The sequence below is a fragment of the Cetorhinus maximus genome, chromosome 28 (assembly GCF_964194155.1).
Source record: "Cetorhinus maximus chromosome 28, sCetMax3.hap1.1, whole genome shotgun sequence".
NCBI classification, from domain to species: Eukaryota; Metazoa; Chordata; class Chondrichthyes; order Lamniformes; family Cetorhinidae; genus Cetorhinus; species Cetorhinus maximus.
The window spans coordinates 2,716,603-2,788,691 of record NC_135906.1 but is presented as its reverse complement, the minus strand read 5'-3'; the positions used below and the strand labels follow the sequence as shown (position 1 = coordinate 2,788,691).

Genomic DNA, 72,089 nt, shown 5'->3' with positions numbered 1-72,089 from the left:
GAATGTCTGCATTGAATACTAATTGTATTATAAATGTATTGAAGCACCTCAGAGAGCAACATGATGTATGTTGATAACTCCAGTATCATTGTCTGATTGTCTGTTATGACCATATTGAAATGATTGTAATATTCATTGATTGTATTAAAGCACTTCATGATCCACGTGGCAAAATTGAATCTGATTGCACTTTTTGTGATGGCGATTTAGAAATGTTTTGTAATGTTCTTCCAGATATTTTTTGAATAAAGTACATTTTTACAAAAAAAAAATTTGTAATGGGACAAGTAAAGAGACAAAAGATGTGCCGAGAGGAGGTGTGAATGTCAGGATCATGGGCAACTACCATCTGAAAGCAAAACAGAGTAAAAGAAAAAGCGAAATGAGTGAGAGCGAAACTGATCCAGCAGAGAAAAGGGAAACAAAAAGGGGAGCAAAGGCTATGATTCAACATTGTCAAACTCTGTGTTGAGTCCAGAAGGCTGTGAAGTGTCCAGTCGAAAGATGAGGTGCTGTTCCTCCAGCTTCATTGTTCTCGCTCTCCTGCAGTGTTCCAGAAAGGCCAGAGTGAGAGCAAAGTGAAGAATTAAAGTCACCCAACCTGGGTGGTTTGGTCCCCCCCAGTGCAGAGGAGACCATATTGTGAGCAGCAAATACAGTAGACTAGATTGAAATAAGTTCTAGCAAATCAGTATTTCAGCTTGGAGTGTTTGGGGCTATGGGGCATATTGGAGGAGATTACAGAGCAGGCATTGCCTCTCCTTGCAATGCTTGCATAGCAAAGTGCCATGGGAAAGGGAGGGGGTATTGGAGGGGACTGAGGAGAGGGGCCAGGGTGTCGAGGAGGGAATGGCCCCTTCAGAATGGTGAAAGGGATATGGAGGGGAAATGTGTTTGGTGGTGGCAGAGGATCATCAGTTGAATATGGAGGCTGGTGTTGTGCAAGGTGTGGACAAAGGAAACCCTATCATGATTTTGGGAAGGGGTCAGAGCAGAAGCGCAGGAAATGGGATGGACAGAGTCTGGGGCTGTTAACCACAGTGGGGAGAAATCCTTGGTTGAGGAAAAAGGAAGACATCAGAAGCACTAGTATGGAAGGTTGAATCATCAGACCATATGTGACGGAGGCAGAGGAACTTGGAGAATGGAACAGGATTCTTAAGGGAAGCCTGGTGGCAGAGCATGTAGTGAAGGTAGCTGTGGAAGTCAGTGGGCTTATAGTGAATATTGGTAGGTAATTTGTGTGTCTCCTACAGTTCGTGCCCCATTCAGCCAACAATCTGGGGCTCTATAAGTTTGTGGTTCATGCAGGTTTTGTATATACATCAGAGTTAATGTAACATTGTGTTGCACCTTCTTTGTAAAAGTAAATAGAAGCTACTGTTTAGTTCAATTAATACTGTATGGATGTGCCGCTTAATGGGCTTTACACACTCATGATTTAAAACTACTTTTTTAATACAGATTTGCAGTTCCTGTGCATGTGCTCGGTTGCTTTACCCCATCAATTCTGCTGTTACTGTGTTCCAGGCACCATAATCTTTACTTGACTTCTGGTGGCTATTTATGGGGCTGATGCATATTCGTCTCCTGGTGTAGAAAGCACACATGCATTAGTAACAGACTGCTTGCAGAGAATTGCAGAATAATGGCTTCTTTCAGACTGCTTACAATGGTGGTATTTATTGCGTGAGATGGTTGTAATAGTTGTATTGTAAATTGATACAATTGCAAAATTATTTTTGTTCTGATGATTAGAATGCTTGACCCTTGATTGAAATCCCTCATTTTATAGTCATTCCCACACAGGAGGAGGCCATTTGGCCCATTTTGGCTTTTCTTGCAAATCCCAACATTATTCGAGGTGACGTAGTCAGTAACGTGGTCGTGGTATTCCTGACTTGAATTTTTACGAACACCATAAGAGTGAATAGGGATGGAATGTTCTAATTATTTGCAGACAGTTATCACTGCTTTAAGGATTCCCACATGTAGTAACTGTGGCGCAGTCGGTAGCAGGCTTGCCTTTGAGTCAAGTTTTTTGGGTTACCACTCCAGGACCTGAGCACAAAAAAAGTCAATGTTGACATACCAGTGCTCTGCTGAGAGTGAAGTTTTCTTTTAGATAAGCTGTTAAATCGAGGCCTCATCTGTCTCCTAAGATGGACATAAAAGATTCCATGGCACTGTTTTGAAAAAGAGCAGCAGAATTTTTCCCAGTGTCCTGGCCAATATTTATCCCTCAATCACAACTTGCTATGTGCAAATTGGCTGCCAAGTTTCCTATATTACAACAGTGATTACACTTCAAAAGCACTTCATTGGCTGTAAAGTGCTTTGATATGTCTGGTCATGAAAGGTGCTATATAAATGCAAGTTTTAAGTTGCTGAAACTATTCGATCATGGCTGACCTGTTTATTATCTCCACCTGCCCTCCTCAGCCCTGTAACCGTTAATACCTTGGCCTAACAATTAATCAGCCTAAAGTTGTCATTTACAAATTACCCCGCAGTCATTTACAAATATGTTTAAAACCTCAGGCCCCAGTACATATCCCTGGGGTATACCATTATATATTCTGTATATATTCTGTCAACTTGAGATGGAGAATCTCCTTACTCTCTGTCTCCTGCCTCCCACACAGTACTCGGGAATGAGTCACTCGGGACAAACAGGCTGAGCACAAGCAGTGGTCCCTTTAAGATGGAGTGACTGAGCAGCAATCTTAAAGGGACTGCACAGTGCAACAGAAGGGCTTGCACAGCGCAGGGAGTTACAGGGGAGCATTGCTCCTAACCAATTTCCAATGTAAGCCAATGGATTGCCTTCAATTCCAAGTGTTCTCATTTTTAAGCCTGCTATGTGGCAACTTATCAAGTGCCTTCTGGAAATCCAGATAAATAACATCCATAGACACACTCTGATATACCAGGTTTGTTACCTAAAAATTTTGACTCATTTCATTTGGTTTGACTTACCCAAGTTCATGCTAGTTCACTCTGATCAGTTTATATTTATCCACATGCTCAGTCACTCTGTCTCTAATACCAGATTCTAGTAACTTCCTTAAACTGACATTGGACTAATAGGCTTGCATTTTTGCATGTATCTTTCTTATCTTTAAATTTTGTTTTATGTTCATGGGATGTGTGAGTCACTGGCAAGGCCAGCATGTGTTGCCATCCCTAATTGCCCTCTGAGGTAGTGGTGAGCTGCCACATTGAACCACTGCAGTCCATCTGGAGAAGCTACACCCACAGTGCTGTTAGGAAGAGAGTGTTCCAGGATTTTGACCAGTGACACTGTGGTGAGTGGCTTGGTGGGGAACTTGAAGGTGGTGGTGTTTCCATGCACCTGCTGCCCTTGTCCTTCTAGCTGGTAGAGCTTGCAGGTTTGGAAGGTGCTGTTGAAGGAGCCTTGATGAGTTGCTGCAGTGTATCTTGTGGATAGTACAGACTGAAATCACTCTGCTGGTAGTTAACGGGGTGCTGATCTAGCAGGTTGCTTTAACTTGCATGGTGCTGAGCTTCTTGACTGTTGTTGGAGCTGTGCTTATCCAGGCAGGTGGAGAGTATTCCTTCATGCTTCTGACACGTGCCTTGTAGATGGATGGTGGACTTTGAGGAGTCAGTTACTTGCTGCGGAATGCAGAATTCCCAGCCTTCGACTTGTTCTTGTAGCCACGGTATTTATAGTCCAGTCCACTTTCTGGTCAATTGTAACTTCCAGGATGTTGATGGTGGACCTTCAGCAATGGTATGAATGTCATGGGGAGATGGTTTGATTCTCTATAGTTGTATTGCCTGGCGCCTGTGTAGCACGCCTGTTATTTGTCATTTCAGTCCAAACTTGAATATTGTCCAGGTCTTGATGCATTTGGATACTGACTACTTCTGTATCAGAGGAGTCGTAAATGGTACTGAAAGTTGTGCAATCTTCAGCAAACTCCCCACTTCTGACCTTATGATGGAGGGAAGGTCATTGATGAAGCAGCTGAAGATGGTTGGGCCTAGGACACTATCCTGAGGAACTCCTGCAGCAATGTTCTGGAGTTAAGATGATTGAGCTCCAATGACAATAGTCGTCATCTTTTGTGCTAGGTATGACTCCAGTCAGTGAAGAGTTTCCCCCTGATTCCAATTGACTTACCTATTTTGGGGGCTCCTCGGTGCCACACTCAGTCAGATGCTGCCTTGATGCCAATGGTAGTTGCTCTCACCTCACCTCCTGAATTCAGCTCTTTCGTCCATTTTTGGGCCAAGGCTGTAATGAGGCCTGGAGTCTGTTGGCCCTAGTGGAACCCAAACTGAGTGTCAGTGAGCAGGTTATTGCTAAATAAGTGCTACTTTGTAGCACTGTCGGCGATCCCTTCCATCACTTTGATGATCGAGAGCAGACTGATGGGGCAGTAATTGGCTGAGTTGGATTTGTCGTCCTTGTGGCTTGACCCTTGTCCTTTGCACTCCTCATTGAACCACGGTTGATGGGGCTCCTGGGTATATGTTGAGGACTCCCAGGGACACACTCTCCTGACTGTATACCACTGTGCCGGACATCCAGGGACACACTACACCACTGTGCCGGACATCCAGGGACACACTACACCACTGTGCCGGACATCCAGGGACACACTACACCACTGTGCCGGACATCCAGGGACACACTACACCACTGTGCCACTGCCTCTGCTGGGTCTGTCCTGCTGGCGGAACAGTACATGCCCGGGGATGGTGATGGAGGAGTCTGCAACATTGACTTTCAGGTATGATTCTGAGAGTGCAACCTTGTTAGGCTGTTGCTTGATTCGTCTGTGGGACAGACCTTCCAATTTTGGCACGAGCCCCCGGAGTGAGTGGGGTTGATTGGCCAGGGTTGATTGGCCAGGGTGTGCATTTGTTATTTCTGGTGCCTAGGTTGGTGCCAGATGGCCTATCTGGTTTTATTCTTCTTTGACTTTTCTGTAGCAGTTTGATATAACAGAATGGCTTGCGTGGCCATTTCAGAGGGCAACTAAGAGTCCAACCACATTATGTGGGTCTGGAGTTGCATGTAGTACAGACTGGGTAAGGATGGCAGATTTTCTTCCCTAAAGGGAATGAGTGAACCAGATGGGTTTTTACAATAATCTGGTACTTTCGTGGTCACTGTTGCTGAGTGACATTGGCAGATTTACAATCCATGGAGACAAGTTTCTGAGCCAAGAGTGTTTTGGAAGATTTTAACTGACTCATCAGCAATGTCTTGCCTATTTTAATGTGCCGAGGTTGGAGCCATTGGGTTTCTGGAGATGTGTCTATTTTTAATGTCATTGATTTCTGCATTACCATTTTAACTTGAATTCATCTATGTAGTCCCTTCCCTTGATCTTTAATTTTCCCGTACTTTATCCTCATCCTGTGAAGACCAGTCCAATGTAGCTATTTTATAAATTAGTGCACCTCCTTACGTAGTCTCAGCTACAAGTCTGGGTTTGCAGTTCTGTTCCTTCTCTCAAGCCCCTGTTAGTATAGAGATATTTTATGTCTGATAGTATTGATACACCAGCCAGTGCTGGCTCCATGTTTAATGTCCTTTACTGGCATGTTGCCACCATGTTGATTGTCTGTACTCCGTACACTAGTGCGTGGTGAGGATGCAGAAAGCCTGCTACCTTTACGATGCATACCTGATAATATGTCAGTGTCGATTGCTGTAGTTAGGGTTAGTGTTTTATAGGCTCTCTTGAAGCAGCAAGACTACGTGATGGTTCAGAACTGCTGCCGATTTGCTTCCAAAGTCAGCCTATATCAGCCTCGGCCCTGAGTCACAAACCACAAATTCAGAATTTCTGTACTGGTCTATTGCGGTCATTTTCGGTGGGTAATTCCATCCCCACCGACTGTAAAACCTGACTCGATGTTTATATCTGTGCACTCCAATTGTCTGGATGTGACATGAAAACATAGAGCTATATATCCAAGTTTGCTGGTGGCACAATAAACAGTGTAGCTGGGAGCAGAATTGCAAAGGGCCATTAATAGATTAAGGAACTGGACAAAACTGTGGCGGATCAAATTCAAGGTGGGAAGCTGTGAGGTTATTCATTTTCTATCTAAGAAAGATAGAACAGAGTATTTTCTAAATGGTTAGAAGCTAAGAACTGTGTATGAGCTGAGAAGGATCCAGGTACAGAAATCATTGAGCTGGTGAACAGTGAAAAAGGTTAATATAATATTTAAATTTGCAAATTGAAAATATGATTCCAAGTTTAAAAACATAATAAATGTAGTAACTGCATCCTAGGTTTCTTGGCACTGCACCTCAGGAAGTGTATATTGGCCAGGCCAGATTCACCAGAACTTGGACTAAAAGGTTGTGTAGATCAGGCTTATGATTTCTTGAATGTTGAAGATGTAGGAGTGATCTAAATGAGGTGTTTCAGATGACTAAATGGGTTAGTTGAGAAAAACATTCCTGGAATTGGGTCCCAGCTGCCATTTCTAAAGGTTGACAGAGTCTTTCCGAATCTGAAAATCCAGCTCATGATTCCTGGCATCACCTCTGAACAGCCTAACTCTCTTATTTTAAAATTGTACCTCTTTGTTCTGGACTCCCCACCAGAGGAAAGTTTCTGCATAATGAGGCTTAGCTGATAGCCCAGACATCCGTTAGTCTGTTGAAGCAGTTGCGCCTAAGGGAAAACATTACTTGATTGACAACTTTTTCTCTTAAGTCTATTGCTCAGTGTTTATTTACACAAGATAGAGGTGTCAAGTGCTTGCAGTTCCTACTATTGATACTTTAAAGGTCTGGTTGATTGACACTTTTACAGGGCTGTAGTAAAAATAATTGTTTTTAAGAAAGTTACGAATGAATGACTTTTAAAGCTTTTTCACACTTCACGGGGCTCTCTGGTTCTGTACAGCGTGTGTATTGGGTGAATGGGCACGGAAGTGCTGTAGATTGGCATGGAGGGTACAAGGGGCCTTGGGTAGGTGAAGGGGCATAGGTTGCCATGGGAATGCTTAGAGGGGCATAACTTGGCATGGAGGGTGAGGGGCCATGGGGGATGGGTGGAGGGGCGTAAGTTGGCATGGCGGCTGCATGGGGAGTGTGAGGCGGTGTGTGGGCTAGAGGGTTGTTTTCTGCTTTATTGTTTTTATTACAATTGGGGTGAAGTCCAAGAGCACTGACATGGGCCTTTAAAGCAGTTCATCCAAATGGAAGTGGGTCTGACTCCCAACACCACCCCCCTCTTCATTCCCACCCCGGACAGAAATCCTGCCTTTGCAGGCATTTTCTCCCAAGGCAGCCGGGCCGAGCCGGGAAATTTCCTGAATCCTGTTACCTGCCTCGAGGATGAAAATCCAGCCCCCAGGTTTTCATACAAAGTTGTTGGAAATTTAGAACTCTCTCTTTAAGTGGCCTTTTGACTTGAAGGGAAGCATGCTCAAACTGTGCTATGGCTGACCCCTATTGCTGTATTCTCAGTGCTGAGTGTAGTGTAGATCACAGTTAGTTTTAATAACGTCACAAAATTTTTCCTGGTTGATTCCTTATGCACCATTGGCACAAGCCTGGGTCAGATCTCGAGTCTCGGCATATTGGATTCGCTGTGGGTTGGTGAATAGAGAGAAGCTGAATGATGGAAGAGTGCCTACCTTATCGGCTGCTTGAGCAAGTTATTGTGAGCAAGGCGTTTCGACTTGAGGAAAGTTATAGGTCATGGAATAAAAGGGACAGTAGAACATGGATACAAAATTGGCTGAGGGGTCGGAAACAGTAATGGTTAATGGGTATTTTTCGGGCTGGAAGAAGGTTTATAGTGGAGTTCCCCAGGGGTTGGTATTGGGACCCTTGCTTTTCCCGATATATATGAATGATCTAGATCTTGGTATGCAGGGGACAGTGTCAAAGTTTGCAGATGACACAAAACTTGGGAGAATTGTAAACTGTGAGGACGACAGTGTAGAACTTCAGAAGGACATTAACACATTGGTGGAGTGGGCAGATAAGTGGCAGATGAAGTTCAATGCTGAGAAGTGTGAGGTGATACACTTGTGGTACAAAGAACATGATGAGACAGTATAAAATAAAGGATACTATTCTAAAGGATGTGCAGGAGCGGAGAGACCTGAGTGTATATGTACATAAGTCACTATGGACAAAAGAGCTGAACTCTCAAGGTGAGGTGAGAGTGACTGCCCTTGACATCAAGGCAGCATTTGACCGAGTGTGGCATCAAGGAGCCCTCGGAAAACTGGAGTCAATGGGAATCGGGGAAAACTCTTTGCTGGTTGGAGTCATATCTAGCACAAAGGAAGATGGCTGTGGTTGTTGGAGGTCAGTCATCTCAGCTCCAAGACATCACTGCAGGAGTTCCTCAGGGTAGTGACCTAGGCCCAACCATCTTCAGCTGCTACATCAATGACCTTCCTTCCATCGTAAGGTCAGAAGTAGGGATGTTCGCTGATTGCACAATGTTCAGCACCATTCGCGACGACTCAGATACTGAAGCAGTCCCTGTCCAAATGCAGCAAGACCTGGGCAATATCCAGGCTTGGGCTGACAAGTGGCAAGTAACATTTGCGCCAGGCAATGACCATCTCCAACGAGAGAGAATCCAACCATCGCCCCTTGATGTTCAATGGCATTACCATCACTGAATTCCCTACTATCAACATCCTGGGGGTTACCATTGACCAGAAACTGGACTAGTCTTATAAATACTGTGGCTACAAGAGCAAGTCAGAGGCTAGGAATCGTGCGACGAGTAATTCACCTCCTGACTCCCCCAAAGACTGTCCACCATCTACAAGGCACAAGTCAGGAGTGTGATGGAATACTCTCCACTTACCTAGATAAGTGCAGCTCCCACAACACTGAAGAAGCTGGACACCGTCCAGGACAAATCAGTCTGCTTGATTGGCACCCCATCCACAAACATTCGCTCCCTCCACCACCAACGCACAGTAGTAGCAGTGTGTACCATCTACAAGATGCACAGCAGGAATTCACCAAGGCTCCTTAGACAGCACCTCCCAAACCTACGATCACTACCACCTAGAAGAACAAGGGCAGCAGATAGATGGGAACACCACCACCTGGAGGTTCCCCTCCAAGTAACTTACCATCCCGACTTGCAAATATATCGCTGTTCCTTCACTTTTGCTGGGTCAAAACCCTGGAAACCCCTCTCTAACAACACTGTGGGTGTACCTACTCCACATGGACTGCAGCGGTTAAGAAGGCAGCTCACCACCACCTTCTCAAGGGCAACTGGGGATGGGCAATAAATGCTGGCCCAGCCTGCGAAGCCCACATCCTGTGAATGAATAAACAAAAAAGTGACAGGACAGGTAGAGAGGTGTTTCTAAAGCATACAGTATTCTAGGCTTCATTAATAGAAGCATAGTGTACAAGAGCAGAGAAGTTATGAACTTATATAGGGTACTGAATATGAATATGAACACTAAGCATGAATTCTTAGATGAACACTGGTTAGACCTGAGCTGGAGTGTTGTGTACAGTTCTGGGCACCACACCATAGGAAGGATGTGAACCCATTGGAAAAAGTGCAGAAGAGGTTTATGAGAGTGGTTCTAGGGTTGAGACACTTCAATTATGAGGAAAGATTGGAGAAGTTGGGACTGTTTTCCTTGGAGAGGAGACGGCTAAGAGAAGACTTGGTGGAAGTTTTCAAAATCATGTGGGGCCTGGACAGAGTAGATAGGGAGAAACTGTTCTCACTCGTAAATGGATCGAGAACCAGAGGGCACAGTTTTGAAGTGTTTTGCAAAAGGAGCAAATGCAAGGTGAGAAAAAACTTTTTCACACAGTGAGTAGTTAGGGTTTGGAATGCACTGCCTGGAAGTGTGGTGGAGGCAGGTTCAACTGAGGTATTCAAGAGGGCATTGGAAGATTGTTTCTATTTAAATAATGTGCAGGGTTATGGGGGAAAGGCAGGAGATTGGCACTAAGTTAAAATGCTCAGACAGCTGGTGCAGACACGATGGGCTGAATGGCCGCTGACACCGTAACAATTCTGTGACTCTGATTTGAACAGGAATAATGAAGAGGTGAGGTTTGGATGGGGGATGAGAATGCATTTAAGGACCTTAAGAAGGAATGGGGAATGTTAATAGGTCAAGAGGATGGAGAGGTGAGGCTGTTTTGAAGAGGGGATGATAACAGCAGCTTTTGAGATGAGTGTGGCAATGTTTGAGGAGTTGGGGCTGTTGATATTGACCAGTCGTAGATCAAAGAAATGTAGTTATGTAGTAAGGAGTTGGATTGAAGTTTGTCAAAGTACAAGTCAAGTAGTGGAGATGGATTTCATGGTGGTGAATTTGATGTGGGGGAAGGGTCTTTCTTTGGCTTAAATTTTAAGACTAGGAGAATATGACTACGATGAAGAATTGTTTAGATTTAGTTGAGCAGCAAGAGTGTTTGGACAGAAACTAAACCTGGCAGTATCTGACTGAAGTTGTGTAAGTTTTTCCAACCAGTACCTGACTGACTGACCCCAGTGGATATACAACATCTGGTCCTGTACAATCAACCTATTTCTAACTTGGAGAGTACACAGTGATAATGAATCATTTTGTCTTTGTTAGATTTTTTAATATTCTCTAATCTGCTGCTTGCAATGTCCATAACGTTGTAAATTAGGTTCTGTGAGGTAAGGGTGGGCAGGGGTGGGGAGGGGGAAGGTTATTGGGTGTTAGAATTGTCATTTTTTTTAGTCAAAGGTATAAAAGTATAACTTGATGGAATTTATCTCTAGTTATTCGATTTGTTCATTTACATATTGGCATCGAGATATCTTGGAGATTTACAGCATAGACAAACAATGCATTTATCTTCCATTGAGTGGCTGTTAATCTGATGTGGATGGATATATTTATGTAATGCTTGTTGTTTCTCTGTGTCTTCAAAACAAGTTGAATGGTACATTTGTGGCTAACATTATACAATCAGTTTATAAGCAGCAGGAACTCTGCACTAACTAAATCAAAGGCCTCAGTTCAGGTTTCACTGTCTTAGGTGAACCCTTTGTTTCATTGGTTAGTGTAGTTTTGACATTTAAAGGAGCATAGTAAAAGTTTGAATTAATTTAAAAATACTTGGTTTACTCCAGTGCACTTGAGGTCCAGTTTAATCCCTGTCGGTTTATATGCCTTGGACTGATACAGATAAATATATATTATCAAATGGCAGCATGTGATATGTTTCAGTAAGCTGAATATAGTGTAAGGGTTCTCTGTCTGACCCCTGTGTTTCACCACATTTATCTAGTTATTGAGCAGGTCAAAGTACACTCCGGTTCATAGGGTACAATTTTTGCCTAATGTGCTTATAGTACTCCAGTGGGCATCCTTAAATGATGAGTAATTAGAAGCATTCCTTTCCTGGATTGTCCTGTGTCCAAAGGGAAGTGTGCTAGGTAATGCTTTGGATCAAAGCTTATATTTGTGTTCTGAGTGTTTTTTTTTTGGTAATTCAGAATGGGCAGATGATTAATTAATGGGAGAACTTCAAAACAACTGTCCAGTTAAAAATAAGTCACTGATATCTCCAAGAATTCAAAGTGAACTTTTTAGGACAGACTGTTTGATTTCAACTGAGAGACACTATGGATTTGTTATCATTTCAGCCTTTTAAAATTGCAATGCAGTGTAATTTTAACATCAGCTTGGAAGTTCCTTTCCTATCCAATCTGGAGTAAATGTATTGATTTGTTTTTGGCTCACTCCTGTTCTGAATAATTCAATCTGCAGGTGCAGTCATTCTGGGGAAAAGGCAGAAGAGGCAGAAACCATTGGTCTCTTGAGCTGTCACCATTCAGCCGTTTGGATTCAGTCAGACTGACCACACCATCATTGTAATCCAGAATTGGAAGATCCCCCTTTCCCCCTCCCCCACATCCACTTTCTCTAGGCATGTTTGCTGAAGTGAAGGTGACACTTTTGATTTGGAAGTTTTCTGCTCTTTCTCCTTCGCTCGAGGTGTTCACTTCTTGCTGGTATACTGATCCATAGATGCTGATTGCCCTCGGTTATCTCACCCACACAGCAGTTACTCACTCTGGTGAACCCTTGCAGTCAATGTCTGCAAGCTATTGCAGGACTGGTGTGCGAGGGAAGAGGTGCTTCATTGCTAAAGATGATATGGTTGAGGCTCCTATCCACCTTTATAGCAGGTGGGTCGTGCCCTCCCAAATCTGGGGACTGCAGAAAATGTTGTGCCTCTGTCATTGTGCTGGCTGAGATTCCAGCCCCCCTGCATGTTTAAAGATAATTTATTGTGAATCTATTTAAATTGACTTTTGGCTGAAATCAGGAGCTCAGTGTGTTGGAGTTGTTGGAATGAACTGGTTTGCTCTCTCTTTGTGACAGCATTAATCACTTAACAGAAGCTGTGTTACACATTCAGACTTTGAACCCAATTGGGTGTGAAATGGTGGAAATATGGAGGAAGCAGCACTAAGAAAAGCTCTGCAATAAAAGAACATCCACGCCTGTGATGGTACAAAACTGATTTTAATTCACTGCTGTGAGACAGTGTCACTCCTGCCTAGACTGCGCATGAATTGCTTGCGCTTCAGTGTTTCACAACCTGATATCACGGGTACAGTGTCCTACATAGATCACACTCCAAAGCAGCTGTTCTTAAGCTTGTGTTAGCTGGATATGTGGAGGAGTTTTGCTGCTTCATGTTTGCCAACCTGAAAGTGACAGACTCTCAAAAGGTGGTTATTCTGAACTGCAGTATGAAATCTGCCTGTGAGTGAATTAACAAGCCTATTGCTTAGTCCCTGAAATGAGGAAACTGAAGTTTTATAGGTGTTGATTAAAATGGGGCTGCAGTATCTTTTTCTCTGTGTATTACTAGCTGTCGTCATCCCAGTTGGTTTGTAAGAAAATGCAGCCTGATTACTGGAGCTTTATTGAATGTTGCTTTTGGTACAGTAACAGTGGCATTTCATACAATTCTGTCTTTGACTCAGTGCAGCATTTATATCGGTGCTATGGATTTTGGTGAGTTGAGAGGCCACTTTGAATATAAACTGGCAGTTTGTTGTGGGGGTGGCGGTGGGGGGAGAGAGACTTGATTGAGTGTGGCAGATTTCTGAAGACCTTTAAAACTGACCTGCATCTTTGAGCTGGTGCTGATTGGACAGCTCCTATGAATTTTCAGCCTTCACTGTACTTGCGGTGTTTTGACTTTGGGTTCGGCCCTGCCAAGCTATCCAAGAAAATGTCATTTCATTTGGAAAATTGGGAGATGGAAATGGACTCCTAGCTTTAGAAGCTGTTTCCTGTGAGGCTAGCATTGCACGAGCAGTTGCATCTGCTTGGGTAGGTTAATGGAGATGCTGGTTTTCATAGGTGAACATGGCGCTGTGTTAAACAGGATGAATGCAAGCGAAAGCACTGGCTTCATCGCTTTGGCACCGAAATTGTTCCTACTTCTCCATGGGCCCAGCTTACTCTGCTGTGATTCTGAACATGTCGTTTGACTGTCCAGACAGTGGCAAATGTTTGGATAGTTCCTTCACTTGTCACCACAATTTCCTGCAGTATGAGTGTCACTAAACGAGATGTTGAACTGAGAGAACCATATTGAACAAGGTGAGAGGAGACAGTGATGCGTATGAATGCTGGCGGGAAGTTACTGAGTCTATAAATAGTTATATTCACAAAGCAAGGAGCACTGACTAGCAAGCTCAGTGCTTTGTGGGATTTGTTTGAACTTGCGATTTCCATTCGAGTGTGACTGTATTTCTCAGGGGCGTCTGTGTGTCTGTCTGTGTGTCTGTCTGTGTGTCTGTCTGTGTGTCTGTCTGTGTGTCTGTCTGTGTGTCTGTCTGTGTGTCTGTCTGTGTGTCTGTCTGTGTGTCTGTCTGTGTGTCTGTCTGTGTGTCTGTCTGTGTGTCTGTCTGTGTGTCTGTCTGTGTGTCTGTCTGTGTGTCTGTCTGTGTGTCTGTCTGTGTCCAATCCTACATAGATCACAGGCCCAAATGCCTGAACACATTGAAACTTGCAGATTCGAATATGCTCATAGGCAGTAAAGTAGCTCAGATACAAAAAAGCACTCAAACTAGATATATCTGGTGTTGCTCTTTTATTCCTGTAGTGCTTTGTGTGTAATTTCAACAACTTCATTTATCCAAGTGCCCATTAAGTCTTGGGAGTGAGGTGATCCTCATTGATGGTAGAGGCAGCACCTCAGTGCAAAAGACAAGGCTGGAGAATTTAGAAAAATCTTCAGCTGGAACTGCCAAGTGGATAATCCATTTCAGCCTCCTCCCAAGGTCCCCTGTATTACTGATGCCAATCTTCAGACAATTTGATTCATTCCACATGATATCAAAAATGGCTGAGGGCACTGGATACAACAAAGACTCTGGGCCCTGACAGCATCCTGGCTGCAGTACTGAAAACCTGTGTCCCAGAACTAACCATGCCTTTAACCAAGCTGTTTCAGTATAGCTACAACACTGGCATCTACCCAACAATGTGAAAACTTGATCGAGTCCCTGGAGAAACATTTGACAAAGGGGCATGACTGATATCCTGGGATATGCTATTTCCCAGACAATGGGGATAGATCAGTGAACATTTCCATGTTCTCTCGCTCTCCTTCTCAGCTTACTCTGATATTCAGGGTTTATTTTATCTGTGCAGTTTTTAGGTTTTATAGATTTGGGGAAAGGTTTCCCTCTGCCCTGGCCCACACCCCACCTCATCCTTCCAGAGCTCAAGTTTACCCAATCTCTTAGCTCACCCTGTTAGCATTTCAGGACTTGTCTTGCTTTTCTGAGTATAGTTTCTAGTGGCTGTTTTTCAACTGCGTAGCGCTCTTATTAAGCGGCAACCAGTCTATATGGGGTCTGCCCAGTGGCACAGTTAGCGCATTGGCTTCCTCATCTATATTTATAGATGGATAAATATAGAATGATGCATGTTTTATATATTGCCTGCAGAGGCTCATTCCAAGCGCAACACAGTTAGTCCCACTCTCTCCCCATACCTCTGCAATTCTTTCTCCTTCAAGCATTTATCCAAATTGCTTTGGAAGGCTATTATTGAATTTGTATTTACCATCCTATCAGGCACATTGACGTTGTCTGTACGTTAAAGTGATGCCTGTAGTACTTCAAGGTCTGTCTGCGTTAATCCAGTTTGTTACTTATATTATTGACTTCTCAACTATCCATTTATCAATATCTGCTGATTTGAAATTGTCAGACTGCTTGTCCAACATTGAGTGCAGAAATTTCCTCTAGATGTTAGGTTAGAGTTAGACTCAAGTCATTGCCTCCAGGTCCTCAGCACCAGCTCAGTTCACTATCCACTGATTCCGTTCCTCTCCCTGGCAACTGACTGAGGCGAAACCAGATTATTTGCAATTGGAGTCATTTTTGACCCCGAGATGAACTTCCGACCGCACATCCACATTGTCACTAAAACTGCCTGATTCCACCTCTGTAAGGTTGTGCGATTCTGTCCTGCCTCAGTTCATTTGCTGCTGAAACTTCATTCATGCTATTGTTTTATCGCTAGACTTGAATGCTGCTAATGCATTCCTAGTCGACCTCCTACTTTTACCTTTGGAAACTTGAGGTTATCCAAAACTCTGCTGCCCGTGTCCTAGCTTGCACTAAGCCCTATTCGGCCACCACCTCTGTGTTTGCTGCCCTACACTGGTTTCCAGTTAAGCAATGACTTGATTTCCCATCCTTGTTTTCAGATCCCTGCATGGCTTCACCCTCCCTCTGTCTAATCTCCTCCAGCCTACAACCTGAGACATCAGCGCTCTCCTAGCCCTGACATCTTGAGCAGCCCCCATATTAATTGCTCCATGCCTTCAGTTGCGGAATTGCTTAACTCTGGAATTCCCTCCTGGATTCTCTCTGCCTCCACCTGTCTTTCCTACTCTTAAGATGCTGTCTAAAACCTACCTCTTTGACCAAGCTTTTGAGCATCTGCTGTAAGATCTTTGTGGCTCACTGTCAAATTTTCTTTGATGACACTTCTTTGAAGTGGCTTGAGATGTTTTTGTGTTAAAAATGCGATATAAATGGTGTTGCCGTGTGCCTTCCCAGTTCCATAACTGATCTAATTCACTTGTATCTTTCATCAATTACCTCACTATCTAAATTGCTTTATTCTTTATTAATTTTTGTGGCAACAGCAAATTCTGACCAGCTTCTTATTTGTTTTGGTTTCTAGGCCAGTTCTGCAGGTTGAAAACAATAGGATTGGAAGCACAAAACCCCATGGGACTCTCCTGTCTTCCTCTTCCTGTTTGATCTATTAACTCTTAAATGTTCTGTTCCTTATTTCAACTAGTTTCATATCCAGTTACAGAAGCTAGGGAGATTTCCCAAGCAGGATGTTCCCCTTCCAGGTCCCCACTGACTGCTTCCCCAAGTATCCCCCCAGCTTGTCCCTCTGAATAAAGGGCATCATTTTACTTGTAACTGACCTGTTTGTGACCTATTGTTGCCTGGATTGGTGTTGCAGGTCTTTTTCAATATGGGTGTATTTTGACTATTTCTGACCCTGCCACCCTCACCCCAGAGCTAACTGAATGTTCCTTTAGAGTTGCTGGTTTCCTCCCTGGTTGTCTCCTCCTTAAGGCATATGCTGTTCACCCTTTGATCTGTATCTGTTGATCCATATCCAAGTTAACCCTAAGCCGGCCCCACCCCAATTTATCGGGGGTCACGGACTATGAAATCCTTTAGGATGCTCTGTATGCTACAGAAATTGGTGAGTTGCTTTTATCCTTTACAGTTGACACCTGTAAGAAATATTCATATAACCTGGAGATATTTTGCTGTCTTTACTACACTGTTGTGCTCACTCTTGCAGATCACCCCCCACCTGATTTGGCCATCTGATTTTTTTTTTAACTGACAGTATTTTTTCCTTAAGTTGTGCCTCTGAAGTACTCCTTCCAAAATGCTCAGCTTGAAATTGTTGCTGTAATAGTGTGCAAACACTTAATATACAGGAATTTGATAATGACACTATTCCTATGATGTTAGGAACATAGGAAGAAGATGTTATGACTCCCGTAGAGACTAATAAATATTTTTAAAAAAGGAATCCCCTTCACGTCAATGGAAAGAAAACCACGGGACAAGATTTCACCTTTTAAAGCTTTTACTGTGACAAGCCAACTAAAATCAACATAATTCAAACATAAATTAGCAAGTGAAGGATATTTAAAAATGAAGTAAATTTCACTTCCAATAGCTGATATGACAAAAATACGCTTCACTAAGTTACAAACACTTGTGTTACTTTGCATGTAAATGTGGTACCATGTGCAATCTTAGTCTTTACAACTGTGCCTTCATTATATAGGATCTGGCAGTTCCCACGCAATCATTTCAGCCTTTGTGTTGCATTCATCCACAGCTGTATTCTATCAGAAGTCACCAGAAATGGCTAACACCGACAAGGTGCTCAACTACAAAGCCCCTCTCATTTGGGTCACAACAGTCTTAATGGCACAGGACCCCAAGAGACCCCCCTTTCCAACCCTTTTAAACAGTCTAGTGGGCTCGAGCAACATCGAAACGGCAGCAATGGGTCTGTCCAATCCACAATTCCTTGCTCTTCCTTTCTTCAGTTCTTTTGGATCTGTTCTGAACTGCCAAACAGAAAACTGATTGAATTGGAGAGATCCTTGCTTGTTTCCCCCCTCAAATTCTGGGTGTGTTCTGAAGTGCCAAACCAAAACACAAGCTGAAGTTTGTACCAACACCACTACAATTAGCTTTTTATTTATCCTTTGCCTTTTAGCTTTTCATTTCCATGGCAACCTTGGGTCAAATGAGCATTTCTTGGAACCTAATTATCATAATCAGGAAAACAATTTGCCCTGTTTTTCGGTATACTCCCCATTTCACCTTGGTCTTTAAGGGACTATGACACAAAAAGAAAATACAGTCATCACATAGAGGAAAGGCACTCAGCTCCTCAAACCATTCAGTTATGCTTTGGCTGACCTTTATCTCAAAAGACAGGACTACAATAATAGTTATTTCCAAGCTCTCTTTCATTAGTGACCTAGTTCATGTGCACTCTCAAACCTCACATTATTCCTGAAGTGCAGTGCCCAGAGTTGGGAACACTACTCCAGTTGAGACCAAGGAAGAGTTTTATGAAGGTTCATTATAACTTTGCGTTTGTACCCTGTGCCTCACAGAGAACCTAGAATTGATCATCTGCCTATTATCATTACATTTTGTGAAATTCTGCTTGGTGCAGATTGACTGCCATGGCTGTGTTTGCCTACAGTACAACAGTGACCACATCAAACGTATTTCATTGGCATTTGAGGTGACATGAAGATGTGAGAGGCTTTCTGTCAATGAAAGTTCATTATTTCTACTTCATATTTTAATTGTTATAAATTAAGCAGTGAAACCATATAAACTAATGAACTCACGTGAATTGTCAACATGTAAATTGATCAAATTATTGAACAATCAACCACCTATGCAAACATGACTCAGGAAGAGAAACCGTGTATATGGTGAGAAAAGCAATGTTATTACATGAATCACATACTTGTATTTGGTGAACCTGTTTTCTGCTATTAACTAGGTCATATGCTTTCCACAAGGTTTAAAATCAATAGTAAGCTTGGCGGTTCCCACCTAAAACTGTTTCCCTTCAAGCCAAAGCTCCCTCAGTTGTTTCATTCCACTCAGCTGTCTCCTAGGTTTCAGCGCATCGACACTGAGTGTATTGATTTGTCTTTGCCTGGGAATATATTCAGTTGAAGGGCTTAAATATTGATGGAGCTGAGCTTTGCTCTTGTGTTTTAAAAAAAAAATGTTATCAGATTCCCTCACTGAGCTTAGAACGTTTTGAATGTCTGTTGGCCTTTCATTAATAGATAATGGATCACAGAATCTTCACTCTGTTAGCGTAGTATCCACAAAGATATGAGATGCCCCTTGTCGAAAACATCTGAAAACACAGTGTCAATATATATATTTTTGTTAGTGCTGGTTGAAAGAGGATTGTTTGCCAGGACACCAGGAAGTGCCCTTGCTCTGTCAATGTTGTCATGGGATCTTTAACATGAATGACTGGACCAGACCTTTTGGGCCTTGATTTACTGGGCACGGGGGAGAGGAGTTATAGAGGGAACCAGAAGTCTGACCGTCCTAAATGCAAAAACAAAAGGGCTTTCTTTGTGAGGAAGCGGCTAGATTGATGAGCTTGCCTGTGTCTTGGGTGGGGAAGCCTTCAGAAAAGGGTGCAGCCCAGGATCAGTTTTTTTTGGAGGGGTGATGGGGTGCGGGGAGAAGGTGCATGGTGGAAGGGGGACGAGGTGTTTATGGGGGAAGGGGATGTTCGGGGATTGGAGGTGAATTTGAGGTTGAGGTGAAAGTTGGAGTTGCTGAGGGCCAGCGACCATTGGGTTTGTGGGTAATGGGGTGGTGGAGGGGGGGACGTTTTTGGGGTGTAGGAAGGAGATTGTTGAATTAGGGCTGGAGGGGGTGGGGGGTGGGTTTACAGATTTGGTTGCTGGACCTGCAGGAAGCATTCCTGCTCTTGGTCTGCAAGCAGTTCTGTAAAGGAACTTACCTTCTGGATTCCAACTTTCTCACCTCCTTTTATCTGCCAGGCTTCCTGAGGCCTGGGACACCCGGCCCTGGGAGCTTGGAAACAGAAGCACTGTTCAAATGAAAGCACAAAGCCTCCTCGGAGGATTTAAATGAGTGAACCGTCTCCTGAGAAACAGTTCTGTTGCCTGCCTTTCGTTCACCTTTGCTAAAACTGGATGTGGGCGGGGAAGTGGCAGGTTGGGTTTGTGTTTCAGATTTTTAACCTAATATCCTCTCTCCTGACCCATACCCACCCGTTTTTAGCAGTTGAGGTTTTAGTGGAACCTCTGGCGATGTAGCACTCGGCCTTCAGGCCTGCACTGGATTATCAGCTTAGATGAACTCTTTGTGAAACCTGGTGACTATAGCCAGAGTACAGCAAACTGAACCAAACTGGCATTTGGCTGGACATCACTGTTGTAGGTGTTGACCTTTTTTAACCCTTTGCTCACTGATATCAAATTGTGATCTTACAGTACATACAGAAATCCAACTCGAGATTTAAAGAAATGCTGGACTGTATGATGACTGTGCTGATCCCAAACCTGATGGTTGTAGTTTGTGTCATGCTGCTTTGTGTAATGTGCGTTTTCTGGACATGGCTTTTAAATATTTATGTCGTTATCATTGTGGTAAGTATTGTGTTTACAGCTTAGATACTGTAGAATATGTGCAGGTGGCAGTGAAATATTATTCAGCCTGGCTGGAACTTTCAAATGATTTTATTATTCGATTAACCAAATTGAAAGTGAATAAGGGACCACATTTCAAGGGAGGAAGCTGATATTTATATTTAAAATGATCTTGGGCTGAGTTTTGGAACTAGGAAGTTAATTGATCTCTGCACCCAGTTATCAGATTGTTTGCTTGAATTATAAAGGAAATTTTCAACAAAGATGTGGGGCTCCGAGCAAAGGCTGAGCATCCTGATAGGTAAAGCTTGCAGCGCTGGTCTGGAAGGGGCGTTGTTTCTCCATGTGGAGCTAATGCCTTGTTATTTCCCCCATTGTTCCTTAATATGGTTTTGAGATGTGTATATTTCGTCCTGAGTATACTGTACTGAGTATTGAATGAAGGACCTTGTAAAAAATCACTTCCCTTAACAATGCGTACAGTGAGGGAGCCCAGGACTCGAGATATGGAACTTGCGGCCTTACTGACTGCTGCCTTTCTAACCCTTGCTGATGGGGTGCAGTACAATTGCCTGACAGGTGTCGTTTTCAGACTTTGCAGAATAGGTCACTGTGACCAAAGCAGGTTCACTGTGCAGCTGATCATCAAAGTAGCCACAGGTCAGAAAGTCACACAGCAACTTTATTTTAACTCCATCTCTGTTTGTGAATGAGCTTCATTTTTGCAGGATGAGGGGCTGTTGGCCTTTCCTGTATTTATCGGTCAGGCTCAACATCAGCTTAAAAGAAAAAGAGAAATTTGCATTTATATTTAGAGCTTTTCACAACCACTGGATGCCTCAAAGTGCTTTACAGCCAATGAAGTACTTGCAAAGTGTAGTCACTGCTATATTGTTGGAAACTTCCTTTCACTCTTAACTTGACAGCTAAAGAATGGAAACAATTTGCCAAATCTGGCTGGAAAAATATCAGTGAGTTCCTGTCCACACCATTATTACTGTGCAATTCGGTTGAGGGGGTGAAGAGAGAAATCTTGAGTTCAATCTCTATAACTTACTAATAGATTTAAGCTGTTCTGCCATTTTGCCTCCTGTAAACGGCATCTTGCCCTTGGCCCCCCCTGTTATCTTTAAGAACTTGCTAAATTGGCATGTTGGTTGCCCACTAAACTCACCGCCAAAAGTTAGGGCTCAGAGTGTAAGTACCCTTTTAATGACCTGATGATTGTTATTGCAATTCACACCCCAGACCTGAAAGGCAGCAATTTAAATTGTTGAGTCGCATTCCTGCATGTAACCATGTCCAGTAGAGCACAGGGTGAGCTGCTGTGGCTCAGTTCATAGCACCCTCGCCTCTGAATCAGAGGGTTGTGGGTTCATGTCCCACTCCCGGAAACCAAGAACTGTGATTGTACTCGAAAGAGTTGCAATCTGTGACTGTTGATAACTCGAAAGAGTTTCAGCACATTAATTCTACGCTGGCTTTTTCGAAGAGGCAATCCAGTGAGGCCCACTCACCTCTTTATCTATATCCCTGCATCTGCCTTGGCCCCTTGTGCTTGTAGATGTGGGCGACGATGCTTTTCCTCATGGATTCTGACATGCTGCCAGCCAGGAGCATACTCTCGTACACTTCCAGCAGGTCTGGGCCCATCCAGTCCCACAGAGCCGAATACAACTCCGCCGGCAAGCCGTCGCTTCCGGGAGTTTTACTCTTCTCGAAGGACTCAAGGGCCTTAGTCAGTTCGTCAGGAGTTAGCGGTTTGTCCAGGCTCTCCCGTGTACTGTCATCTAAGACCTCCGTGATAAAGGACTGGGAGGCCATGCTGTCTGTGGGCTTCACGTCATACAATCCAGCATAAAAGGATTTGCTGATCCTCAAAATGTCGGACTGCGATGACTTTACTGAGCCGTCTTCTTCCTTCAGGCTGCTGATCACAGAGCTCTCTCTGTGTACCTTTTGGAAGAAGAAACATGAGCACGTCTCATCCTGCTCCACGGAGCGGACTCTGGAACGGAAGATGATCTTGGAGGCCTCCGAGGGAAAGAGCGAGGCTTGCTGGCTCTTCACCTCTTGGAGTTGCTCCTTGACATCGACCCCCCATCGACTGCAGCCGCAGCAGGTTCTGCATGTTTTTCTGGATTTGGGACATTTCCCTCTGTTCCTTTCTAGCTTTCTGGACACCTTTGAGGATGAAAAACCTCTTGATATTTCCTTTGGTCGCTTCCCACCAGTGTGTCAGGGACTCAAAGAGGGGTTTCACGGTTCTCCAACCTTTGTAATCCCTCTTGAGCTCCTCAATGTTCTTTGGGGTCAGCATTTGCATGTTCAGCTTCCATGTCCCCTGGCCAACCCTCTGGTCTTCCTCTAAGTGACAGTCAGCCAGTAGGAGGCAGTGGTCAGAGAAGAACACTGGCTTGACGTCGGTGGATCTGACAGCGAACGCACGGGACACAAACAGGAAGCCTATCCTGGAACGGATGGACCCGTCTGGCCGCGACCAGGTGTATCTATTGTATCCATGCTGCTATTGTCAACTTCATCACCTGAGCTTCAATTTTGCCAGAAGTCCAACATGTAGCATTTTATCAAACGCCTTTTGAAAATGCTGAAGTCGTTCTGAAATTTATTTTTCCCTTTTGGTCCATTTTACACTCTCTATTCATCAGTCTTTCGTTTCCCCTTTTACTTTCATTTTTCATTCCTTTTCCAGATTTGATTCTCATTCACTCTCTTTTCTGTTCCCCTGTTACCTAATCTTTAACTCTCACTGGTTAAGGAAATAGATTAATAGTCTGCTTGTTCACTGAGATCCCAGGTGCCCCACTGCCCTCACACTTCCAGTAACTTAGCTTCAAGCTGACAGGAATCTTTACTGACTCACACTGCGAGATTTCCTGCAACATCCTGCCCCCGCTGTTGCTGATACTTTATTTCTCTTTCGCTGAGAGTATATATAGTCGCTTGGCAGTACAGAGCTTGAGTATTGCTGAAAAAAGACGTGCTGTTGAAGCTTTGCGTCCTGCACTCATCAGGACAGGTTTGCTAGAATACCAAATCTCACAGGATCAACAATGTAATGGGACATGAGAAGAGAGTGCTGATTGTTTAGCAAGTGGACTGAGTGAGGGAGGCATTGTCATGGAGAATGCACCAGAGACCAGTTAACTGCTAAGCTTTTGTTTAAATTCAAACCAGGCAGGTCGACTCTGGTCAAGGCATTGCCAAGAGGAATGAACAAGGGAATGGCTGTCCCCCAAGCTTTCCTTTAGGTTAAAAAGGTGTAATACGTGACCATGCTCGTTCTGTTTGCAAAGGACAAGGCCCTTTGTGTGAATATGTAGCTTGTAGCGTATACAAGTGAGCCAAACGGCTCAAAAATATTGTGGTGTAAATGGATGAGACCAAAATAGCATGGATACTGATAGGACTAGCTTCATCGAAGGCTCTGAATAAACATGGCGCAAAGTGATTAGCAACAATCAAATGTTGTTTTCTTTTAAATAACTGGATAATTATTTAGCCTAACTACCTGTGCAGTTTCTTCCCACCATACTCAGTGTAGTTACGTAACCAGGTAGTCAAACATGTTGCATATGTGTGTAGCACAAGCACGGCAGATAGTTTCTCCTGCCTAAAACTTGCTGGTGGGGGATGTGGGTGTGTGTACAATCCTGTCCAACCGCTGCTAGGGAGGGGTGTGTACACCACACTCCCTATCCCTGCTGACGAGGGAGTTGGCCCAGGTTTGAGCCAATGATTGCATGGGATTATTTTGAAGATGACAAGAGAAGTCCTTCCCTAACTATTAATTATCCTTCAGGCGACATCACTGGAACAGTTTACCTGGTGATTATCCCGTTGCTGTGTACAAATTAGCTGCTGTGTTTCCTGCATCATAACAGTGACCGCACTTCAAAACACTTCATTGGCTGCAAAGCACTTTGAGAGTTCTGCTGGTCCTGGATAGTGCTGTATAAACGCAAGTCAGTCTTTTCATGGCACTGAATCCTGCAGCTGGTTTTGATCTGCAACCCGCTCCCTAGTTATTCCTCTCTGTGCATAGTGCATCACATTCTTTCAGAACAGATCAAAGGGCTATTCTTCTAGTTCTAGTCTTCACGCTAAGATTAATATGATGTGCCACCAAAGAACATTCCACATAATGTGGGGACGAACCAAATACAGCAGAAAAGGCAGGGGGTGCTAAACCCAGCCTTGCATCTTACACTGACCTCTGTCCTGTGGATTGTCCAGGCTTTGTGATGCAGCACGTACCTGTGACCAGTGCAATCACCCGTGCAGCCGTGCTTTCAGTGTGCAGACTATTGCTTCCTGACCTGACTTGTACAAAAATGGAGAGTGAATGTTTAATTTGTGTGAAGGACCTGCCTTGGGAGCAGCTTGCAGTCTTCAGATCTGCTGGCAATTTACTTTCTTCCCACATGATGAGCTTTAAACCCCGTCAGAAATAAATTAAGGTATGTTTTCTGTGGCCTGAATTTCTTGGAACGGTGCAGTTAACAGTCAAAGGTTCTATTCCCGATCGGCTACTTTGCCTGAATGCCCCCTCTTTTAAATACTCCAAATGAATGGACGTTTTTTCAGTACCTGCTCTTCCTTTCTCTCTGCTCCTGAACCGCAGCTCCGCTGGTCAAAGAATTGGTTCAAAGTGATTGATGCAGCTATCAGAACGTGAATTAAAGAACCAAAGTCAGTCATTCACCCCTCCCCTCGAGCCTATTCCACTATTAAGTTAGATCATGCCTGCTCTGTACTTAATCTCCATGTACCTGCCCCTGATACTCTGACCTAAACACCTCTAACGATTGCTGTCTTCAAAATTTCATTTGAGCCCCAGAATCCCCAGCCTTTTGAGGAGAGGGTTCCAGATTTCCACTGACATTTATGGGGGAAAGGAAGGAAGTGCTTCCTGATTTCACTCCTGACTGCTATAATTTTAATGTTGTGCCTCCTTGTTCTGGACTCCCTCACCAGAGGAAATAATTTCACCATTCTGCCCTATCGCATGCTTTTATCATTTGAAATGTCTCGGTGAGATTTCCCCAAGATCATACAACCAGTTCTCTTAACTTAACCCATTAAGCCCCTATGCCATTGTACTGAATCTGTGCTGCGCCCCTTCCTGAAGTATGTTGCTGACAGAATGTGGATTCCCAATGGGACTTCAATCACTCCTCAATCCACCACTTTATATTACCACCCTCTCGAGAAAGAGGCCAATACGCCATTGGCCATTTTGATTGCTTTTTGTTCTCATGCTGTAGTTTTTAGTGACTTGTATTCATACACGCCAAAATCCCTTTGCTTGCACACAGTTCCTGTTCTCAAGTCATTAAGAAAACAATCCAATTTTAGTCTCTACCATCCATAGATACTGCCTTATATAGGAATGGCTTCTCTAATCAGGCTCCATGTTTTGGAACAATTATTGCCTGGTCCCTTTGATGGTGTTTCTGTGGCCAGGAACTCTGGCTGTGTGGCTCTGGCTCTCGCTATAAGTCTATCTTTTGCCACAGTGGCTCAATACATTGTACTCTTGCCTTGTGCCAGCTCAACATGCGATTTGAGATGTAACGGTTTAAGTCCATTTGCTAAACTTGCTGTAATTCTGTTGTCAGCTGGCTACCTTTTTTCCTGGGTGTAACCTTCCAGCAAATGGAGTCAGGGCTGGAAATAGGACCAAGTGTAATCTGGGCAAAAAAAAACTTGGACTGGAAGTAACAAAAATACATCACTTAACCAGCAATGGAATGGGTAGTGTGGGCCTTGTTGATACAAATAGACTAGGCCACATCAATATTGCAAGAATGCCTGAAGGCAATGGCTGTACTACTTGTGCAATGAAAGTGCTGAAAAATGTTCAGCACTTTATTCTATGAAAGCTGCAAGCTTCAGTGCATTAATATTTAAAATTGGTTCACTTTGCACTTGTTATGAAAGACTTCAAAATAGTTCACCCCCACATGGCTATTTTCAAATCCACGTGTGCTGGTACCCAGCAGTAATAGTAACCGCACCAATTCAGGGGACTCTTTTGCAGTCATGGATAAGGGAAAATGAGGCTTTAAATGGTGGCCAAGGCTCCGTGATCACACTCCTGCCTGTGTGAGTGAGTCAGAAAGCTGTGCTTTTAAACCCCACTCTAGGACTTGAGCATATAATCCAGGATGACCCTTTGGGGCAGTACTGAGGGAGTGCTGCACAGTCAGAGGTGCTGTCTTTCAGATGAGATGTTAACCCGAGGCTCTGCCCTCTCAGATGGACGTGAAAGAACCCATGGCAGTATTCAAAGAAGAACAGGTGTCAGGAGCCAATATTTATACCGCATCCGAGGCAAAGCCGATGACCTGGCCATTAACTGCTGTTTGAGACCTTGCCATGTACAAATTGGCTGCTGCCTTCCCTGCGTTATAACATTGACTACAGTTCACAAGTACTTTCAATGGATGTAAAACACTTGATTGTCCTGAGGTTGTGCAAGGCATTATATAAATGTAGGTCTTTTTTATTTACTTGCCTGGTCTAGTTGAGGAAAGAAATCTGTTAACTTGACTAATTTTGGTGTGGAGTGCATCTCTTTTACTTTGGGGTAAACTGGCTGCACCTAGTATATACCAGAGATTATCTGATGGTTGTCAATGTTAAGCTCTCTATTCTCCATCTCTCCTAGATAATATAAATTTTGCCAGGAAACAGTGCTTTACCTTCTGATGGATGAAGACCCTAACACTGCAAAGCCTTGTTCCCATGGCGAGCCCGGCAGTCAGTCCTGATTCTTCCTCCTCTGATAACCTCAGTCCAGATGAGCTGGAACTACTGGCGAAGTTGGAGGAGCAAAACAGGTGAGGGTTGTTTGTAGGAGAACACAAGGTGGGTGACATTGTAGCAAGGAAGCTTCCAATGCTGCAATTTAACCAGAGCTGTGTTTTCTGAATTAGAACTAAGCTGGGCTCACTATTTGGGTCAAGCCTGTGGCTTGAATCTTTATTTCTTCTAAGCCCGTTCTTGATTAAAAAGCATGGAATAAAAGGGCAGTCTGGTCGCTCCGGAGATTCTGAGGATTGTTTCTTTGCCACGGTAGGTGTTTTGCTATCCCCTGTGGTAGCCCTATTAGCTTGTGTGCTGAAAGATTTTCTTCATCAGAATGATATGTGAGCTACGATTGCAGTATCTTTCCTGTTCATAATTTTTGGTGCATTTCCTTCAAGGTTTATTATACCAGTGAGGGTGACTGTCCGGGGTAACCTGCAGTAACGGCTTCCGCTGTCTCCATTCTGTGATTTCTATTGTGATTCTGTTCGCTGATTATTTTCTAGCGGTGAAGTACAATTTGCAACATTTAATGTTGCTTTACAGTCATGAAATGTCAAGGACTTTATTTTGGCACTTTGTTTTGCAATTCTTAGTGTGAAAGTCTGATATTATCCTAAATTAAATTATTCTCCATAAGACAGTCAGGAAAAGAATCCTCCTGAGCTCGGTACAGTGTGTGTCCTGGAGATGCACTGTACACTGTTTGTGCAACAGGAACATACGAGCACACGGATTAGGAGCAGGAGTAGGCCATTCGACCCCTCAAGCCTGCTCTGCCATTCAACAAGATCATGGCTGATCTGATTGTGGCCTCAACTCTATGTTACACCTACCTCCCGATAGCCTTAGTTACTGACTAGCAAGGGAGTCAATCTACTTCTGCCTTAAACATATTCAATGACTGTGCCTCCGCTGGTCTCTGGGGAAGAGTTCCAAAGACTCATGACCCCCCTGAAAGAAAAAAAAACTCTTCTCACCTCCATCTTATAAGGGGCGACTCCTTATTTTTAAACTGTGTCCCCTAGTTTTAGTCTCTCCCACAAGGGAAAACATCCTTTCAGCATCCACTCTGTCAAGTCCTCTCAGGACCTGGTGTTTTAATAAGATCACCTCTTGTTCTTCTGAACTCCAATGGATACGTCCAGCCTGTCCGACTATTCCTCATAAGGTAGCCTCCCCCATCCCACTCAGTCGAGTGAGCCTTCTCTGAGCTGCGTCTAATGCATTTATGTCCTTTCTTAAATAAGTAAACCAAAACTGTACACAGTACTCTAGATATGGTCACATGAATGCCCTGTACAGCTCTAGCAAAATAATCCACACTTTTATATTCCATTCCCCTTGCAATAAACAACATTCCATTTGCCTTCTTAATCACTTGCTGTACTTGCATGCTAACTACTTGTGATTCATGTAGCAGGACACCCAGATCCCCTCTGCATTGCAGAGTTGTGCAATCTCTCTCCATTTAAATAATATGCTGCTCCTTCATGCCAAAGTGGACAAGTTCACATTTTCCCGCCTTATACCCCAAAGGAGAGTTTACCTCATAATCATTCTTATGTCATGAACTGAGACATGTTGCTAAGTACCATCTGACCATCGTACACCTCGTTTATTGTTTCACAGTTGTATGGCGAGCGGCCAGTACAGGATATTGACTTCATCGCGGATGGTTGGATTGGGTTATTGAGTTTGAAGAAAACAAATACAAAGCTTTGTGAATAAAGATGGGAGACATTGATGGGAAGGAATCTAGAGTACCCGCTGTAAGTCAGAAGGTCAGGAGGAGGACCTAGCCATGAACTTTATCATCAATTTAAGCACCAGATGTTTTGGTAGGCTCGATTTATGTGGGATAGATTGGGAAATCTGTGCAGTGTGGCGATGATAGAATCATATAGCATAGATGGAGGCCATTTAGCTCCCTGTGCCTGCCTTGCTGGCTCTTTGAAAGAGCTGTCCAATTAGTTGCACTCCCCTGCTGCTTCTCCACAGTGCTGCCAATCTTCCCTTTGCAATCATTTACCAATTCTGTTTGAAGGTTCCTGTTGAATTTGCTTCCACCATCCTTCCAGGCAGTGCGTTCCAGATCATCATAACTCGCGACATTTTTTTAAAAAAAAATCCTCTTTGCTCCTCTAATCCTTCAGCTAATTTTCTGAAATCCGTGCCCTCTGGTTGCTGACCCTCCTTGTGGCAGCCGCCTGCTCTAATAAACCCCTTTAGTAACTTTGAATGTCTAAGCCTTCCACTGACCACCTCTGCCCTAAAGAGAATAACTTCAGCTCTAGTCTTTTGACATGCAGTATCTGAAGTTCCTCATCCCCTGGTACCTTTCCAGTAAATCTGCTCTGTTCCCTCTTTAAGGCCTTGACAAAGTTCCTTAAAGCACGGTGCCCAGAATTTAAACTCCATCCTCCAGCTCGGGATGATTCGGTGATTTATAAAAGTTTATCGCAACTTGTTTTGCTCTATTGATAAAGGCAAAGATCTTTAACAGCCTCACTAACTTGTTGTGCATGAACAGTTGCGTATGTGATTTTCCCCCTACGCAGTCCATTTCTCCCTTTAAAACTATCCTTTAGTTTATATTACGTTTCCTAATTTTTCCTTCCAAAATGCATTGCTATTGGGGAAGGAATTGAAAATCTGACCCTGGGTGTGCATTATTGTATTGCATTGCTTCAAACCTGGAGAGTGCTGCACACACACACCTTGATAAATGTTACGCAGAGGCTGGTGAAAGCATAGAGTGAACGTCCCAGGGAGGCTGATACTGCAGGAAAACCCGAGGAAGATTTGGGTAGATGTTGAGGCAGCAGACATTGGGAGGTATTATTTAAGACTGTCCATCTAGAGTGTGCAGTGTTCCCCTAATCCTGCCCCTCCCTGGAATTAAAATGCTGCAGTGCCCATCTTTTGACCCCTCTCGCGTTTTAGCTGACAGGGGCCCTCTGGTGACAGAAATCCAGTACTGCTTCAGTGTAAAACATACTGTACCTGGGCGGTTTCATTTTTGATCTATTCTCCGTGAGCCAGTGCGTTGACATATTTCTGAGCCGGATAATATAGACCCAAACATTATTGGGAGCACCTATAAGCCTCGCCTCCATGGTGAGCCATGAAATAGCTGATACTGGGTTCAGCTGAAGCTGCGCAAGTTGTCAGAGGATTTTGTTTGGGATATGTTTGAGTGGGCATGCAGGTGAGATAGGAGCCGCAGGTTGTTCCCTATTACTGGCACTCACTATTGTGGTTTCCTTCAACTTTTACGTTGACTGCCGATTCCTGTCATTAATGCGACACAACATTCTCATTGAAGGACTGGCCGTTGTGACTGCTGCACCAGTTTCTAGTGTGAGGGGAATTACTGAGACGTGGTGTGCATTTTACAAAACAGTAATATCCCATTACGAGTCCAGAAACCCCCACTGGAATTGTCTCTCTCGACTTTTGCTAGGTTGCTGGAGGCCGACAGTAAGTCATTACGGTCGGTGAATGGGTCGCGACGGAACAGCAGCGGCTCACTGGTCTCCAGCTCCTCAGCTTCGAGCAACTTGAGCCACTTGGAGGAAGACACATGGATCCTGTGGGGCCGGCTGATCAACGAATGGGAGGAAGTGCGCAAGAAGAAAGAGAAACTGCTGCGGGTGAGTGACACGGGGGGTGCGGCTTGTTATTTTGCCAATATTATTGATGAAAGGCCTGTGGCAATTCCTGTTCACCAGCCTGCTGCCAGAACCACCATGTAATTTTACCGTTTCCAAAATGGTAAAGCAGATAATCAGCCTCCAGATCTTGCTGGTATCAATCAGGTCAAGGGCCTGGCAGTTTTATGAGAGCAGAAAATGCTGGGCCAATATATCAGGCAGCTAAAAGAAGGGAGAAGTAGTTGAAAGTTTGGTGGAGCCCATCAAAATGTTACCTCATCCTCCTCCAGAAGCTAACTGGCTTGCTTTACATTCCAGATGTTTTCAGTTTCTTATCATGGCTTTCCAACGTTCATTTTTTTCCTTCAGCCTATCAGACCCCATAAACCATAAAGTCCCCGTTACTTTGCAGTGGGACTTAACTCCTGCTCAGCACCCTCCCTTCCAATCTGGTTTCAATTGATCAACTTGGGAAATTTGAAGAAATTACAAACTTCATTATATTCCATATCATTGCATTAAATGGTTATAGAGTTGAAAGACTGTTCATAGAGTATAACAGAACAGGAGACCTTCGGCCCATCAAACCTGCCCTGGCTGTTTGAAGGACCAATGCAGTTTGTGCCACTCCTCCACACCCCTTTTTTCTCCAAGCGTTTACCCAATCCTCTTTTGAAGGCTGCTTTGTCCACCGCTGTCAGGCAGAGTTTTCGAAACCCTAGCCACTTGTGTAAAAATATATGTCCTTATGTTGGTCCCGGTCTTTTGCCATTCACCTCAAATCCGTGTCCCTGATTATTCCCATCGGCCATTGGAGAGACAGCAAATCAAGATAAACAATCTAAGGCCTTTATGATTTTGACCAGTTCTATCAAATCTCCTCTTGCCTTTCTCTGCTCTAAGGAGAACAGCTCCAGGTTAAGGGGAGATGGTGGTGTAGAGGTAATGCCATTGGACTACTAATCCAGAGGCTAAAGCTAATCCTCTGGGGTGGGGTTTCGAATCCCACCACCAGTGGAATTTAAATTCAATTAATAAAATCTGGAATATAAAGCTAGTCTCAGTATTGAAGACCATGAAACTGGAACCGTCTTATTCACTAATGCCCCTTAGGGAAGGAAACCTGTCCTTACCTGGTCTGCCATACATGTGACTCCAGACTTGACTCTTAAATGCCTTCTAAATGGCCTAGCAAGCCATTCAGTTCAAGGGCAATCAGGGATGGGTAACAAATGCTGGCCTTGCCAGTGACACCCACATCCCATTAAAGAATAAATTTTAAAAAACGCAGCTTCTCCAGCCTAACCATGTAATTGTAATCCCTTATCCCTGGATCCAATCTAGTTCATCTCCTCTATACCCTCTCCAAAGCCTTCCCAAAGTGTGGTGTTCAGAATTGGACTGGTGAACTTGTGTTGAAGGTCTGGCATAACTTTTTTTATGGGATGTGGGTGTCATTGGCTGGGCCAGCATTTATTGCCCATCCCTAATTGCCTTTGAGAAGGTGGTGATGAGCTGCCTTCTTGAACCGCTGCAGTCCCTGTGGTGTAGGTACACCCACAGTGCTGTTAGGGAGGGAGTTCCAGGATTTTGACCCAGCGACAGTGAAGGAACAGCGATATGTTTCCAAGTAAGGATAATGTGTGGCTTGGAGGGGAACTTCCAGGTAGTGGTATTCCCATCTACTTGCTGTCCTTGTCCTTCTAGGTGGTAACTTCCTGGCATTTGTACTGTATGCTTCTATTTCTAAAACTCGGGATCCCACGTGCCTTAGTAATTGCCTAGTTAACCTGTCCTGCTGCCCTCAAAGATTTGTCCACAAACACACTCACCCTGGCCAGGTGTGCCGCCTTTTAGACTTCATTTAGGATTGAATGTTTCTCCTCATTCTTCCCACCAAGACTTACCACTCCTCACTTTTCTATATTGACTTTCATCCGCCATGGGTTTGCCTATTCCATCAGCCTGTCTGTGTCATCTTGAAGTTTATTATTGTCTTTCTTGCTGTTCACTACACTTCCAGGTTTTATGTCAACTACAAATTTTGAAATTAGGCCTTGTACCTCCAAGTACAAGTCACTGAGGTATATTAGAAACAGCAGCGGCCTTCATACTGAACATTATACACTTACCCTCCAGTCTGATTCACTACAACTGTTTTCTATCCCACAGCTAATTTTGTGTCCGTGCTGCTGCTGCTGTCGCTTTTATCCCATGGATTCAATTTGCTAACGAGCCTAATTTGTGGCATTTGATAAATTGCCTTTTGGAAGTTCATATTTAAACCGTGAGCTAAAGTCTCATCATCCACTCTGTTACCTCATTAAAAACTTTAATCAAGCTAGTCAAACATAATTTATCCTTAATAAATCTGTCCTGGCTCCTCTTTATTAATCCATGCTTATCCAAATGGCTGTTAATTTTCTCCTGGATTATTGTTTCTAAAAAGCTTCCCCAGCCACTGATATTAAAGTGACTGACCTGTAATTGTCAGGTTTCTCCTCCTCCACCTTTTTGAACAAGTCCTGCTGCCCTCTGGCACCACATTCTAAGGAAGATTCAAAAATTTTGGCCAGCGCCTCTGCAATTTCTACCCTGGTCTTCCTCTGGAACCTATGATGCATCCTGTTTGGGTGAGGTGACTTATTCAGTGAGTGCTGCCAGCCATTTTGATGCTTCCCCTTTGTTTCATCTCACCCAATATCCTGGCAATCTCCTACTCTTTCGGGTACCATGCTCTAAGAGGGTGTTGATGACAATGGACTCCCATTGGATTGGTCCATGACTGTGCTTGGCAAATAACTGCAGTGGTTTACTGTTGCCTCCTGCAGTATGGCTGACCAGGAAACACTCCCACTCTTACAGCCTGCCATCAGGTGTATTGGAAGGATTTACAAGCTGATAATCTGGCTATGTTATGAACATGCCTTCTGTGGCCATCAAGTCTGGAGTGAGACTTGAACCTGGAGCTTCAGGCCCAAAGGTAGGGACACTACCCACTGCACCACAAGACCCGTCTTAGTTAAACTAGCTTTGGCAAAGTCCTCTTTCTTGGAAAACACCTCAACCATGCATTCTGCGTCCACCAGTTGATCTCCATTTTCATCCCTACTCAGCCCCACTGCTCCTTGAATAACCCATTTGCTGTTAATGTGCAGATTGGGAATTGGAAGTCCAGCAATTGCATGGGTGGGAATCTAGCTCTAAATGTTTTTTTTTGTAGTGAGTTTTTTGCTCAGAGATGCAGCTGTTTGTATCCAGGTGTTTGTCTGTATTTTATATCCTGTGGTTATTACAGGAAGCAGCACCTGGCTTTACGCACTGAGAATGGAAACTACCTGCTGTCACTTGCCTCCTGGAGACTGGCTCGAGTGGCATCGGGGCTGGGTGGGGGGTGGCGAATATGAAGGGTGGATTGCTGGCTTTGGGGATATAGCGAGAGAGGGAGAGAAAATCTCTTTCAAAATCAGATATCCAGGAATCCTACAGCTGTTGTCCAAAACACAATAGTTTAACCTTTCATTTGTGTATTCCTCAGAAAAATTCTGAATTTATTAACCACTTGGGATGACGTTCAGCGGAGGGGATCCTTTTAATGTTCTCGCATGAGGCTGAAATTCCAGGGTCTGTCAGCATTACCACACTATAGTCTTCTGCGTGTACAACAGTAGCTAGCAGTTGCTTTGTAGTGCAGAGCTTGAATATTGCTGAAAAGAGAGCAGAAGCTTTTCACCCTGCACTCATCAGGACAAACACAAGAATGCCAAATTTCAAATGATCACAACATTGTAAACTACAGGAGAAGAGGGTGCTGATTGGTTGGTAAGTCAACTCTGATTGGCCAAGGCATTGCTGTGGAGAAAGTAACAGGGAACTATAGGCTCCCAAAGCTCCTGGGTAATTGAAAAATGGCACAAGGCTTGAACATATTTGCTTTGTTTGCAGACAATGGGTCCCTGCTTATGAAATATATGTTGCTTCTCACAAGTGTAAATGAGCCATATTGCGAGCTCGACATTACAGCCTGTGCACTGGCTACTATGAACAACTGAAGGAAGGTGCTGTGTGATTCGATCAGCTAATCGCTGGGATGAAAGGCTTGTGTTGCACCAGCACTGAAATTCTGACACGATGTTGCTCAATTGTGTGGCAGGCAGAATGTCTTTTTGGACTGACGGCAGTATTCTGTTCGTGGAAAATACGTAGCTGTGGCATAGTAACAGTATAAAATGGCTTCCTTAACCTGTTGTTTAAATTTTCTCAATTTACCAACCAATCAGCATCCTTTTCTCCTCGTGATCATTTGAAATTTGACATCCTTGTGTTTGTCCTGATGAGTACATGACCTAAAGCTTTAGCACCTTGTGCAGAGATCTGTTTGCTAAAACATACTTACAGTCGGCTCACAGCTCTTAGTCACCTGCCCCAACACTGACACACATCACACATCCACCCTACCCTAACAGAGTTAGTCACTGAATGACCATACAGAGATCTTTGATAAAGACAGTGTCATGTCCATAAGACATGAAAGAGATCCTAAACTGAATCAAATTGTACTTTCTGCACATTTAATAATGGACTTTGCTGGAGAAAAAACATGGCTGCTGCAGGTCACATGATTTGTACGGTGGCTACAGTTCTGGAAGCTTCCAGCAGCAATTAGAGGACAAAGCTCAACCCTCATCCTCATGGAATCTCTCACCTATCATTGTGTGAACCCATTAGAGTCAATGAAATAAGGCAGCAGCATATGTTCTGTCTGCCCAGCCTGGACTTATAACAAGAGAGAGCCATCGAAACTTGCTATATGTGTGGAGGTGCTAATAACCACCATCTATCTCCTAAGGTGAATGATAGATTTTGACCAGAGGCATAGAAACTGATTGTTACCCTGAAAATGTCTCATCAATGGGCAACATCACATGACCTAAACTTCTTTAGCCTTTGGAAAGTTTTAATGTTACATTCCTGAACTCCAAGGGCAGTCTGCTATTAACATCCAACCTGTCAACATCAAAGCAGGACTCCAGGCTGACAACAAAGCCTGTCTCAAGTCAAAACCTTGTTCTCTGGAAGATTCCTGCCATTGCCTGTAGAGTGGACCAAGTCTCTGGATACCAACCCCAACTTGCTGCGTCAGCACCAACTTTAAAGGAATTCTGCAACTCCTGCTTTCAGCTAGCTAAACCCACCTGAACTTTAACTCCTAAGGTGAAGGAACCCTCAGTGGACTCTGACATTCTGGACTCTTGACATTCATGTGAATTAATATCCACATCTTTGTTTTTTTTGTTTTAAGTTATTCCTAATTGTAAAACTCTTTTCTTTCCTATCTCCTGTGTATGCAGTTGCGACAATCTCCCCTGTGTTTGAATGCATGAATAAACAATACTTCTGATTTAACCCTAAAGAGAGTTTGCTGCGAGTCACTTTTAAATTAACTTCACAAACAGAAGTCTGGGGAAACACGCCAAAGCCTATTTCAAAAATTAAAACACCTCTGCTTAGGACATAGGGCGAGAAAAATAAAGGAGTTTAATTTCCCCACTCTCCCTTGCCCTAACAACAGTATTATGGTGTGTGGGAGAGGGGATAGACTTGAGATGAAATAACTCTTATTCCTAATGCACCCAGGAGGGTGGTGGGGTGAGTCGGGATGGGAAGGGTTTGGAGTAAAGTGTTACACAGTGAGTTTGAGAACCATCAGACTGTGTAACAGTGAGGGATACAGTTTCAATTCTTACCAACTCTGGAGTTATCAATCTTCGGTGGCCCCTGCTGTAAGAAAGTGCCAACCAGAGCTCGAGTATCATGCACAAGGGAAAGATGATGTTGTCATTGGGGTACTCAGGACTGCAGTGAAAGATTCTTGAGCAAGTTACTAACCTGACTGTTGCCTGCGGATGCTCATGCTCCAAAGTTCCCCCACCACGCCGATAATAGAAAGACTTAATGAGCTTCAGTTCAAAACGTCACTTCATTTTATTTCTGGTTGAAGGTCAAATCTAGAAAGTGTAGAGGTGATCTTGCCAGGTTAGTAAGGTGCTGAGCACTATGCGGGAGGGAAAAGCTGGAGGGGTTAATGAGCACATGCTATTCTCCCACCCCGTGGGCAGCTCTGAAGGATTTTGCTGACTGCATGGTTGGTTGTGATTTGAACATTGTGTTCATATCTGATAAACAATATGTCATTCTCTGTAGGCCTTTCTTTTTGTCTTAATGGGTAATTACAGAATGGAAGGGTTCTGGGTTGGCATACTGAAGCCAATAGCAATAACCCTTTCTCTGGATACTGATGCTGTAGCTGTCCTCAGTTGCTCTAAGCTAAGGAGGGGAAAATGGCCAGGTCTTCTCCTTAAAGCTGTCCAGTAACCTCTGCTGGAGTTGCTCAATGTGGTTGATTTGCTCGGTGTTTGGGCTTCTGTGTAGAGTAGTTACTTGGGCAAAGGGCTGCAGGGTTTCGCTGCACAGGAAACATTAGCCCAGTGCCTTTTCAGGTGGTAGAAGGGAAATTGGATAAGAGGGGGAAGAAATGAAAGAAATGTCTCTTCTTTTCAGGAGCTTATTCGGAAAGGAATTCCGCACCATTTCCGGGGGATTGTCTGGCAGTTACTATGCAATGCGACTGACATGCCGGTGAAAAATCAGTATTCAGAGTTGCTAAAGATGACCTCTCCCTGTGAGAAGTTGATCCGGAGAGACATTGCTCGCACGTACCCAGAGCATGAATTCTTTAAAGGACAAGACAGTCTCGGACAAGAGGTGCTGTTCAATGTCATGAAGGTGAGAGATGAGACTTAACTCCAACCCAGTTATGATTTCCTCATCCCTTTGCTGAAGACTTGTTTACTCCAACCTTGATTATTCCTATTCTCCTCTGGCTGGCCTCTCAGTTTTAGCCCCCTGTAAACTTAAGCTCATCTAAAGCTCTGCCCATATCTGAATTCACATCAAGTCTCATTCATCCATCACCCCAGTGGTCACCGACTTAAATCGTCTCATGGGTCCAGCAGCACCCCAAATTTAAAATTCTCATCTTATGTTCCAACCCCTTAATGGCCTCGCTCCTCCCTATCTCCATATCCTCCTCCAGCCCCAACAACCCTTTGAGAGCTGTGCACTCCTTCAATTCAGGCTCTTGTCCATCCTCCACTTCCTCCATCTCACAACTGTTGTCTGTGTCTTCAGTTGTCTTGGCCCTAAGCTCTGGAATTCCCTCCCTAAACCCCTCTGGTTCTCCGATCTCTCCTGGGTTTACTATATAGATGCAAGCTTTTGAAGGCAAGTTGCTGGGTTATGGAAACATTTTGTTGGGGAGTCCAGTGTCTTGTAAATTATTCATGTTGGATTGATTGAATTTCTAAAAGTACACCTCACAACGAGCAGGCATGCACACCCTGAAGCCTGTTTCCAGGTACAGCAGCTGCTTGGCCTGGATGTTGAGTGAAGCTTCACTTTGTGACCTTTGTAACTTCCCCAGTTACAACATTTTGGCCAAAAAGGATGTGTGGTTTAGATTTGCTCTATAAATTCACCAAGAGAATCTCTCCCGTGGTGAAACAGTAATAGAGTAAATGGGAGCAGAAGTTGTGAAGGGACATTGATTGATTAAGGAAGTGGGGAAAATCTGTGGCAGATGGAGTTCAGTGTGGGGTGGGTGCGAGGTCATCCACTTTGGACCTGAAAAAGTTAAATCGGATTATTTACTAAAGGCGAGAAACTGGGAACTGTGGAGGATTATTTCCTCTGGTGGGGGACTCTGGAACAAGGGCCCACAACTTTAAGATTAGAGTTGGGCCACTAGGAGTGATATAAAACAGTGCTGGAAATACTCAGCAGGTCAGGTAGCATCTGTGGAGGGAGAAACAGGTAACATTTTAGATTGATGACCTTTCACAAGAACTGGCTCAGAAAGGCCATCAACCTGAAATATTAACTTGATTTCTCTCTCCACAGATGCTGCCGGACCTGCTGAGCATTTTCTGTTCATAATTCAGATTTCCAGCATCTGCAGCATTTTGCATTCAGGGGTGATATCAGGAAGGCCTTGTTCACACACAATGGTGGAAATCTGGAACATTCTCCCCCAAAAAGCTGTTGAGGCCACTGTGGCTATTCAGAACTGAGATTGATAGATTTTTGTCAGGTAAGGTTCGTGTTTGGAACAAAGGTGGATAAATGAAGTTAAGACACAGATCCGATTAGAACCACATCAGTCCTAATTCAGACAGGTCTGCAATTTCTCAGGATATCCTACTTTTTAAAAAAAGTCACAAGACTTTGCATTCCTCAATTCGATCCCAACCTGAAATAACGGATACTGGAAAGTGAACTACATTTCCCAACACTGAAGAGGCCATCACTGACACCCCCTCAATGTTGTCTTGCCTCTGTGTGCAAGGAACATCTACCTTTCTGTTAGATAGCTCCCTAAAGGCTGCTCTAAAATGGTAACTTATCATATGGGGACTCATGCTTACACCGTGGGCTACAAAGGGTTATGTGCTATGCCACGGCATGTAAATGAAGTTCTAATTATATTAAGATGCACTGATGAAGGGCATTGTTTAATTAAGTACTTAGAACACTTATAAAGAGAGACTGCTGGGACACTTGGTTGGTTGTGTAAGGGGGATGAAAGTATCCCTACGGAGTCTCACTTGGGTTCGGAGCTGTACTCCAGACATAACAGGAATGAGTGACAATGCCAAGTAACGTGTTAAAACAACAATTTTATTGAATAATGAATGATTATTGAATAATGAAAATTAAGATAATGATAGTGATATAACAATTATAATTGATTTAAAAAAAAAGTAAAAATAAAGATAACTTTATTGAAAGGAGAAAGCACTTTATATATTAAAAGGAAGAAAGGCAACTCTAATAATACTATATTACAGGCATATATATTATTTATATATTATATATATTTATTATTTTACGAATGTTAACCTCAAACTGGTCTGCTTACAACAACTCCCCAGAATGGATAACTGCAAATTAGTCTGTCCCACGACAGGAACCTAATTCGGTAAAATTCCCTTTGGTTCATACATCTCAAAGTCTCCAAATAACCTCACAGTGGATGGGTACTGCAGTCAGTCACTCTGTTCCTGGCCATTCCCCCAGCAGCCTCCAGTGGTTGACTATCCCACTCTGGCTGCAGCACTGAATCCTGGAAGCAGCGTCCCTTTTAAGCCAGATTTCTTGCTCCACTCCAGTCTTTCGCGACCTTGTTCAGATCTTCTCAAAACAGGCCTGGTAAACACATGTCCTTATCAATTCTCCTCACAGGCACTGCAGGCTCTCAACAAATTTGCCTATTCAAGTTGTTTACACATCCTTTGAACTGCCATCAGTCAGGCTGCATGTCCATCAATCAAACTTCATCTCCTGATTCCACACCATAGTTGACCGCCCCATGTAAGCCTAATCATTGTCCTGGTTGTAGTTCAAGGATCATCGAATACAGTAAGTAAAGGGACTTCTGATGAATAAAAAAATAACTTTTTCCCCATTAGATTACTAAAATAACAGAGTCGTAAACCAAACAAGAGCTGTGGATGGCCCAACATGGAAAACAAGGTCTTGGGAAAACACGTCCCTACTGATTTGTGCTTTGATTAACTAATCAATAATAATCACAGCTAGGTTTAGATCAATGTCTCCAAAGTATGATTCAATACAAAATAACTTTAAATATTCAACCTAGACTTAAAATCAAGAGCAAAGCAGAAATAAAATGCAAAAATACAAAATTGCAACAATTAGTGGCTGCTGTCCTCAGGCCTACAGTAGATAGGAAGCAGACGGATGGAATGCTGCATTCTGTAAATAAACCTATTATCAAGAAAAGTATTAGTGTCTAGCCTCGTACTTCTTCAAGTGGCTTGGGATTGGAATAATACAGCACATCTTTAAATTATCGACTCAGTGCTGGGAAATGGAATGATGGATACGGGGAAGTGAATTCGATGTTGGGATCTCATTGAGGGCTGCAATGTCATTTCAAATTAAACAAATTTCACCCTTAGAGTAAACACTAGACAAACAAGACTAGAGTCATTTAATTTGCAGCAGAGAAAGCAGCTGTTCACCAATTCTTGAACTTGAGCCGTTCAAGCCATAATTCATTTCACTTTTACTTCCCCGTGTACTTTTATACTCGATTTGAATTACATCGACAACACCAAATAGAGAAGTTAGCACTGAAAGAAGTCGAATTCAATGAATTTGAATCAAAAGCAGTAAATTTAAGCTTAAAAGCTGGTGTGTGTAACTCTTACCTGTGCACCCTCACGGGTTGACGGTATTCCAGAAAATATACAATGGTTAATGTACCCAAGGAACTCAGTGTGCCAAGGGATGGCCTTTTCCCTAGATTCTGTCACGTGTGACTGAGCAGCCTGACTGACATGTTACATACTGCGACAATGGGCTATGGGCAATGGAGGTATGTCTGACTCATTATCACTTTATTATTAGCACACGGATAATAGTCACATTGACAATTGTCAAGGAATAACCCATGGAGGGTTTTGCATCGTCATAACCTGCAAGGTGAAAACTTAACATTTACTAAGCTGTACTCTTAAGATCCATTATAGTGCAATCTCGTTCATGTATACCAGGTAGTGCAAATAATTGAACAAGACCTTGGATAGGTTGGTTCTATAGGCCCTTGTTAGTTTGACAGACAGAGCTTCCAACATTCCCATTATTGTTAAGCAGCAATATAACTGTCTATTAACCATCACTGTGCTGCTGAGTCACCATGTGGTGTAAGTATCTGAATTTTCTCCCAGGTTTGAGACTGCATTCAGTTGCTTTGTTACAGGCATACTCTCTAGTTGACCGTGAAGTTGGATATTGCCAAGGAAGTGCATTCATTGTGGGGCTGCTCCTCATGCAGGTTAGTGTGAATAATTTCTCCAGTGATGTACCAGGGTCAGCAATTCCTGCTGAACATTGTAATGGTATGGCGCTTGTGTCTAAGTATCTTAGTGTAAGGTCTCGACCCTTTCCCTGGTGTTTCAAGGATCAGCTTTGTTAGAGCAATCTTTTATTTCAGATATTTGATCCATATGGATTTCAGCAAAGCCTTTGACAAGGTCCCACATGGGAGACTTATAAAGAAGGCAAATGTGCATGGGATACAGGGTAATTTGATAAGGTGGATTCAAAATTGGCTTAGTTGCAGGAGACAGAGTGTGATGAGAGAAGGATGCTTTAGTGACTGGAAGCCAGTGTCCAGTGGCGTACCACAGGGATCTGTGCTCACCCTATTATTTGTCATTTATATAAATGACATAGATGACTATGTGGGAGGTAGGATTAGTAGGTTTGCGGATAACACAAAGATTGGCCGGGTGGTTAACGGTGAGGTTGAGTGTCTTGGGCTACAGGAAGATACAGATGGGATGGTCAAATGGGCAGGTAAGTGGCAGATGGAATTTAACCCTGAAAAGTGTGAGGTGATACACTTTGGAAGGAGTAATTTGACAAGGAAGTATTCAATGAACGGCATGACACTAGGAAGTTCTGAGGAACAAAGGGACCTTGCCGTGTGTGTCCATAGATCTCTGAAGGCAGAGGGGCATGTTAGTGGGGTGGTGAAAAAGGTATATGGGACACCTGCCTTTATCAATTGAGGCATAGATTACAAAAGTAAGGGGGTCATGTTGGAGTTGTATAGAACCTTGGTGAGGCCACAGTTGGAGTGCTGTGTGCAGTTCTGGTCGCCACATTATAGGAAGGATGTGATTTCACTGGAGGGGGTACAGAGGTGATTCACCAGGATGTTGCCTGGGATGAAACATTTAAGTTATGAAGAGAGGTTGGATAGACTTGGGTTGTTTTCGTTGGAACAGAGAAGACTGAGGGGTGACCTGATCGAGGTGTATAAGATTATGAGAGGCATGGACAGGGTGGATAGGGAGCAGCTGTTCCCCTTAGTTGAAGGGTCAGTTACGAGGGGACATAAGTTCAAGGTGAGGGGCAGGAGGTTTGGGGGGATGTGAGGAAAAATGTTTTACCCAGAGGGTGGTGACGGTCTGGAATGCACTGCCTGGGAGGGTGGTGGAGGTGGGTTGCCTCACATCCTTTAAAAAGTACCTGGATGAGCACTTGGCATGTCATAACATTCATGGCTATGGGCCAAGTGCTGGTAAATGCGATTAGGTAGAAAGGTCAGGTGTTTCTCATGTGTTGGTGCAGACTCGATGGGCCGAAGGGTCTTTTCTGCTCTGTGATTCACATAACCAGGTGTTCTGCACACAGGATGGAACTTGCTTTGTGCAGTATTAACCCAGTGAACAGGCCTTGACTGATGCTCCTGTATGAAAGCAGTGTGTAGAGTGTGTAATCCATCTAGCCCATTGAGATTAAACAAACAATCAGAAACTTGCCAGGTAGTCAGCCTAATTTTAGGGCATTATTATTCACAGCAGGCATCCTGTGAAAGATGCTGCCTGAACTACACCATCATAAAACTGAAATGCTGTCAAAGAGTAGTCGAATATTTATTCATTGACATTGTCAGGATGTAACAACCAGTTTTATGTGGATCTTTTAAAAATCTCATTCTAGGAGCCCTGTGAGTGCTCCAGGTGTTTATTCTGTTAAATGTTATAGCAATCTTGTAGACCTAGTAATCCCATTTCAAATAGAGTAACAGAATAGCCTCAGGGGAAGAATTTAAAACCCACATTTTATTCTCGCCATAACTATTTCCCACAGCTCTTCCAAGGGATTGTGTAAAGAGCTGGAAGCTTCTTTTACACCTTCTGTATTTGCTTCTTTGACAATGAAATCTTCCTCAATAATCGCTGCTCTTTAGCCAATAGCCTTATGGTTTAATTTGAGCCTGTGCAGAAATGAAATTGTTTGCACGTTTTCCCGGTGCCTCGCCTGCAGCAAATTTCTCTTTCCTTTTATAGATGCCCGAGGAAGAAGCCTTTTGTGTGTTTGTGCGTTTGATGCAAGAATATCGATTGCGGGAGCTCTTCAAACCCAGTATGGCAGAGCTGGGACTCTGCATCTACCAGTTTGAGTACTTAATACAGGTAACCAGCTGATTCCTACAAAGCCAGGCGTTGCATTCGAGAGAATTGAGAGAGAAACACTTGGAGTAAACTGAGCAATCCTTGCTCACTCACAAAAGCTTGGAGGTATTTTTCAAGTAGCATTTTAAAGGAGGAAAGCCAAGTTCAGAAGCAGCGAAGTGTAAAGAGGGAATTCCAGAACTTGGAGCTGAGGCAACTGAAGGTCTGGCCACCAACGGCAGAGCATTAAAATCAGGAACGCACAAGGGAATTAGATGAAGACAGATATCTGAGGGCTGTGGGGTTGGAAGACATTGCAGAGGTAGAGAGGGACGAGACCACGAAGGGTGAGAATTTTACAGTCAAGGTTCAGGTCAGCGAGGACAGGGGTGATAGGGAAACGGGACTTGGCGTGAGTTGAGAGGCAGGCAGCAGAATTTTAGATGACCTCAAGTTTACGGTGGGTGGAACGTGGGAGAGCAGCCAGGAGTGGGTTGGGATAGTCAATTCTAGAGTTAGTGAAGGCATCAATGAGGCTTTCCAAAGCAGATGAGCTGAGTTGGGGGTGAAGTCGGGCAATGTTGCAGAGGTGGAGATAGGTGGTCTTAGTGATGCAGGAATGAGAGGCTGGAAGTTCACTGCATGTGACACCAAAGCTGTGAACAAGACTGGCTTATTCTGAGACTGTTGCCAGGGTGAGGGATGGAGTTTGGAGCATGGACCAGAAACAATGGCTTCAGTCTTGCCAATGTTTAGTAGGAGGAAATAATGAATAATGAATGCCTGGAAGTGATTGCAAGCTATGTTAGAAATCTGAACTCCTAAATGAGATTAGATGTAAAATTACTGTAATGCGGTGCACCACAGAATGGATGTACGGGGCAATTGACTTCTGTTTTCTTCCTAACAAATTTATCCTTTCAAGCCCGCAGCAGGGTAGGATTACAAGACTGAATTGATAACTCCCAGTTATTTACAAGAGCCATAGAGTCAATTTACGGCACAGGAGGAGTTAATTTGGCCCATCTAGTCTATGCTGACTGTCCGTGGAGCACTCAGTCCCATTCCCCCGCTCTATTCCCCAAACCCTGCAAGTTTTTTTCCTTCAAATGCTCGTCCAATTTCCTTTTTGAAATAGTTCATTGTCCCTGTTTTAACCACACTTGTGAGCAGAGTTTTCTAGGTCATGACCACTCACTGTGTACAAAAGCTCTTCCTCTCGTTTCCCCGCATATCTTAGCCAAAACCTTAAACCTGTGCCCCCTAGTCCTTGCACTATCAGCTAATAAGGATCAGTTTTTTCTGACCTTAAGACACTTTTTATCCAATTAGACACTGACCCTCTTATTCCATGCATCACAATTTTGTTAACCAGTCTTTTATCTGGTACTTTTGTCAAAGGTTTTCTTAAAACCCATATAGCTGACAAACCATTGCATTCCCTTCATCAACCATCTCTGTTACTTCAAAGAATTCCGTTAGTTTGTCGAGCACAATCTGCCTTTTGCAAATCTGTGCTGGAACTTAATTAACCCAAACATCTCCAAGTGCCTTCAGTCACTAAAACCCTCCTCATAACTGATGTTGAATTGACTGGCCTGCAGTTGTCAGGACTGACCTTGCCTTTCTCCACTAAGGGTGTCACATTTGCCACACTCCAATTCTCTGGCACCTCACCCATATTAAGGGATGATTGGAAAATTATGGCAAGCCCTTTCTCTATCTCCACCTCCACTTCCTTTAGCAACCTGGGGTGCAAGCCGTCCAGATCAGATGACTTATCGACTCAAAATGTAGTCAGCCTATGCGATACCTCCTGTCTCTCAATTTTCACCCCATTCGTTACCTCTACCAATATTTTGTCAGCTTCCTCTTCTTTCATAAACACTAATGCAAAGTACTCATTAAGTATTCTAGCCTTACCCTGTGCCTCTGAGCATACATCACCCTTAGTGCCTTTCGGACCCACTCCATCTCCTACCCGGTGACTATTTATGTGCTACTGGAAGATTTTTGGGTTCCTTTTACGTTGACTGCCATTCTGTTCTCATACTCTCTCTTTGTCAGTCATATTTTCCTCTTCACTTCCCCTTAACCTATTGTATTTGATCTGTTTCTTGCTTGAAGAATTCACTTGACATGCATCATACACCCTCCTTCCTTTTTTGTTTCTTCGTTTTCTCTATATCTCTTGTCTTCCAAGGAGCCTGGGTTTTGGTTCCTGTGCCTTTCCCTCCTGTTGGAATGTACAAAGTCTGTGCCTGAAGCATCTCTTGCTGAAAGATCACCCATCGTTCTGTTACAGTTCTTTCTGTCTTTCTTTGGTTCCATTTTGCCTTGGCTGAATCCCTTCTGATCCCATTGAAAATAGCCTCTTTCAATTTAGATGTTCTACCTTACATTGCTTCTTGGTCTTTTGCATTACTAGTCTAAATCTTACGATATGATGATCACTCTTGCTCAAGTGTTCCCCCAGAGACATTTAGTCCACTTGGCCTGCCTCGTTTCCCAGCACCAGATTTTTTAAAAAAAATTAATTCACGGGATGTGGGCTTCGCTAGCTGGGCCAGCATTTATTGCCTATCCCTAGTGGCCCTTGAGAAGGTGGTAGTGAGCTGCCTTCTTGAACTGCTGCAGTCCATGTGGTGTAGGTACACCCACAGTGCTGTTAGGGAGGGAGTTCCAGGATTTTGTCCCAGCGACAGTGAAGGAACGGCGATATATTTCCAAGTCAGGATAGTGAGTGACTTGGAGGGGAACTTCCAGGTGATGGTGTTCCCATCTATCTGCTGCCCTTGTCCTTCTAGACGGCAGTGATTGTGAGCTTGGAAGGTACTGTCTAAGGAGCCTTGGTGAATTCCTGCAGTGTATCTTGTAGATGGTACGCAGTGGCGCTACTGTGTGTCGTGGTGGACGGAGTGAATGTTTGTGGATATGGTGCCAATCAAGCAGGATGCTTTGTCCTGGATGGTGTCAAGCTTCTCGAGTGTTTTGCAGCTTGCACTCATCCAGGCAAGTGGGGAGTATTCCATCACACTCCTGACTTGTGCCCTGTGGATGGTGAACAGGCTTTGAGGAGTCATGAGGTGAGTTACTCACTGCAGGATTCCTAGCCTCTAACCTGCTCTTGTAGCCACAGTATTTATATGGCTAGAACAGTTCAGTTTCTGGTCAATGGTAACCCCCCCCAGGATGTTGAAATTGGGGGATTCAGTGATGGTAATGCCATTGAACATCAAGGGGCGATGGTTAGACTCTCTCTCGTTGGAGATGGTCATTTCCTGGCACTTGTGTGGCACAAATGTTACTTGCCACTTGTCAACCCAAGCCTGGATATTGTTCAGGTCTTGCTGCATTTGGACATGGAGTGCTTCAGTATCTGAGGAGTCACGAATGGTGCTGAACATTGTGCAATCTTCAGCGAATATCCCCACTTCTGATCTTATGATGGAAGGAAGATCATTGATAAAGTAGCTGAACATGGTTGGGCTGAGGACACTACCCTGAGGAACTCCTGCAGTGATGTCCTGGAGCTGAGATGATTGACCTCCAACAACCTCAACCATCTTCCTTTATGCTAGGTATGACTCCAACCAGTGGAGAGTTTTCCCCTGATTCCCACTGACTCGAGTTTTGCTAGTGCTCCTTGATGCCACACTCGGTCAAATGTGGCCTTGATGTCAAGGGCAGTCACTCTCACCTCACCTCGGGAGTTCAGCTCTTTTGTCCATGTTTGAACCAAGGCTGTAATGAGGTCAGGAGCTGAGTGGTGTCAGTGAGCAGGTTATTGTTAAACAAGTGCCGCTTGATTGCACTTTTGATGACCCCTTTCATTACTTTACTGATGATGGAGAGTAGACTGATGGGGCGATAATTGGCCGGGTTGGCTTTGTCCTGCTTTTTGTGTACAGGCCATACCTGGGCAATTTTCCACATAGCCGGTTAGATGCCGGTGTTGTAGCTGTACTGGAAAAGCTTGGCTAGGGGTGCGGCAAGTTCTGGAGCACACGTCTTCAGTACTATTGCTGAAATATTGTCAGGGCCCATAGTCTTTGCAGTATCCAGTGCCTTCAGCCATTTCTTGATATCATATGGAGTGATTCAAATTGGCTGAAGACTGGCATCTGTGATGCTGGGGACCTCTGGAGGAGGCCGAGATGGACCATCCACTCGGCAGTTCTGGCTGACGGCCACAAGCTTATCTTTTGCACTGGTGTGACTGAGCTCCCCCATCATTGAGGATGGGATATTTGTGGAGCTGCTGCCTCCAGTGAGTTGTTTAATTGTCCCCCATCATTCTGGTTGTGGCAGGCCTGCAGAGCTTAGATCTGTTGGTTATGGGATCATTTAGCTATCACTTGCTGCTTGGCATGCAGGTAGTCCTGTGTTATAGCTTCACCAGGTCAACACCTCATTTTTAGGTCTGCCTGTTGCTGCTCCTGGCATGCCCTCCTGCACTCTTCATTGAATGATGTTCTTGATGGCAATGGTAGAGTGGGGGATATGTCAAGCAATGAGGTTATGGATTGTGGTTGAGTACAATTCTGTTGCTGCTGGTAGCCCACAGCCTCTCATGGATGCCCAGCTAGATCTGTTCGAAACCTATCCCATTTAGCACAGTGACAGTGCCACACAACATGATGGAGATGGGACGTCGACTGTGCAGTAGTCACTCCTACCGACACTGTCATGGACAGATGCATCTGCGGCAGGCAGGTTGGTGAGGATGAGATCAAGTATGTTTTTCCCTCTTGTTGGTTCCTTCACCACCTGCAGAAGACGCAGTCTAGCACCCATGTCCTTTAAGGCTTGGTCAGCCACACTTGGTAATGGAAATTGAATTCCCCCACCCAGAGTACATTCTGGCCCATGCCGCCCTCAGTGCTTCCTCCAAGTGGTGTTCAACTAAGCTAAGGGAGGGCGATGATTAGTGAATCAGATGGGTTTGATGGTCATCGTTAGACATTTTTATTGAATCCCGTATGCTGTGGCGGGATTCGAACCTGGGTCCCCAGAGCACTGACCTGGGTCTCCGGATTGTTAGTCCGACGACTATACCACTGCGCCATCGCCTCCCCTGCAACCATCCTGGTCAGGCCAAGAACATACTGGCCAAGGAAGTTCTCCTGTTCACATGTCAGAAATTCCTTCCCCTCTTTACCCTTTACTCCAGCATTATCCCAGTTGATATTTGGGTAATTGAAGCTCCCTAGTATCACTACACGATAGTTCATGTATATCTCTGTGATTTCCCTGCAGATTTAATCCTCTATCTCTCTCTCTTTTTGGGCACCTTCAGAATAGCCCCAGTAGCGTGATCTGTACCCTTGTTGCTTCTCAACTTGAATCAAATCGGTTCTGCCCTTGCCCTGTGAAGGATATCCTTTCTTTCTAATTCTACAATGTCTTCCATAATCAGTACTGCTACTCCACCTCCCTTGTTTTCCTTCCCTGTCTTTCCTGAGCATTTTATATCCATGTATATTGAGTGCCCAGTCCTCAGCATTTTTGAGCCATGTTTCTCTTGTTGCCACCACATCATATTCCTACACGGCTGTTTGTGCTTGTAGCTCACCAACCTTATTCACCAAAATATCTAAACTTTGTGCATTTACATACATGCATCGCAAACCTGTCTTTGTATTCCTGCTTCATCGTGCTCTCCTAATAGGGAAATACCCCATTCTCTGGTACAGTCCAACACTCCATTTATGCACCTTATTCATCTTTTCTGTTTCTATACGCTGGTGCCCATCCACCTGCCAATTTAGTTTAAATCCTCCCCAACCACACGAGTGAACTTCCCATCAGGGCAATGGTCCCAGTCCTGTTGAGGTGCACCTGTCCCTTTTTGACTAGGTTCCTCCTGCCCCAGTACCGGTCCCAATGTCCCAAGCCGTCCCTCCTGCACCATGCTTCAAGCCACGTACTGATCCTCCCTATCTTCCTATCTCTACTGTCACCAGCGCCTGGCACTGGGAGCAATCCAGAGATTAATTCTGTGATGGTACCCTCAGGGTCATACTTTCCAACATCTTCCCTAGCTTCTGAAAATCTGACCATAGAACCTCAATATCTGCCCCCTCTACTTGGTGACACTGATATGTGCCACAACTTGTGACTCCCTCCCTTCCCTTTGCAGAGTGTTCTGTCTCCTCTCTGTGATGTACTTTTCCCTGGCACCAGGGAGACGGCACAGCATGTGGAACTCATGATGACGAAACCTGGTCTGTCCCCCTAACTATAGAATCTCCTATGACAACTGCATTTCTACACTTTGCTGTCCCTTGCCCTCTGGTGCCATGATCTGACTGCACCTCTTTAAGGTATCGTCACTCCCAGCAGTCTCCAATCCCAAGTCCCAGTTTGAGAGCGGCGCACACCCCGAAGTCTCCACTTCCTGCCTCTTCCTGATGGCCGCCCGTCTCCAGTCCTGATCTCTCACTGCCTGTGTCGTGATCACCTCCTGGAACGTATGATCCTGGGAATTCTCATCCTCCCTCATGCTCCACAGTGACTGCAGCCCCTCAAGCTTGGAAAACCTGGGCTCGAGCTCAAGCAGCTGGAACTCCTCCTCCACCCGTGGCCCCCCCAAGAATCATGTCCTGAAGTTCCCACACCGCGCAGGGATTGTAAGCAGCAGCTCTCAGCTGCCCATCCATGACTGAAGAAAAAATCCTCGATTACCTCTTTTACAATCTATTGAGTAAAATGTTTAAGTCATTGACTTTAATGAATGCCTCTAGACCTGCTCTGTGCCAATGCTTGGATTATTATTGTGATTGTTGCACGCACCCCGATTGAAATTGGTCGTTTCCTGACTCCGAGTTTAAGGAAGTGCCTTGCTGTCCTGTGACGTCACTCCCCGCTGCTTTGTGGAATGCACCATGGCAGGTCCACACTCCCCCTTCGCTCAGTCTCTCGCGCACGTGGCCCCCTTGGCCGGCTCCACTTTGGTTAAACGAGCATTGGCTGCAGAAGCCAGCAGGATCACATGGTTACCCAATGGGGAGAGTAACCACTCAGCACCCAATCCTGGCAGGATTTAACACGTGGTCAGGTTGTTTTGAATTTTATCTAAAACAGGAAGGGGATGAAAGTTGAAGGTAGGCGTGTTGCGTGTACAGATCACTTTTTTGGGGGTAGGATTGCAGAGAGAGGCTTTAGATTTCTTACACCATGTAGGGTAACAGAACGCTTAATCTGGAGTTTTCTGTAGTGCACAGAGGGAGTTGCTTAAACTGTGATACCTGAATATGAATGAAACTAATTAAGACACTGAATTAAATGTTCAGAAGTGAACAGTGCAGCTAATGGAGTGCAGCCTGTTCTCTTGCCCTCTTGTACTTGTCTAATCAAAGTGAGTGCTTGATGGAGCTTTACGTCTTATTGGCCATGTGCCATAGTTGGCATCTGGATATTTCTGCTTCCTTTCAGTTTACCAGTGCAGAATAAAAGGCTTTAAATTGCTACGTTGTGGTGTAGCATGTCTGGGAGCAGTTACAGAACATTGTGACCTATTAGGCGTCTCTGTAATTAGCAATGCATGAAACTCTTCAGATTTTCACCACTAGCCTGAATCTGAAGTGATGTGCTGTGGAAATGCACTACAAAATGGATCATGTTCACAGGGACGCGATGTACAAGCCTCTAGATGAGGGGGGAAAAACGTGCCCAACATAACCCTTACTTACCTGGCAGGGGAGAGACCATGATCGTGGTTCTGCCAGGGCAAGGTCGTGAAGCAAATGCTATAACCAATCGAACCCCATACCATGGGGTATCAAACACCGTCTGAGTCACGGTGAAGGACAGCGAAGGAGGAGCACCTATGAATCGGGCCTTCTTCGCCAGGAGGATCCTGTTGAAGGCGTGTGGATTTGAAGCTGCGGAGATCTACTCCCTGCAGCACTTCCCCAGCGCTGGATATTTCGACGTGAGCTTCAGGAATGTTGCTGCCTGCGTCAAGTTCCTGAAGGTGTTTGAGGAGAAGAGAGACCAGCCGGAGATGAAGATCCTGACGGTGGAGCCGCTCTTTGCTCTGCCGTTGCAACGGGACCGTGTGGTGACGGTGCATCTCTACAACCCCCACGTCCCTGTCATCGACGTGCTCACCTTCCTCACCAGGTACTTCGACAAGGTGGGGAGCTGCACCGAGGTTAGAGACGATTTGGGGATCTGGACAGGCAAACGCCAGTTTAAGGTCACGCTCAAGACCGATGGTCAGGGAGCCACCTTCCACCCTCCTTCCAGATTTGCTATCGGGGGAAGCCGTGGTTACCTTGTCTACGCTGGGCAACCCAAACTTTGTTGCTCATGTGGCAAGTCTGCTCATGCAGCGGCCAACTGCAGCGCCTCCCTCTGCAAGAACTGCAAACAGGAAGGGCACCAGACAAAGGACTGCAAACAGACTAAATGCTGCAACCTGTGTGGCGAGGCAGCTCAACTCTACAGGACCTGCCCCAAATGCTGCCTCACTTATGCACGGGCAGCCAAAGCCAACGAGGGGGAAGCAGGGAAATGCTTCATGTCACTACTACCAAGGACACTTGCAACACTCCAACCACCATGGCCCCCAGTGAGAACAACGGGACAAAGGAGGACACAGAGAGAGACAAGGTGGAGGAAAAGATTGAGGCAACAGACAGCCGATCAACAGCACTGCCCCCTGAACCTCCCACTCCTCAGGAGAGCAAATCAATGGAGGAGGAGGAAGCAGTGGAAAATCAGCAGGGGGAAGTAGCAGCTGGTCGGGAGGAAACGACTCTCGTTCCTCCGGCCTGGGTATTCTGCTGCGGGGAGGCAACTTCACCGTCTCCGAGGTTAAGGAGGTGGTGGGCGGGCGCCTCCTCGTAGCAGACGTCATGTACAAGAATGCTCCACTCCGGTTAATTAACGTGTACACCCCGGCACAAGGGGCTGAGCGGCTGGAGGTTTTTCAGCAGCTCCCACTGCTGCTGGCGACCTCCAGGCCGGTCATTCTGGGCGGTGACTTCAACTGCATCATCGATGTGGCTGGACGATCCAGCAGGGCCGACAGCAGATTGGACGCTACGTCCAGATCCCTGATGGAAACAGTTAAGGATGCCAAGCTGCACAACGTCTTCAGCAACCCTGCAGACGGAGCGCAGCGTAGGTACACCTGGTCGCGGCCAGACGGGTCCATCCGTTCCAGGATATATTTGCTGTTTGTGTCCCGAGCGTTCGCAGTCAGATCCACCGATGTCAAGCCAGTGTTCTTCTCTGACCACTGCCTCCTACTGGCTGACTGTCACTTAAAGGAAGACCAGAGGGTGGGCAGGGGGGCATGGAAGCTAAACGTGCAACTGCTGACCCCAGAGAACATTGAGGAGCTCAAGAGGGTTTTCAAAGGTTGGAGAACCGTGAAACCCCTCTTTGAGTCCCTGACACACTGGTGGGAAGTGATCAAGGGAAACATCAAGAGGTTTTTCATCCTCAAAGGCACCCAGAAAGCTAGAAAGGAACAGAGGGAAATGTCTCGACTCCAGAAAAACATGCAGAATCTGCTCCGGCTGCAGTCGATGGGGGTCGATGTCAAGGAGGAACTCCAAGAGGTGAAGAGCCAGCAAGCCTCGCTCTTTGCCTCGGAGGCCTCCAAGATCATCTTCCGTTCCAGAGTCCGCTCCGTGGAGCAGGATGAGACGTGCTCACGTTTCTTCTTCCAAAAGGTACACAGAGAGAGCTCTGTGATCAGCAGCCTGAAGGAAGAAGACGGCTCAGTAAAGTCATCACAGTCCGACATTTTGAGGATCAGCAAATCCTTTTATGCCAGATTGTATGACGTGAAGCCCACAGACAGCACGGCCTCCCAGTCCTTCCTGTCCTCTATCACGGAGGTCTTGGATCAGGAGAAGGCCTTTGACAGAATATCGCACACCTACATGGTGGATGTGCTCTCCAAACTGTAGTTTGGGGAGGGAATTTGAAATTGGATCCAACTGCTCTACACTAACATCAGTAGCGCAGTCTCAATCAATGGGTGGGAAACAGATCGTTTTCCGATTAAATCTGGAGTCAGGCAGGGCTGTCCTCTCTCCCCTGTCCTGTTTGTGTTTTGCATAGAACCCTTTGCCGAGTCCATCAGGAAGGATCCGGGCATAAGAGGAGTGATGATCCCAGGCAGTGGAGGCACTCAGATCAAAGCCTCCCTGTACATGGACGATGTCGCCGTCTTCTGCTCGGATCCGCTGTCGGTGCGCAGACTGATCCACATCTGCGACCAGTTCGAACTGGCCTCGGAAGCCAAGGTAAATCGTGGGAAGAGCGTGGCCATGTTCTTTGGGAACTGGGCTGACCGATCCTTTGTCCCCTACACCGTCAGGGCTGACAGCTTGAAGGTGCTGGGGATATGGTTCGGAGGGACCGGGGCATGCGTTAGAAACTGGAAGGTACGAGTGTCTATGGTGAAATGAAAACTGGGCATGTGGGAGCGACGCTCCCTCTCCATTGCGGGTAAGGACCTGGTCATCAGGTGTGAGGCACTCTCGCTGTTGCTGTACGTGGCACAGGTCTGGCCCATTCCAGACACCTGCACGATGGCGATCACCCGAGCCACCTTTAACTTTATCTGGAGGTCGAAAATGGATCGTGTCTGCAAGGACGCGATGTACAAGCCTCTAGATAAAGGGGGAAAAAACGTGCCTAACATCGCCCTCATACTGATGGCCAACTTTGTGTGTGGCTGCATCAAGCGGTGCGTAGACCGTCAGTACGCAAACACCAAGTGTCACTACGTGCTGAGGTTCTACCTGTCCCCGGTGTTGCGAAGGATGGGTCTGGCCACGCTGCCGCGGAACGCTCCAAGTAGTTGGACCGTGCCGTACCACCTGTCCCTGGTGGAAAAATTTATGCAGAGAAACACCTATGACCACAAATCCATCAGGCAGTGGTCGGCACGTAACGTCTTAGAGGCCCTGCGGGAAAAGGAGAGGGTGGACCCTGTGGGATGGTTTCCCGAGCAGACTGTTATTTGGCAGAATGCCTCAACGCCAGAACTTTCCAACAAGCACCAAGACGTGACTTGGCTGGTGGTGAGAAAGGCCCTCCCCGTCAGATCCTTCCTACACGCCAGGAGTCTCACCCACTCTGCACATTGCCCTCGAGGTGGCTGTGGTGGGGAAGAGACCGTTGTTCACCTCCTTGTAGATTGTGCCTTTGCAAAGAAGGTCTGGAGAGAGATGCAGTGGTTTCTGTCGAGGTTCGTCCTGAGCAGTTCTGTGACACAGGACTCTGTGCTCTACGGGCTGTTCCCAGGGACACACACCGAGACAAACATCAACTGCAGCTGGAGGATCATCAACTCGGTGAAAGACGCTCTTTGGTCTGCCCGAAACTTGTTGGTCTTCCAGCGCAAAGAGTTGTCCCCGACCGAGTGTTGCAGACTGGCACATTCCAAAGTCCAGGACTACGTGCTGAGGGACGCACTAAAGCTTGGGGCAGCTGCCGCAAAGGCGCAATGGGGAAGGGTCACTGTCTAAGACCTTTCTGCCAGGGCACCGAGGGACTGGGAAATGTTTAAATCCCCTCGGGCTGTACAGCTCAAATGAATGTCTGCAAATGATTGTAATATTCATTGTTTGTACTTATGCACCTGGTGATACATGTTGTAAAAGCTGAATCTGATTGTACCTTTGTGATGGTGATTTTGAAGTGGTTTGAAATGTTGTTCCAGATATTTTATGAATAAAGTATATTTTTCCAAAAAATAGTCAGTCCGACATTACAGGGACTGTTCAGCTGCACAGTGTAGATTAACCAGCCAGTCCGACATTACAGGGAATGTTCAGCTGCACAGTGTACATTAACCAGCCAGTCCGACATTACAGGAAATGTTCAGCTGCACAGTGTACATTAACCAGCCAGTCTGACATTACAGGGAATGTTCAGCTGCACAGTATACATTAACCAGCCAGTCTGACATTACAGGGACTGTTCAGCTGCACAGTGTACATTAACCAGCCAGTCTGACATTACAGGGACTGTTCAGCTGCACAGTGTCCATTAACCAGCCAGTCTGACATTACAGGGACTGTTCAGCTGCACAGTGTACATTAACCAGCCAGTCCGACATTACTGGGAATGTTCAGCTGCACAGTGTACATTAACCAGCCAGTCCGACATTCCAGGGAATGTTCAGCTTGTTACAAAGAACATGCTCCAGTTCCACATCATCAAAGACAAACTGTGCACTATATGATTGTGCTGTTGGGCTGGAGCAGTTTCAGTGAATTCTGAAGACTGCTAGCTATAAAGACGCTAACATTTATTTTCACATATTCACAGATTAAGGAGAACATTCTTACAAGCTTCTGACCATACTTGCTTTCCTTTCACTTCAGATTGTCCCAGAATCTCACATCACATGAGAAAGTCACTTCCTTCTCTGACATCACAGACTATTACAGTTAACCCTTTATGGGACTGAGTCTAACATACTCCATTGTACCACATTCACTCCAAGATGCAAAGACTGAGGACACCTGAAAAGATGGACAAGACTCCTGAATAAAAGGAATAGGGGCAGAGTGTAATATTAATACAAGCTCCCTGCTTATAGCAGCCATTTGGGATGATGATCCCTCAAATGAAACTACTACGAGGTTAAGAAGCACACAATATAAGGCCAGTGGAAATCACTGGACATTGTTGCACTTTGGGTGGGATTTATACCTTTTCTTTCAAGTCAGCGACGCCCCCCTGCAAATCGCCCACCTTCTGAGACACCTCCTTCTTTGCATGTAGTTCAGATTGGAAAGAGCTGGGCAGTTCCAGTTCTTGTTGCTGTGTAAAAATCATTTAAACTAAAAGTCACGAAATAGCTAACCCCAGAATTTCTTTGTGCTTCTTGTCTTGAAATGTATTCGCTGGAACATTTTCTCCAGAACAATCTTATGAGAGTGAGAGATTTGAAATTACAAAACAAATTCTTTCACCAATGACACACCATAAACCTCACTACTCAGTGAAATCAAACGGAGGGAGCTCGGGCTGTGACTTGGTTGGAGTTCCCGAGTCTTGGTGAATATACAATTTAGAATTTCGAAACAATCTGGAGACAAAGTTAATGAGGCAACTTTTAAACGAGGCTAAAATTGAATTTTCAGGTTCCCAAAACTTCTTCCTGAAGCTTCGTCCTGATCTGGTTCAGTTCTTCAGTCGTTCTGGTGATCGCTGTCTTCAGCCTTTGGTTTTCCTCACTTACCTGATCCAGTCGTTCCTGCAGATGGACACATTTCATTATTAAAAGTAACTGTGGATACACAACAGGAAACAGAGCTCTGCTTCAGGTAGGTGCATAATTCCAAGCAGTCAGGCCCGGCAGTCAGAGAGGCTGATGGGTGAAAACCAGAAACACGAGTCCTGGCAGGAACCAAACAGGCTGTCTTTAATTTAACCGAGGACGGTTTGGAGAAAGTTCTCACACATCCAGGTTCTGATGTCAGTAATTGTTGCTGTCACACTAGCTGTTCTCTGTGACTTTGATGAATGGGGTCCCGGTGCTGTGAGAGACAGGGCGGGAGATTAGAGGGTTTCAAATAAGGATCAGTGGGAGGGGTGACAGCATAGGTGAGAGACAGCAATATCTTCCAAGATTGGAGAAAAATCTGGAGATTGGGCAGCAGCTGCAGAGAGAGTGTGAACGGGTTAAGTGTGCATTTCTTAAGGAGTGAGTGTCAATGGCAGTCTGGACAATGATCAAATGGCAAATCCTAGTCACGATGACAAGTGGCTTGTTCTCAAGGTTTCTGTGAATGCTGCTCCGGAACTAATACCTAGTGGAAGAGTTTGAGGAGTGAAAGAGAGTGGACGGTCTATACACTGGATCTTGACCTCCGATCCCACTGAGTGACCACCTCCTCCTGACACTGTGACCCTTGCCTCCTCAGTTCACCCTTCACCTCCCTCTCACCTTCTTCTTCACAGCCGCCAGTTGGGTTTGTTTTTTGTGCCAACCTTGGTGTTCGGTCCAAGTTCCACCGATCTGGTAACTGGTGCCTTTTCTCTGTTACCGTCTCCAGCAGCTGAATCTTTCTGTTGTTTCTTAGCAACCGGAACTGGAGACAGGACTTGGGTCTGGTTTGAGTGGGACGCCTCGGGATGTATAAAAGTTTCTTTGTCTCTGTGGTGTACAATTTCCCTGACTTCTTCCATTGTTCGTCCAATGAGGCAGGATAGGATATTTGGTGCACCATACTGAGCCGGTAGTGTAGACATTGTTCATCATCATCATTTACAACACTATTCCTGATGTTCATATGCTGTCTAGCTTTCTTTTCCATTGCTGACTTATGAACATACGAAATAGGAGCAGATGTAGGCCATTCGGCCCCTCGAGTCTGCTCTGCCGTTCAATAACAGTAGGGCTGATCTGTTTGTGTTTCGACTTCTACGTTCCCACCTACCGCCGATAACCTTTGATTCTGTTGCCTGACAAGAATCTTTCTTAAAAATATTCAATGACCCCACTTCCACCACTTTCTGACGCAGAGTTCCAAAGTCGCACAACTCTCATCTCTGTCTGATAAGGGTGACCCCTCATTTTAAAACAGTTGCCGCTAGTTCTGACTCACCCACTAGAGGAAACATGCTTTCTAATTCCATCTTGTCAAGACCATTCAGGATCTTATAGACTTCAATCAGGTCACCCCTCACTCCTCTAAACTCCAGTGGAAACAAGCCCAGCCTGTCCAACCTATCCTCATAAGACAATCTGCTCATTCCAGGTATCAATCTAGTAAACCTCCTCTGAAACACCTCCAACATACTTAATTCTTCCTTAAATAAGGAGACCAAAACTGCACACAGTATTCGAGATGTGGTCTCACCAATGCCCTGTCCTGTATTTCAATTACAAATCCTTAAGCAAAGGGCTTGCTGCCGTCTCAAACAAAACTCTCTCCGCTACCAAGGCTCTGCTGTAATTTATTTATCTTCATGACATCATAACACGAGGACTGTATGACATCAGAAGAGTCCATTATTTCGAAATGATCCACATCAAAGCTACAGGAAAAACATTGAAACGTAGCAACATGAGTTTCACTATTCAATGAGATTATGGCTGATGTGAATCCTAACACTATTTACCTGCCTTGTCCCCATCTCCCTGAGTTCCCTGGTCCACCAAAGCTCCTTCAATCTCAGGTTTTAAATGATTAATTGAGCTTGTCTCTGTGATTGTATAGTGGGATCGAGTTCTACCCTTCTCCCACCCTTTGTGTGATGAAGTGTTTCCTAACTTCTCTCCTCAATGACCTGGCTCTGATTTTCAGGTTTTGTCTCTTTGTCCTGGGCCTGGATTTCCCCCACTATCCTGCCCCAAATCGAGTGGGATAGCTCAAACACAAACAGCTCGGGAGGAAGACTAGTGTAGGGAGAGATTGAGGCAATCCCAGCCTGTGAAGTCAAACATTTCCAAGTTTACATCAATAATTCCAACCTTTCAAAGCGCTAGATCGGAGATTACACTCTGGGAGCTTTCTGATATGGTGGCCAAGTGTGTCTGTATGATGTCATCACCCTCTGCCTAATTTAAAGGCCCATGGCAACAATTAACAGCAGCAGATTAATAGTGAAATGTCTGTGAACTGATCGTCCATCCGTGCTAAATGGATGCATGGGTCCATGTCAGGAGTTTGTGTGTTTAATTTGAGACAATTTCAGAAGAATAAAAATGCAAAGTTTTAAAGCAAACAAGTTGAGAGGGAATGTGAGAGGGAACTTATTTTGCATAATGTCCATTGTGTTTCTGATATGGAGTAAGAGAGAATTGTTTTTAATGAAGAGAGAAGATGTTGGAAATGCTCAGCGGGTGTGACAGCGGGTGTGTAGAGAGAAAGAGAGTTGCAGTTTCAGGCAGATAAGTTTTGATGAGGAGTGGGAAAAGTTTGAAATGTGATGGGCTTTAGGCGAGGGGAGGGTGATAAAATGAAGAAAAGGGAAGGTGTGTGATTGGGTGTAAGAGAGGAGAGATGAAACGCCCTGGTCAGGTTGCAGTGCCACGAAATGAGGAATGAGCAGGAGGGAGAATTCCAGCAGGTGGGGTTATATTTTCTTCTAAAAGAATGGCACAAAAACACAGCAAAATGGTGGCTGAAATAGCTCAGTTGGGACAGTGTTAGATTGAGGATCTGAAGCTCCCTGGTTCAATCCTATGTTTCAGCAGCTCTCATTCTGGGAGCTCTTTGCTGCTCTCACTCCACATATCCCCCGATTCCCTGAGATCCAAAATCTGTTCTTTCTCAGCGTTAACTATATTCAATGATGGAGCATCCACTCCCCCTCTGGGGTAGAGAATTCCACAGATTCACAACTCTCAGTGAAGAAATGTCTCCATATTTCAGTTGTAAATGATGGGCCCCTTATCCTGAGTCAGTGCCCCCATGTTTCAAGATTTCCCAGCCAGGGGAAACAACTGCTCAATATTTACCCTGTCAATCTTCCTCAGTATCTTATATGTTTCAATGCGATCAGTTCACATTCTTCAAAACTTCAATGTTTATACCCTCAATCTGCCCAAACTTTTCTTATAAACAATCCCCTTCACCCCAGGGGTCAACCTGGTGAACCTTCTCTGAATTGGCTCCAATGTAAGTGTATTTGTCATTGAGTAAGGTGCCTAAATCTGTCCGCGGTGCAGTCGGAGTGGTCTCACCAAAGCCCTGTACAATTGTAACAAGACGTCCCTACTTTTACACTCTGTCCCCCTTGTAATGAAGCCCAGCATTCAACTTGCCTTCCTAATTCCTGCCTGGACTTGCATGCTAACTTTTGGAGTTTCATGTATGAGGGACACCCAGTTCCCTCTGTACTGCAGCATTCTGCAGTCTCTCTGCATTTCAATAATATTCTGCTATTCTGTTCTTCCTGCCAAAGTGGATAACCTCACGTTTTCCCACATTTTTATCCATCTCTGAAATATCGGCCGACTCCCTTAACCCATCGATATCCCTTTGCCGTGATTTTCCGGCCCCATGTGGCAGTGCCCATCACAGGGGATGGGGCAGGTCAGCCAAAGTTCCATTAACTTTTGGCGGGACCGGAAGATCCTGGTGACAGGTGGTGCTGGAAAATCCCGACCTGTGTGTCCTGGCAATTTGCTTTCCCACCTATCCTTGTATTGGATGCAAATTTGTCAATAATCTCGGTCCCTTCATCCAAGTTGCTCATATGGATTGTAAGTAGTTGAGATTCCAGCACGGGTCCCTGGGACACTCCTCTAGTGACCGTTAGCCAACTTGAAAATGAACTAATTCTGCTGACCACCCAGCATTCTCCATGGCACCGGAAAAGACAACGGCAAACTCAGCCTTGTCAACACTGCAAAGTCCTCCTAACTATCATCTGGGGGCTAGTGCCAAAAGCTGTCTCACAGACTAGTGAAGCAATGGAATCATACCTCACAGATCAGGTCCCAGAAACCACCGTCATCATCCCAGCAAAGGTGGCCGCACAGTGCTATACTGTCGGGAGGGAGTGTCGACTCTGGACCCCATGAAGTCTCATGGTATCAGGTCAAACAAGAAGGAAACCTCCTTCTGATTACCACGTACCGTCCTCCCTCAGCTGAAGAATTTGCGCTCCTCCATACCGAACACCAATTGACGGAAGCACTAAGGGTGACAAGGTCGCAGAATGTACTCTGGGTAGGGACTTCAGTGTCCATCACTAAGAGTGGCTCGGTTGCACAACTACTGACTGAGCTGGCTGAGTCCTAATTGACATAGCTTCTAGACTGGGTCTGGGGCAGGTGGTGAGGGAAAAAAAATGATTGACTGCATCCTCACCCACCTGCCTGTCGCAGATGCATCTGTCCATGACAGTATCGGTAGGAGTGACCATTGCACAGTCATTGTGGAGACCAAGTCCTGCCTTCACATTGAGGATACCCTCCATCGTGTTGTGTGGCGCTACCACTGTGCTAAATGGGATAGATTTCAAACAGATCTAACAAATCAAGACTGGGCTTCCATGAGGCGCTGTGAGCCATCAGAAGCTGCAGAATTGTACTCGAACACAACCTGTAACCTCATGGCCCTGCATATCCCCCACTCTACCATCATCACCAAGCCAGGCGATTGACCCTGGTTCAATGAAGAGTGCAGGAGGGCATGCCAGGAGCAGCACCAGGTATACCTAAAAATGAGGTGTCAACTTGGTAAATCTATAACACAGGACTATTTGCGTACCAACCAGCATCAGCAACAAGTGATAGACAGAGCTAAGCAATCCCACAACCAACGGATGAGATCTAAGCTCTGCAGTCCTGCCACATCTAGTTGTGAATGGTGGTGGACAATTAAACAACTCACTGGAGGAGGCAGCTCCATAAATATCCCCATCCTCAATGATGGGGGAGCCCAGCACATCAGTGCAAAAGATAAGGCTGAAGCATTTGCAACAACTTTCAGCCACAAGTGCTGAGTGGATGATCCACCTCAGCCTCCTCCGGAAGTCCCCAGCATCACAGATGCCCGTCTCCAGCCAATTCGATTCACTCCACGTGATATGATGAAACAGATGAAGACCCTGGATACTGCAAAGGCTATGGGCCCTGACAATATTTCAGCAATAGTACTGAAGACTTGTGCTCCTGAACTTGCCATGCCCCTAGCCAAGCTGTTCCAGTACAGCTCAACACTGGCATCTACCCGGCTATGTGGAAAATTGCCCGTGTATGTCCTGTACGCAAAAAGCAGGGCAATCCAACCCAGCCAATTACCGCCCCATCAGTCTACTCTCGATCATCAGTAAAGCAATGGAAGGAGTCATCAACAGTGCTATCAAGCAGCACTTGCTGAGCAATAACCTGCTCATTGATGCCCAGTATGGATTTCGCCAGGGACTCTCAGCTCCTGACTTCATTACATCTCCAGAACCTGTGGAATTTTGTAAGATGACAGCCCATGCATAAACTCTCTCTGCAGCCACTTCTTTTGGACCCTAGAATGCAGGCCATCAGGTCCAGGGGACTTGTCAGCTTTAAGTCCCATTAGTATTCCCATTACACTTTCTTTCGTGATAGTGGTTGTTTTAAGACCCTTGCTCCCTGTAGCCCCTTGACCTTCCACTATTATTGGGATGTTGTTCGTGTCGTCTACCATGAAAACAGATACAAAATATTTTATTCATTCATGAGGTTTGGGCATCACTGGCTCAGCCAACGTTTATGGCCCGTCCCTCATTGCCCTTGTGAAGGCGGTGGTGAGCTACCCTCTTGAACCACTGCAGTCCCTGTGGTGTAGGTACACCCACACTGCTGTTAGGGAGGGAGTTCCAAGATTTGGACCCAGCGATAGTGAAGGAACGGCGATATATTTCCAAGTCAGATGGTGAGTGGCTTAGCAGGGAACTTCCAGTTGGTTGTGATCCTATTTATCTGCTGCCCTTGTTCTTCGAGATCGGAGTGGTCGTGGATTTTGAAGGTGCTGTTCTAGGAGCCTTGGTGAGTTTCTGCAGAGCATCTTGTGCACTGTGTATTGGTGATGGAGGGAGCGAATGATTGTGCATGGGGTGCCAGTCAAGTGGGCTGCTTTGCCTTGGATGGTGTCAAGCTTCTCGAGTGTTGTTGGAGCTGTACTTGTCTAGTCAAGGGGAGATTATTCCATCACACTCCTGACTTGTAGATGGTGGACAGGCTTAATGGAATCAGGAGGTGAAATACTCACTGCAGGATTCATGGCTTCTGACCTGCCCTTGTAGCCACAGTATTTATGTGGCTCGCCCAGTTCAGTTTCAGGTCAATGGTAACCCACAGGATGTTGATAGTGGGGAATTCAGTGGCGGTAATGCCATTGAATTTCAAAGGGAGATGGTTAGATTCTCTCTGGTGGGAAGTGTTCATTGCCTGGTACTCATGTGGCACGAATGTTACTTGCCACTTGTCAGCCCAAGCCTGGATATTGCCCAGGTTTTGCTGCATTTGGACATGGGCTGCTTCAGTATCTGAGGAGTCCTGAATGATGCTGAATATTGTGCAATCATCAGTGAACATCCCCATTTTTGACCTTATGATGAAGGGAAGGTCTTTGATGAAGCAGCTGAAGATGGTTGGGGTTTGGACACCGCCCTGAGGACCAAGGCTGTGATGAGGTCAGGAGCTGAGTGGCCCTGGCAGAACCCAAACTGAGTGTTAGTGAGCAGCGACAGTGCTAACAAGCAGCACTTGTGACAACCCCTTCCATCACTTTGCTGATGATCGAGAGTCGACTGATGGGGCAGGAATTGACCGGGTTGGATTTGTCCTGCTTTTTGTGGACAGGTCACATATGGGCAATTTTCCACTTTGCTGGGTGATGCCAGTGTTGTAGCCGCACTGGAACAGCTTGAAGAGGGGAACGGCAAGTTCTGGAGCACAAGCCTTCAGTACTATTGCTGGAATATTGTAAGGGCCAGTGCAGATGCAGATCCAGGGCTCTTCAGCCATTTCTTGATATCATGAGGAGTGAATCAACTCGGCTGAAGACTGGCATCTGATGCTGGAGACCTCAGGAGGAGGCTGAGATGGATCATCCACTCGGTCCTTCTGGCACCACTGATGACAGCAAACCTCAAACACTCCAATACAGTGAGCCCCCTCTCCAGGGGGTGAACATCACCATGGAAGAGAGTGAGGCAGCCTGAGTAAACATCCACACCAGCCAGGCTCAGGAACAGGTCCACAAGGAGGCCCCAGATCTGCTCACATCCCCTCCCCCTCATGCCAGGCCTGCTCACACCCCCTCCCCCACACTGGGTGGCTATAGATACCAAGCCTGGGGTCTGAAGCACCCAGAAAAAAAATGAACAATTCCTGCTTCTCTCAACCTTCAGTAAACCCATCATTCAGGAGGCCTAGTTCTGTGCTTGGATAGACTAACACCAGTCATTAGGTCCATGGAGATATTTAACTAACAAGGAGAATGCATAGACCATTCAGCTCCCTGACACAAGGTAGAAGGAGTCTCTGCTTTATTGATCATTTGATCACTGTTTGACCTGAGTTTGCTTGTGTTTCCTGTACAGGAGCAAGGCCAGCAATGAACAAAGAAAAGAACAAAGAAAAGTACAGCACAGGAACAGGCCCTTCGGCCCTCCAAGCCTGCGTCGATCATATTGCCCGTCAACTAAAACATTTTGCACTTCCGGGGTCCGTATCCCTCTATTCACATCCTATTCATGTATTTGTCAAGCTGCCTCTAAAACACCACTATCGTACCTGCTTCCACCACCTCCTCTGGCAGCGAATTCCAGACGCTCACTACCCTGTGTAAAAAAACTTGCCCCGCACATCTCTATAGTTTTCTCCTCTCACCTTAAATCTATGTCCCCAAGTAATTGACTCTTCCACCCTGGGAAAAAGCTTCTGACTATCTACTCTGTCCATGCCACTCATAATTTTGTAAACTTCTATCAAGTCGCCCCTCAATCTCCGTCGCTCTAGTGAGAACAATCCGAGTTTCTCCAACCTCTCCTCATAGCTAATAACCTCCAGAATGAAGCAGAGATCAGGGAGACAGCTGTCACAGTCAGGGCCACGATCAGGACCACCTCAGACTCCACACCTACAAAGCAATGAGAAACCAATGGTTAGTGAAGGAAACACTGAGGGGGAAATGGAAACCAGTAGTCGGCCAACTCACCACCTGGAGACCTCTCCTGCATCCTTCGCTCAGCCTCATTCAGGGACTCTGTTGCCAGCTTGGTCACATCAGTATCCAGAATGAGCAGGGCTCCAAGTGAGGCCTCACCCACCCACTTCAATCCAGCTTCACTCTCTGCAACATCAAACATTCCAGTTAGAGAGGGGAAAGGGGGACGTCCAACATCTAGAGGATCAATGTCCCACCAGCTTCAGGTACAAGATCTCTCCTTCCTCTGGGACCAAACCACAACTCCCTTGTGGCACCACAGTTACCCACATGGCAACAGGCACAAATGTCAATGCTCGATTCCTCCAATGGGGTCCAGCTAAACAAGAGAAAGAGCTCATCAACCAGGTTGTGCATCACATCTCCACACAACACATCCCTGATGGAGAGAGAGGGAACTGACACATTCTGCACCTTCTGGAAAGTACAAGCTTTGTTCCTGGAATCCCTCTGATCCAATGGAGCAACTTTCAGGTGACAGGTGATGAAAATCTGAGGGACACATTCAACACACGTCATGATTCAGTGACTCCCTCCCAACATGGAGACTCCAATGATCAGCTTCCTCTTACCAAGGAACGGTCATCTCCAAGGAAACGGAACGCATCCAGGTCAAACCGGAGCTTGTCCAGCTCCTGCTCGTCTCTTGGCAACACAAAAGTTGAAAAGGAGTCCTCAGCTTTGCTGTCCAGGAGGCAACTGAAGAAAGATTAAAAAGGGACAGGAAGTGAATCAAGTGAAGCCATTGAGATGGGACCAGCTGGAGAAAGCAGAGAGCTCCTTACCCATTGTGGTCAATGAAGCTGTATCTCGGGGTGGAGTCCTTGTCTGGGCTCAATGTAGCTACACAGCGGTCAATGTAGAGCTTCAGGGGCATGTGGTTGGTCATTGAAACAGAGGCCTCAATGTGAATGAGCTCACCCAGGTAGTAGACAGTCGACGTGCGCTCTGTAAGCCAGTCACCTGAAGTACAAGAGGACAAGGGTTAGAGACAGTGGCTGTAACTCCCAGTGAGTGACTACAGGAAATCACTCCCCATCCACCCATCACATACCATGCATTAGGCGCAGAGAGAATGACAGATGCCCTTCTCCAGACTTGGTGGAGCTGAATGGGATCCAGGTGGGCTTGATGGGGTCACTGCTCACATTGCCCTTCCTGGAAAGGCAGGGGAGTCATTTTAGGACATCTTCAGAGACCACCAGCAGCTGTAGATCTTATTGACAAAGCGAATAAAGATTCTCACCTCAAATAACGACACTCAATGGGAACGACAGCTCCATTTGTTCTCACAATGACAGATCCATGATACTCTGGGGTGTGGTTCAGGTGGGTGGTGTAGATGAGGAAATCTCCAATCATCTGAAAGAATCAGGTGAAGGAATGAAGAACTGATCTGAAATGAGAATGTTCTCCACAGGGGTTAACAATGAAGTCATCCCATCCCCTGAAAACAATTCTGAGGGGGATTGACAGGGTCAGTGTGAAGAGACTGCTACCCCATCACTGGAGAATTTACTATTAGGGGCTGTCAGTTCAGGTCAGGCGCCAGTCATTTAGGATTAACTTAACAGGGAATTTCTTCATTCAGCAAGGAAAGAATCTTGGGAATTCTATCCCAGTTTGAGGGTGTTCAGAGAATGCTGTGTTTTGAGGAAGTCTCCATTGTCTCCTGTAGCTTAACTAAGTCTTCATTAACTAGAATTATTTTCACAGGTACAGCTTGGTCTACCCACATCTGTGTTCAGCAGCAAACCGACCCTGGGTCTGGATCATGGGCCTTAAATTACTGTCGGCAGTAGCGTGCTCAGTCCCACATGTAACACTGCCAGAACATCCTGTAGGTCATGCATTTTGTGACTTCACTGCCCCAGAGAGCTGTGAATGCTCAGTTATTGAGTATATTTTAGACAGATGGATTTACTTTGGGGCATCAAAGAATATGTTGAGGGGAGAGGAACATGGAGGTTGTGTAGAAGATCAGCCATGATCTTAATGATTGGGGAACAGGCTCGAGGGGCCGTATGGCCTCATTTGGTTATTTGTTGCTTTGTAACCTCAGCCCTTATCGAAGGAGAGAGATCATGAGCACAAGATCATGGTCCATTAATTGGGAAGTCTCTCAACAAAAGGACAGCTTCAGTTAACAGTAAAAGGAGCCACAAGTGGACAATAACATGGAGCATGGAAATAGAACAGTTTGAAGCCAGGGCCCCATTTATTCCAATAGCAGGGAAACTGGGAAGTGTGGAGTTACTCTTTAGTCAAAGTGGACTTAATTCGTATTCCATTTTCTTCATTTAAGAGACAATCAAATTGGATAAAACTGGACTGAAACTGAAGTCTCCAGTTGAATTGATCTGAATGAGGGGAATAGAGATGAAAATCCTCTAAACAACAGAAGGAAAAGCTTAGAGGATCCAAAGAGAAGGTTCAAGACCAATGGGGCTGATGTCATAGGTTGGAAAGACTCAAGGACCAGTTAATGCAAAGTACAATACAGACTAGAAAGCTAATTTGTAGTTTTATAAAGCAGGAGACAGCTATCTCCTCAATATCATTGACATCTCACCCAGTGTTGGAATGAAGAGTGGGGAATAACCAACAGCCCAAACTTAGAGCAAGAGCTGAGGATTCCCATTACCTGCAACCTGCTGCCACACTCATGGAGTCCATAGTCAAAGAGGACAGTGTGGTTCTGAGAGTAGATCCTGGTTGGCCAACAACCTGCTGTCCACCAGGGTCAGGTCAGCAGCTTTGATCAGGTGCCAGGTTCCAAATAAATCCAGCTGGACCCTGAGCAGCAGCTTGTCCTCTCCACACTGCACCATCACAGTCTGCAGTGGAGACACACTTCCACCCTCAGACACACGGAAATGGGAACCAAAGGGAGGCCCAGGAGGAGAGACTGTCTGAGGCACAGGGGTGGCTTTGACTCTGGCCTAGAAACTGTTGCCAAGTATCAGAGCCACAAACAGCTCCAACTAACACCAGCCCTGGGAACAAAGCCCTCACTACAAAATCCCCCATGATACCAAACAACTCACCATCCCTTCAGCCACCGAGCAGCACCTTTTATACACACAAGCTGCACTCACCTGACACCAATGAGACCAGAAGCAGCAACGTTGAACCAATTAAACAGCCCCAACCTCTACAATCTCCACCAATGACAGAACTCATGGGTTTATTACCAGGAGGGCCGATTTTATTTGGAGCAATAGGAGTCACTCTGAGTTGCTCTGGTGTCACCTGACTGAATTCAGCCCCACAAGTTCTCATGTTGAAGGCACCATTAATCCAATCATCTCACGTGGTTTTGTTCATTGATCCATGAGGATGACTGGTGGGCACTGCCCACACTGACCCAGGGAGCTTGGCGTGCAGACTGATAAATGGAGTGATGGGAAATGGAGACTCTCACACTGCTACAACAACAACAACAACTTGTAATAAATCCCAGGAAGTTTCGAAATGTAATAGGTTTTGAGCAAGTGGTCGGGGAGAGGTGTGGAAGAACAGAAGGGAAGGTGTGTGATAGGGAGGAGGGCAGGAGAGATTAAAGGATAAAAGGTTTCATGGAACAAAAGCCAAAGGCAGTGGTAATTGGGAAAGGAAAGAAACAGAAGATGTGTCCAGATGAGGTGTGAATGGCTGCATAGCAACCGTCTGAATGTAACATGAAGGAATAAAGAAAAAAACGAGACCCAATCAAACCAGCAAAAAAAACAAAATGAAGACAGAGGGTCTGATCTAAAAGTGTTGGCCTCAGTGCTGAGTCCAGAAGGCTGTCGAGTGTCCAGTCGAAAGATGACGTGCTGTTCCTCGAGCTTGTGTTGAGCTTCATTGGAAAACTGTAGCAGGTCAAGGACAGAAAGGTCAGAGTGAGAGCAAGGTGGACAATTGAAATGACCAGCAACAGGAAGCTCAGGGTGATACTTGTGGACTGAACGGAGGTGTCCGCAAAGCAGTCACCCAGTCTGCATTTGAACTCCCCAATGTAGAGGAGACCACATCGGGAGCAGTGAATACCGTATACTAAATTGAAAGTAAAGGAAATCGGTGTCCGAAGCCTTTTCCACTTGAAAATCTGAACTTTTTCCTCATTTTGTTTTTAATGTCTGTGCTTATCCACAAAACCTCAGGAGATAAGGGTGATCGAGAAACATTTAACGTCAATTGATGAATCCTGACTAATAGAAAACCAAAGTTTAACCATCGTTCTGCTGCAATGCTTCCCCTGTCTGAGGAGGGACTGATAAAGATTAGGAACATTGGAACAAGAGGAGGTGGTTTTCCCTCCCACCATTCAGTTAGATCACAGCTGATTGGTCCCTCACCACCATTTACCCACCTTAGCTACAGATCCCTTGAAATCATTCCTCACCAAAAATCCCTCAATCTCAGTCTTGTTATCTGCAGTTGTTCCAGCATCCACAGCCTTCTGGGGGTAAATTCCCGGTTTCTTTGTGTGAAAAGTTATTTCTTGATTTCTCTCCTAAATGACTGAGCTCAATATGTTCCCTCATTCTTCATTCCCCCAACAGAGAAAATAGTTTCTCTGTATCGACCTCTTCAATCCTTTTAACATTCTAAACACCTCAATCTGATCATTGCTCAATCTTCTAAACTCAATGGAATACAAGCCAGGCTTATACAAGCTCTCCTCATAATTTAACCCTCGAAGCACCGTTTTCATTCTGGTGAATCTACCCGGCACTTCCTGAGCTGGGTGCCCAGAACTGAATATAATATCCAGATGGGGTTTGACCAAGGTTCAATACAACTGAAGCAGAAATTCATTCCTTTTACAATCCAGCTTCCTTGAGGTAAGGGTCAACATTCCACTCATCGTTTTTTTATTGCTACCTTTACCTGACCACCAGCTTTTAATAATTTGTGTCCTTGGAATCTCAAACCACTTTGTTCCTCTCCAGTTCCTGGTTTCTAACCATTTAGAACATTTTGGAATTTATTTTTTCAATTCCAAAATGGATGACCTCACACTAACATCACAATTACACAAGTTGTAAACACACATATCTATTGCAAAGAATGTTTGGGTCTGTTTTTGCACCCTCAGTGGGAATGTTAACAGAGTGAACGCGGTCCTTACCATTGGCACTGAAGACTGCATTCTGAAATCCAGCTCTCATTGACACCATCAGGAGCCAGGGTGTGCCCATGCATGTCCAGCAGTGGAAGGCTGTTTCCTTCTCCAGAACTTCAGATAAGGCTGTAATACACCAAGGGTTGTGGATTGAGATGCTCCTTGCAGCATTTCTTGTTCATCAATGATCAGACTCAAAGATCAGATGGAGTTTATCAGGTGCACTTCAACCATGAGTGCTGTGTTGAAGGCAGTCATCCACACGCGACTGTTATACACTGACTAAAGACGATTCCCCACATGTCAAGATGCCGTGTATGCTCCAGGGAAGGATGTTTATGTAGTTTCTCCACTACACTTGAAGCCTTTGTCTTCTCGGTGGTAGAGGCTGTGGGTTCACAGGGAAGCCGAGGGGTTTGGCAGCACTGCATGTTGCAGATGTCACACACTCCTGACACTGGACACCGGTGCTGGATGGATCATGTGGAAGGTAGTTGGAGGAGTGGTGAAACAGTCTGTGCGGCATCACCCTGCTCAATGTGTAGTCACTGCAGTTCTGTTCACATATACAATCATATTTTACTGATGCACATTCCCAGAGAGGAGTCACAACTGCTCAAAGTGCATGTTGAGAAATTGGGTAAGTGCTTACCATACATGTCTGTTTGTGCAAATGGTGGACTTTAGAAGATAGTTATGTTTTAAACTTCCTCCTTTAATTCAAGATAAAATAGATTAATTTGGAGAGGGGGATGTGACCTCCTGTGAAATCTGCCTGGAGACCTCGCTACGTGACTTCAATGAAATCTTGGGCAGTGAGAAATATCTTGTTAAAACCAGGAAGGATTTGGGCTTTTAAAAAGAAGATTACGTTTTTGCTGAGAGATCCATGTAATGTATAAATGTGGTGTGGTGTTTTTGGCTCTGTTAAGATGTTAATGGAGAATACCTTTTCTCTAGTTTGGAGTATTAGTTTCCTACTAAGTACTGTTTAGTCTGGGTTGATTTTGGTGTTTTGTTACAGCAAAGGTTTTCAAACATGAAATCTTGTCATGTGATTCTTTGTGTTGTTTACTGGGAAGTTCATATCTTTTTTTAAAGTTACCAGTCTCTATGGGAATCATAACACTATCCAATAAAATTAACGTTTTACATTCTTTAAGTGAATAACATTTTTCAGCATTGCATACAAGCCAACAATTGGAAACCGAGTTTACATTACAAAGCTCTGTCCAGCGGAGTTTTTACAGGTCACTTTGTACAAACTTGCTGCTTTGATTTTTTATTGGCTAGAGAGGGTCCTCCAGTCTCCTGAATTATACGGATATTTTTATATTGATTCATTCTAAAGTAGTGGAACTGCAGCTCATTGTTGTAAAGAGCCATCGCAGACACAATGGGCCAAATGACTTCCTCCTGTGCTGTTTGATCCTATCTTGCTCTGTGGTCTGACATTGTGATTCTGACCATTAAAGGTGACCTTTCAGTCTCCAGCTGTAGGTCAGTAATTGGCCTTTTGTCATTGTTAATCTGTAC

At 45.1% G+C, this 72,089-nt stretch overlaps 1 protein-coding gene across 4 annotated transcripts; it reads left to right on the top strand.

Moving 5' to 3' along the window:
- The first annotated feature begins 26,947 nt into the window (after positions 1–26,947).
- LOC144668777 (EVI5-like protein) lies at positions 26,948–64,920 on the top strand. 4 transcript variants are annotated; one of them, XR_013573554.1, is made up of 7 exons: positions 26,948–27,120; positions 30,555–30,744; positions 37,306–37,530; positions 41,588–41,662; positions 43,689–43,814; positions 56,918–57,100; positions 64,818–64,920. XR_013573554.1 is itself a non-coding variant. In XM_078531106.1 (6 exons), exons 1-6 carry the CDS (start codon positions 26,993–26,995, stop codon positions 64,833–64,835), a joined length of 762 nt encoding a protein of 253 aa, XP_078387232.1. In that variant the 5' UTR covers positions 26,949–26,992; the 3' UTR covers positions 64,836–64,920. The 4 variants fall into 4 exon arrangements, 2 of the variants coding, with proteins under 2 accessions (XP_078387233.1, XP_078387232.1); XR_013573555.1 differs by lacking the exon at positions 41,588–41,662 and having other exon boundaries at positions 64,818–64,834; XM_078531106.1 differs by lacking the exon at positions 56,918–57,100 and having other exon boundaries at positions 26,949–27,120.
- The last annotated feature ends 7,169 nt before the right edge of the window (positions 64,921–72,089 follow it).

Excerpts from the sequence above, each read along its gene's own strand:
- LOC144668777 (XM_078531106.1), top strand. The coding sequence starts at position 26,993 with ATGAAGACCCTAACACTGCAAAGCCTTGTTCCCATGGCGAGCCCGGCA. Across the intron at positions 30,745-37,305 it reads AGAAAGAGAAACTGCTGCGG|GAGCTTATTCGGAAAGGAAT; the intron begins GTGAGTGACACG and ends TCTTCTTTTCAG. Across the intron at positions 37,531-41,587 it reads TGCTGTTCAATGTCATGAAG|GCATACTCTCTAGTTGACCG; the intron begins GTGAGAGATGAG and ends GCTTTGTTACAG.